The sequence below is a fragment of the Urocitellus parryii genome, chromosome 4, assembly GCF_045843805.1.
Source record: "Urocitellus parryii isolate mUroPar1 chromosome 4, mUroPar1.hap1, whole genome shotgun sequence".
In the NCBI taxonomy this organism is placed as follows: domain Eukaryota; kingdom Metazoa; phylum Chordata; class Mammalia; order Rodentia; family Sciuridae; genus Urocitellus; species Urocitellus parryii.
This window is the reverse complement of record NC_135534.1, coordinates 117,457,013-117,528,701: the sequence shown is the minus strand read 5'-3', so window position 1 is coordinate 117,528,701 and position 71,689 is coordinate 117,457,013. Positions and strand designations below refer to the sequence as shown.

At 44.7% G+C, this 71,689-nt stretch overlaps 2 protein-coding genes across 2 annotated transcripts in view; one reads left to right on the top strand and one right to left on the bottom strand.

Moving 5' to 3' along the window:
* Positions 1-22,374, bottom strand: part of Adamts15 (ADAM metallopeptidase with thrombospondin type 1 motif 15) — a 24,228-nt gene extending 1,854 nt beyond the window's left edge. The window contains exons 1-8 of the mRNA XM_026392411.2: positions 21,145-22,374; positions 10,981-11,113; positions 10,323-10,490; positions 9,801-10,084; positions 4,189-4,366; positions 3,111-3,292; positions 2,833-3,008; positions 1-939 (exon numbers count right to left, since the gene is read on the bottom strand). The exon at positions 1-939 is cut by the window's left edge and continues 1,854 nt beyond it. Coding sequence (XP_026248196.2) covers positions 165-939; positions 2,833-3,008; positions 3,111-3,292; positions 4,189-4,366; positions 9,801-10,084; positions 10,323-10,490; positions 10,981-11,113; positions 21,145-22,101 — 2,853 coding nt within the window. The 5' untranslated portion in view covers positions 22,102-22,374 and the 3' untranslated portion in view covers positions 1-164. The remainder of the gene's footprint in view (positions 940-2,832; positions 3,009-3,110; positions 3,293-4,188; positions 4,367-9,800; positions 10,085-10,322; positions 10,491-10,980; positions 11,114-21,144) is intronic.
* A 17,647-nt stretch (positions 22,375-40,021) lies between these two features.
* Positions 40,022-60,843, top strand: Adamts8 (ADAM metallopeptidase with thrombospondin type 1 motif 8). The gene is made up of 9 exons (XM_026392445.2): positions 40,022-41,066; positions 49,184-49,423; positions 50,726-50,861; positions 51,407-51,574; positions 52,560-52,861; positions 54,750-54,933; positions 57,245-57,417; positions 57,528-57,703; positions 59,734-60,843. The coding sequence occupies exons 1-9, from the start codon at positions 40,302-40,304 to the stop codon at positions 60,302-60,304; spliced, it is 2,715 nt and encodes a 904-aa protein (XP_026248230.2). The 5' UTR covers positions 40,022-40,301; the 3' UTR covers positions 60,305-60,843.
* Positions 60,844-71,689: the final 10,846 nt, after the last annotated feature.

Genomic DNA, 71,689 nt, shown 5'->3' with positions numbered 1-71,689 from the left:
GCCCAGTCCAGGGAGGAGGGAACCGCTCACCCCAACCCATGGTCCTTGTCCTGGATGCGAGTGACATCTTGGCACAGGTCCCTGGCTGCCGTCCTCTACTCCAGCCAGCCAGAGCACCAGCACCACAGTGGGGCAGAGAATGGAGGGGAGAAAGGAACAGTCTCTCAGCAGGGCCTCAAGATGCACAAATCCAGTTCCTGGGGCTTGCGTCGCAGATTGCACTGGTCCCGGGCCAGCAACTGGCCTCCATGGCCCACACACTTGAGTGGACGTCTCTTAAATCCATTCCCACAGCTCTTGGAACAGGGTGACCAAGTCCCAAGCTCCCAGGTTGGGCAAGGCTCCCCACAGGCTCGTGTCTCCACTGGCCGATGGGCTGCATCACAGGCAGATGCCCCACGCTGCCCTGGGGAGCTCCGACAGTCCACAGCCCGCTTCTGCAGGCCACTTCCACAGCTCACAGAGCAAGCTCCCCAGCTGCCTGCCACCCAGCGTGCCAGGGACCGATCTTCTGGCTGCTCCACTTGATTGGAAAGGCTAAGGACGCTGTTGTGTAGCACCGAAGGGCTCTGGGGGTCCTTGGAGTGGGAAGACTTGTCCTCCCGAGGTTCTTTGGGCAGATAGAAGGAGTAGCGAACTCGAGGTGGTGTCATCTTCCCCACAGAGAGGACCTCCACAGTCAGGGGCTCCAGGATAGGCCGGGAAGCCTGCAGGCTCTCTACCGCAGTGCCCGTGCCACTGTACCGCAACAGGCTGCCCTTCACCACCAGGTCCCGCTCCACAGCCGATACCACAAAGTTCCCATTGAGCAGGTACTTGCCTTGGCTATTCTTCAGGGCCAGGTAGTTGTCATCCCCAATCAACCCCTTGTAACCACGCTGGCGGATGTCAATGTTTGAAGCACCTGCAGGGATGGCCACTACAAAATTGTAGCCATGCCTAGGGTAAAAAAGGGGATTGTGCATTAGACAGATGCCTGGACTTAAGGACCTCATACCCCTTTAAAGTCATAATTGATCACCATTCACAAACCCCAGAGCAGGTCACAAAGATGGTAGCAGATTGCAAAGGTGAGGCTGCTCAAGCACCATCTAGGTCATGATGGAAACACACCAAGTTAAAAGGTGGTACACAGATTTCTTGATTATCTGAAACTGAACAGCTGCCCATAGAGCCTCATGATCGTTTTTCTTCAGTAAATTTATCTTGTGGTGAATTCTAGAGTGGGAGTGAAAGCAGAAGTTGTAGAGGTAGAGAGAACCTCATCCTTTGCTTTGCTATTTGTCTTGAATAAGTTTTTCTCAGCTTGTCTAAACCTCTGTGTCCTCACCAGTAAAATGGAGTTCGTAATCTCACATACTTCATTCAACTGTAAGGAAGGATAAAGAAGCCACAGCATGTGAAGCATGTCACACAGTGTGTGGCACAGTGAGAACCCCATAGGTATCATCTGTGATAATGAGTAGGGGGAAAAAGGAAATAAATCTGTGGTTCTCAAGTCCAAGGCTGGGAGCTCAATGCAGTAAGACTGTACTGGCCTTGGACTTGGGTATGGAAATCCAGCTGGCTCAGGTACCAATTCCCTGGTAACTTTAAACAGTTCCTCAATGTTCTGATATTCACATCTATATAATAAGTGGGTTAAGCTAGATGATTTCTACAGCTCCTTCCAGCTCCAATCATCTGTGAAAGAACACTTGTCATTTAACCAAAGTACCTCTAACTCCCCATGTGGCCCCACTGCAGGTCCCTGTGAAGGACAGCCTGGATCACCTCCACCTGCAGCACCAGAGCTCCAGAGAAGGGGCTCAGTACCCTCCCTGTCATCTCCCACCTAGAAACTCAGCAGAAGATGTCATGTCCAGAGGGTCCAATCAGACTCCAGGACAGCCATCTCATCTCTCCATCATCAGTACTTGGCCTCCCAAGTTTTCAAGGGCATTTATACTCCCTACTCGAAACTGAGATCTCAAGTGTCCTGTTCTTCCAGAACATGGGTCAGGACCTTGGAGAAATGGGAATGAAAGGAGAAAAGAGAATGTGTTTGACCTCAGAAGGCTGGGGAGCTACAGACACTAGAGCTGGGACTAGAAGAGGCCCAGAGATGATTCTTCAGCAGATCCTAGTGCACTTTTCCTAGGAAGCAGAGGTCCCTTCAGTCCCAGCCTCTTGTTCACTGTCCCTTGGCAATTTATTGCCATTTTCTCCCTCATCTGACCACCAGGGCCTGGGCCTCAGGCTCAGGGAGAGGGTAGCAGCTGTCACGCACTGTCACCTTATTATCTTTTTGAACATGTATTGAGTATTTATTCTACACCAGGTACTACACTAACCATTTTATTTGGACTAACTCCCTTACTCCTCACAAGAGCTCATGTGAAGTACATTAGTATTATATCCACTTTACAAATAAGAACATCTAGAACTCTGGAGATGGAGTCACTTGTCTAAGATCAGGCAGAAAATGGAGAAATGAGATTAGAATGCAGATCATAGAATGCTAGACAGAACCTAACAAAACTGACATTTCCTTAAATATCATCTGCTGTGGTGTGTTCCTGAAGATTCATCTTCCTTTGCTAAATAAATGGATGGATTGATGGATGGATGGATGGATGGATGGGTAGGTGGATGGATGGATGGATGGATGGATGGATGGATGGTTCAGATGATTATCAGCCCTGGAAGAAAATGAGTGGCCTCCACAGTAAGAGTATGGCCAGAATCTAATATTCACCCCAATCTAAACCAAGCTTCCAATGACTGGGAGAATTCCACTCACCCTCCTCCCAACTTGCTCCCTGGATACACCTTCCAGGACCCAGAACTCACATGGGCTTGGTGAAGATTCCTGTCACCCTCTTGCAACTTTTGTTGTCTCCCCCACACACTCCACATTTGTCAAACTTCTTCTTGGAGCCCAGGTTCCCATCACAGCCAGCCTTGATGCACTTGCCTTGGACACAGACTGAGGTGGAGTCAGGAGAACACAGCGTGCCATCCACCACCTGCAGCATCCCCAGAAGGGAAAGAAGAGGAAGAGGGACAGCTCAGACTGATATTCCCCCAAAGCCTAATCCCTGCTCTGTCTCCTGCCCCATCTTGCTCACCTTGGGTGCCAGCACATAGAAGTACCCAGTGCCATTCGCTCGGCAGATGAGTTTGCACTTGTCCCTGGGAGACACGCCTGAGTATTTGGGCACCCATGCAATGGCCAGGGTGAGCCGGTTGGTGCTGTGGTTGTAGCCATTGAAAGCCTCACATTGCTCTTCCCGGAAGCTCTTGCCAGAGGCTGGAGAGGGAGAAATCACATGCAGGAATTTTCAGGGAAGCACCACGGGAAGTATAAAAGAGAATATATCCCTCCCTGGGATGGCTAGCATCAAGAATCTAAACAGCCCTTTCCTACCCTCAAGAGTGTGATGCTCATCACTAGAGCCACAGCCTCCCCAACTCAAAGGACAAAAGCAGGCTGGGTCCAAAAGATACAGGGCACGGATAACAATGCATCCTCAAAGGAATGTGCCACCCTCTCCAGCAATCTTGCTTTGAACTCCCTTTATAACAGGTATCTTAAATATTTTTTGGATTATGAAAGCCTTCAATTGTTTATTGAAACTATCTTCACAATAATGTTATTAAGTGCATAAATTATATAAATTTACCAAGAACACCAATTATAATAATATACAACTATCAGCATATTTTGAAACATATTTGTGATATGTATGCTTCTTTGATAATGCATTAAATAATGATTCAATAATGAATCTAATAACTGCTATAATTTTAAAGTGGGGATGGATAAGCATAAATGGCATTTTGAGAATTCTTCAACTGAAATATCATATAAAAATAGCAATGATTTCTATTGGTGACAAAGTCACAGGTATTTCTATTACTGTTTCAATTTGTTGCCTAAGTAAAGGAAATATCAGAATTTAGATGAAACAGTTAAAAAAGAAAAGAAAAAGAAATACTCAATTTATAATTGAAGGGAACACTAAGTTTTAGATAGAAACTTCAGTAAAAATAGAGATGCAATTTTTTCCCACCAAGTTCATGGGCCCCGAATTCCTACTTGAAAGAGAGTCTTGTCGGTACTTAATTAAGAAGACATCTAGTGCCTCATTCTCTTGAGCCATTTAGCCTCCCAGTCGAAGCAGAACACTGTTGCTTCCCCCTCACCTGAGCTGGGACAGGGCTGCAGATTGCAGGATCGGTATTTCACCCTCACTCCTTCGCAGTACTTGCCCCCGTTGGCAGGGGTGGGGTTGCTGCACTGCCTCCGAGCCAGCTGCACACCCCCACCACAGGTGCGTGAGCACGATCCATATGGTTCCCATTTGGCCCAGGAGCCATCCACCTGCGAGGAAAAGCCACTTATACTCTTGCGGAGGTCCAGGTGCCACACGCAGCCCTTTAGCCTACAGAAAAGCCCACCAGTGTAATCCTCAAGTTCCCATCTGGCCCCACTAAAATGAAATTCACTTTATACCATGAGAAAAAAAAAAACAATATGCACATGATCTGTATGCATAGCACCCACATAACACTTCAACTGGTTAATTAGCAAACACCAGCAGCTCCTAGTTATGAGACATCCTTGGTCCACGGAGTGAGGCAGACAAGTTTTATCATCACCTCTGCTCTCACCACAGAGCAGGCTTGAGCCACTGGCCAAATATCCTTAGGTTGTACATGCTTTACCTGCAAAAATGGAGCCAATAATACTTGGGTCTGAGGTCTGACAGAAGATTTAAAGGAGGTGACAGGTATAAAAATTCCTAGCACTGGTCCTGCCTCCATGCAAGAGTTCAAAGTTTCCCCTTGTCTGTTGTTAGTGTATTTACAAGAATCTCAGCAGTTCCAGCCACCAGCCTTGCCAATAAACAACGTTGTCATAGATACTTAAATATTTTCATTCATAAATGTTCAGACTCTTTGCCAAACCAAATTGATCTCAACCTCAATCAGGAGCTGCATTTAAGAAAGCCTCAGTATCAGCGATGCTAATATTTACGTTAAGAGGACACGTAGATAAGACACTATTAAGCAATTCTAAAACTCAATTTGGCTTTGGAGTGAATTATGCATTGGGCTTTATTTGTTTGTTTGTTTGTTTGTTGTTTAGCAGGGTAGAGAGGATAGAAAATGTATAATCTTCATTCTGTTTTTCTTAGGATGATAGTAAAATGAATTTTCACCCCTGAACACACCTTTGTTGGGCAATAAAGGCAGCAGCCCAGTTGTACATCCTGGTATTAAAACTGCCACAGTTCATCCATAAAGTAACTAACCCACATAGGCCCAATCAGAATTGCTTCCATGAGACATGAGTACTTTAACTTATGTACATATTCAGTATATTTATTGGACTGCAGATAGTTATTAACCTCTCAGATAGTTATTGGCTCATTGTTTTAATATGACTGGTTTTGTTTTTTTTAAAAAAAAAAGATAATATACTTTCTTGTACTCCTGCTTTCTCTCAAACTAATGCTCCACTCCAATTCCCTCCTTTCACTTCCTGAGAAAGTCATTCACCTCTTTTCCTTTCCCATCTTCACTCCTCAGAGCTTTGCTTTATGGTTTTTTCCCCCATCACACCACAGAAGTTGCTCCCTCAAAAGTGAGCAATGGCCATCTGAAGAATTAATAATCTGAGCCTAGACTTTATTCTCTCCACTTTTTCTTCAATACTTAATACTGTTCCTGCAACTTCTGAGCCAATGCTCTTTGTTTTTATCTGGTGTCATTTCTTCCCACCCACTTGTACAAAAACATGTATTGTACTCCTATCATGCACCATTCATTCATTCATTGTCCAAATATTTGCTGTGTTCCTACTATATGCCTGACACCATGCACAGGAAGTCCCAACCCTCCAGGTCATCCCATTCTAGTTAAGAAAACACAGATAATAAAAATAAGCCAGTACATGTAGACTGTTGGATAGAGTTAAAAGCAGGTGTGGGTTGGGGTGAGAATGATGGGGAGGACCCTGGCAAGGTGGGCTGCTCTTTATTATGAGGAGTCAGGGAAGCCTCACTCATAGAAATTTAAGGGAAATACAGGCATGAGCCATGCATATATTTCAGGGAAAGGAAACAATGCAAAGGCCTTGAGGAAAGATGTGCCTGGAGCAGAGCAATCAAGAGAAGAGAAGCTAGAGATGAAGGCAGAAATGCATGGCCATTCTGAGTCAGGTACGGAAACCCTGAGGCTTTCAAGAAGAGAAATGGCATAACCTAACTCACATTTTTAATGGATCCCTCTGGGCACATGTTGGGGGTGGTCTCTAAGGAGTAAGATCAAAAGCAGAGAGACCAGTTGGGGAGTGACTGCTATAATCCAGGCAGGAAGAGTTGATGGCTTAGACCAGGGTGGTAGCAGGGAAAGCAGTGAGAAATAGGATTCTAGATCTCTTTCAAAGACAGGGTCAATAGAAATTTCTGAGATACAGAATGTGAAGGATGCAGGAGAAAAAGGGTTTACGTGGAGCTGACAAAGCAGGTTTAGGGGATACGATCAGGAGCTCAGTTTTACAGATGCTATGTTCAAGATGCTTATCTGGTATTCAAATGGAGATGTCATGATTCAGTTATACAAGTCTGTGGCTTGGGAGAGAGACATGTGCTAGAGATACAAATATAGGAGTCTCCAACCTGTGAATGGTATTTAAAGCCACAGCCTCGATTAATCACTTAAGAAACTGAGTGTGTACGGTGAAGAAGGTGAAGACTGAGCCCTGAAGCACTCCGACATTTAGAAAATGAGAATGAGGAAGAGCCAGTGAAGGAGACCGAGGAGAAAACCAGTTAAGGGAAGAGAAGAACCCACAAGAAGCAGAGACTGCCTCACAATAAGTGGAAAGTGGGTTCTCAGGGGATAAAGTGATGGGTCGTGTCAGAATCTGCATCAAATCAGGGCAAGTGAGGGATGGTAAACAACACAGATGGCTATTTGGTGACCTAAGCAAGCATTATTTTAGAGGAATGGTGGGAGTGGAAGCCTGATTGAAGTGAATTCCTGAGAAATCCAGGGAGTAAAGAAGCACATTTATACAACTCTTTTAAGGAAAGTTGATGTCAAGGGAATCAGATAAACAGACTGTGATATTTGGAGAGGATGAATGGTCATAAGAAGTGTGGTTTAAGATGGAAAAGAAAAAAAAAGGTTTGTAGCATAATAGGAATGATTCAACCCAAGAGACAGAAGAAGTGATACTGTAGGAGAGAATAGGGAAATGACAAGTGATGCCCTTGAGTACGCAAGAGGGACAGTACAAAGCACAAAGGTTGGCCTTGGGTTCAGCTTGGACAGTCCCTCCACTGGAAGTAGGGAAAGACGGGAGTATGTACAAAAGCAGTCAGACAATGGATGTGGTGCCTTGGAAATTCTTCAGATTGCTTGATTGCTTCTTCTCCCTTAGTAAAACAGGGGAGGAAAGGTCACTGGTTGCTATGGTTTAGATGTGGTTTGTCCCCCATTAATTCATGTGTTGGAATCTTGGTCCCCAGAGTGGCAGTATTAAGGAGGGGTAGGACAACTGGAAATTAATTAGGTCATTGAGGACACTGCCTTCAGAAGGAATTAAGTAGCTCTTTTGGATCCTAATTAGTTCCATGAGAGTAAGGTGTTATGAAAGAGTAAGCCTGCACCTCCCACACTCTGGCTTCTCTTATCTCCATGTGATCCCTCCCTCTTGCAAGCACTCCCACCATAATGCTATGTGCCATGAGGTGAAGCAACCAGGGAGGTCCCTCACCAAAAACTTGCATCATGTTATTGGACTTTCAGTCTCCAAAACTGTAAACTTAATAAACTTCTTCTCATCATAAATTACCCAGCCTTGGGTATTTCATTATAGTAATGGGAAATGGACTACTACACCAGTACAAGTAAAAATGAGAAAGAAGTTGGTGATGGAAGGACGGACGGGGTGGAAGTGTAAAGAGTGAGAGAGCGCATAAACTATAGAAATGAAATATATCACTCCTGGCCAGAATTATGGGAGTTTCCAGGTTGTTAATCTAAGCTGATACCAGTGAGCATAATTGTGCATTTTTTTTCCAGCCATATTCACCTATTCAGGCACATCTGAGTAGGTGAGTGAGTTGGGTTCAACCAAGGTGGTGGCTAATCCAAGTAAGTGTGACAGAGAGGGATGAGATAAGGGAACCAAGAGTGTATCTAAAGGAGTCACTTTAACAATGGACCACAGAATCTCAGCTCAATAAAGAGGAGGTAAGGGCATGTGACGGAAAGATGGAAATAATGTTGTATCCATGGACAATAGGCCCATATGGAATTGAAGAATTGTTAGAGTACAAAAAAAAAAAAAAGAAGTGAGTTGGGAAGATGGCTTCAATCAAATCAGGTAGTAAGAGGACTGTTCAGAGATGACATGGAGGATATAGTGGATTTTGCTGATAGAAAATTCCAGAAATCATATGGAAGATTGTGCTTACCAAACCACATTTCCTATGTCCAATATCTTCTTGACTAGTCTATTCCTCCTTTAGATTCCTCTTCCCAAGAGAAGGAGCTGGCTATCACTCACCTGTCCTCAGAATCTTCTAGTCCGAACCCTCAGCTACCCACCCACTAGCTCACTCAGTCCCAACTCCCTGCCTTGCTGCACCTCCACCTATTGGGCACTTACTCAACCCTCAAGGCTCTCTTCAAATGCCTCCTCCTCCTCAAAGTTTTTTCAGTACCTTCTGCTTAATCTCTCGCCCCTGCTTCTTCCATAGCACATTTTTATACCTCTGTTGTAACTCAGAATACTTGCTTCTCCATGTTTGTATTCTAATGACATTTCTAGGTTCCTCACAAGACTATGAGCTTTCTGGGGTATGGCCTACATTTTATTTCCTTTTCTGACCAGCACAGTACCTTATACAGTTCCCTGAAGCTAGTGCATTGCTGCCTAATAAATTATTAAAGATTTAGTTAAATACATATTCCCAGGTCACAGAACAAGATTTTAAATAATACTCTCCCACATCCATCTCAGGTGCTTGGTGAAAATATTTCCTCTGTTCATATAAAACCCTATCCCAAGTCTTTCTCCAGCTGGGAATAGGGTAGGTAAGGGACAGTCATGTTTAGGATCAAGGAGAAGGATGAACTTCTTATTCCTGCCAGGAAAAGTACAAATCCCTTTGCTACACTAACTCAAGACTTAAAGAATATACAGTTTGTATTGTATTCAGAGAATCTTTAGGGTTCTGTTATTCTGATTTGATTGCTAGTCCTATTTATTACTTATCTAGGGCAGGGGGACTTTTGTTCAATTGTATTTCATCTAAAAAAAAAAAATCCACCAAAGCAGAGTTCAGGATGTGTCAAGTTACTGAAGCTTGCCCAGGGCTCTGCTTCATTGCATCTCTAATCCTTTTCATCTGTGTGGTCCCTGGCTCCCTCGATATAGTATGGAGCCAGCGGTAAGCCACTCCTAATGTCAACTACTCAGCTCTGGGTCCAGAGCTCCTCCCACATAGGACAAGGCACAGAACGCAGGGCTGACCTCAGTCCTGTCGAAGGCTGTTTCCCATGTATCTGTAAGGCTTCACCAAGTCCTCTGACCTACCATAGCTTTTTCTCTACTCTCAGAGTCAAAAAGAGGCTACAACCATAGACAGAAATGGAGACACAGTGCAGCAACGTGAGTCAGCTGTGGTCACACAGCCAATCTGTGACAGGGCAACTTCCCAGTGGAAACCAGGCAGCAGAGGCCACAGACCTCCTCCTCTCCTTTCAGGAGTTCCCAACTCATCAGCTCCAGTACTCACCCTGTATTTGTTGGGGTTGTGTCTCTCCACACAGGCCCCCTTGAGGCAGAACTTGCCGTCACCACAGCTGGTACCATCTGCCCAGGGGAAGTGGCGGGTCTGGCACACCATCTGCCCCTTGGCCTTGCCAGTGCACCACAGCTTGCTGCAGTACTGCATGTATGGACAGGGTTTTGAGCCCACGCCAAAGGCCAGCTCACACTGCTGGCTCAGGGTATAGCTGGTGCCTGGCAGCTCCTCAGGCAAGGAAATGGGCTTGCTGGGCTGGTCCAGCAGGCAGTCACCTACAGAGAGCCAAGGACATTTATCAGGACAAGCTGGGGAAAGTGGATCTTAGCTGGCCTAAGATGTTGGGAAGGAAAGAATCAAGGGGCAACTGGGATGGACCCACATCAGGGCCCAACTCCTTGGGGCAACATGACTTGGGTACAGAGGACAGTCCAGAAAGGTAGCAAGAACCACCACATGACAGCAAAGACATCCTTGCCAAGCCACCCACTCCTCTCTGCCACCTCAGCTTACCATAGCCACTGTCCAGGAAATCGGTAATGATAGCAGCACTGCAGGCGGACCAGGGGTTGGCACGGTCAATCTGGATGAGGGTCGGGGACATCATGTGGTTGGCTTGGAGCTTCCCAAACACCTCCTCACACACTTTCACATTGTCATGAGGCATATTGAACACATGACCTATGGAATGAAATGAGGGTTCAGGAGGAGAGGGCTACACAGGATAGGTATGAGAGGTTGAGGGAGGAATCAGGGCAGGGGGCAGGAGAAAGCCTGTGAAATGGTTTTCAGGCTGATCATTTGCACCTGTCAATGAATTGTTTTGCAAATGTCCTCAAGATCATAGGCTCTTGTTTTCTGACCCCTCTACCAGGCTGTGAGCTTGCTGAGAACAGAAGCATGTCTCCTGGCCTTTAATATATTCTCCCCATAGTGCCTAAATGTCAGATATTCTGCAGAGGTACTCTGACTGTATAACTGGCCAACTGGAACAATAAGAAAAAAAAGTGAAACAAAGCCACAGCCAAGGAGATGCTAACCCTAAGAAAGGATCCCTAAGATTTCAGAATATGAGACCAAAGACAAATGTCTGCCCACTTCACCCACACAAAGCATCCAACACAAACCCAGTACAGTCCCAGGGGGTAATTCTCCTCCCTTCCAGTCTTACCCAGCTCATGGGCAGTGGTGAAGGCTGACGGAAGCCCATCATCCTCAATGACGGAGCAACTTCTCTTGGGATCACACATGGTGCCCACATCAGCCATGCCCAGGGTGTCACAGGTGGTGGCCCCACACAGGTCCTGCCAGGTGGAAGAGAAGCAGAACCAGCCCAAAGTTAACAGTGCCAGAAGGGATGTGAAGGGGGAAAAGGGTATATCCTATGAGACATTCCAACTCACCCCACCCCAGTGCTAGTCAGGCCCAGACCTTCCAGCCAGGCCCTCCGTGCTAAGGAGTGGTAGGCTATTCATGGAATCAGCCCAGACTGAGGGAGGAGGCCTCAGGAAGAAAGCTCTGTGGCTCACTGAGAAGACTGTGCTCAACCACATCCACAGGGAGGTCCTACATAAGGAAATTAGGAGGTACAAAATTAAACTACAAGGGCCACTGCTTTATATAGAGATAGCTTTCCAGACCAGGAAAAAAAAAATATATTGCAACTCCCATGGTCAAGTGAGGCTCTAGTCATGACTCCCTGAAGCAGGTAGGGGTGGAAGGCAACCACATGCCCCATCCAGAGCCAGCTTTGGTCCTTGCTGAGTGACTCCTTTGGACAACGATGAATTAAGCTCATATTCTCAAATTGTTACCAGTGAAGGAGCTGCTCATGCCAGAGATTTGGCTTCCCTGGACTGGGAGGAAGCAGGGTAAGGTGGGAAAGAGCTACCACCTACATACAGAATGTCTACCAAAGCTAAAGGAACCATGGGATTAAGGGCTGTTGGGAAGAAAAGACAAATAAATCATCTCCTAAGCGGGAAGTTCCCTCTTTTTATACTGAAGTTTAACTTTCTGCAGAAACTAGGGCTTTCCCCACTTTTATGTATAATTATAATGTACCAACTTTAAAAAAAATAAACAGAAGAAAGACCAATAGAGTAGAGAAAGGGGATCAGGAGGAGGGAGGAGAGAAGAGAAAGAGGAAGTACTGGGGAATGAAATGGAGCAAATTATGCTATATGCATATATGGATATGTCACAATGAACCCCACTAGAATATATAGAATATATAACTATAATGCACTAACAAAAATATAATTTATTAAAAAAAGAAAAGAAAAAAAGAAACTAGGGCTTCCAGCAGCACATCCTGGTAGGAAGTATTTCCCGGGGGATGCTGAAGGGCAAAATGGGACTCCTGGAGTGGATAACTCAAGGAACACACGGAGCACTATAGGTCAGTGATGCAATCTAGAGGCCTTAAGAACCCAGGACTTGGAAATAGGGTAAGACCCTCATGTCCATTCTGTTCCCCTTGAAAAGACATATATTGAATCAGTGACATGGGCATACTCTTTATCACATGGCTGCCTGGAATATGTAGGGCATTCTATCATGTGAAGGAAAAATAACATGCATTCAATCCTCACAACAGTGCCAGGAGGCAAAGAGGTTATTATACTTCTTTGGCAAAGTAGGAACTGAGGCTCGTGATCATAGCTAATCATGTCCATGATTTACTAACTGATGACACCATGCATGCAATTTATATGCATGACCTGGTCTAATCCTCACAACATTCCACTGAAATAATGACTGATTATCACAGACCAAGAAACTGAAGCTCAGAGAGGCTCGTGTCACAGAGCAGAAACATGCACTGAGTACAGAAGTTCCTCAAAAGACTGGGAATGGAAGTACCAAATGATCCAGCTATTCCACCCCTCAATATTTATTCTAAAGAATTAAAGTCAGCATACTACAGTGACAAAAGCATACCCATGTTTATAGTAGCACAAGTCACAATAGCCAAATTATGGGATCTGCCTAGGTATCCAGCAACAGATGAATGGATAAGAAAAATGTGGCATTTTATATATAATGGAGTTCTATTCAGCCATAAAGAAGAACAAACTTATGTCATTTACAGGATGTGGATGGAACTTGAGAGTGTTAAGTGAAATAACCAAACTCAAGAAGTCAATGGGCTTTCTCTTATAATTTACAAGCTAAAAAGAAAAATTAAAAAGGAAAAAGGGGGAAGCTCATGAAAATACAAGGGAAACCAATAGGGTAGAGGCAGAGGGCCAGGGAAAGAGAGGAAGGGAAAGAAAGGGGGGATTATCGAGGAATAAAATTGACTAAATTATGTTGTGTGCATGTAGGAATATGGAACAATGAATCCCACTATTGTGAATAATTACAATGCACTAATAAAAAACGAAATAAAATTAAAAGGTCACATTTAATTCATTTTTTTAAATGCACTGAAGGTCCATATGACTGGGAACTCATTAGCCTTTCCACCACATCACAGTTAATTGCTCAGCACTCCCGAGCATTAGCATTAGCTCAGGAGAAAGAGCTGTGTCATTCTCCTTTGGGAGCCAAGGGAGTTGGTTACATGAGCACACACACAGTGTGGTTCTCAATTTTGTTCCTCTTGGGGGCTGTGTGTCTATATGAGTGTGTATGTATGTGTGTGTATGTGCATGTCAGCTTGCACTCGTGCATATATATGCTGACCTGGGGGAGGTGGGGCAGCTGCAGAGTTAGCAGGGCATGGGAGGAAAAGTGGTCATAGTACAGAAAATCAGCAAAATTTAATCCAAAGCACTCAGAAGTTTATCACCTGAGCAGTCAAACTTGGCTTCCCACCGTCAGGTGATAGTCACACCTCCTAATGAGTTAACAGTTCTTCTGGCCAAAGCACCACGAGGGTGACCAGCCTGAACCCAGGGTGTGCCAGAGTCAGCGACGGGCACCGTGCATGCCCTACCTTTGTTCAACTGCCCTTGTTTGCACAGTGCACTTCTTCCACTTCCAGGAACCCCACAGTGGACCTCAAATTCCCTTCCTTTCCTAATCCCCTTCCCTCTTCAAAGATCCACTCTCCCAAAAGTTCTTTTCCCCCAGCGCTCTAATCCTGGAATAAAATCACTGTCAAACTTGAGAAGTTTACCAGAGTAGCAGATTATGGAATGTGTTCAGGATCACAGACCAGCTGTGAAGGAAGGGAACAAGGAAAATGAGGAAGGAAAGGATGAAGACTTCACATGCCATGGCATAGTGAAGAAGGAAGAGAGTAGAAATAGGGCCATATGTCCCCATATACTAGAGCATGGGATCCCATTGGGCAAAAGTGGTCATCTCTGGATATCCTAGTGTAGTCTTTGGAGCCGATAGCAGAGTTTATGACAGGTGCATCTGTGGCTTCTGGGCCACACTGCACACTCACCACTGGCTTCATGCAAGACAGAGAACCAAGAAGGAATAAGAACCAAGAAGCCTGGATTCCAGTCCTAGCTCCATCATTAAGTAGACTTTGGCCAAGTCTCATCAGGGCCTCAGTTTCCAACTCTGAAGAAGGGTCAATCTTCCATTAGAACTCACAGTGGTCAGTGCCTTAGGCCTCTTCTCCTTCTCCCATCCTACAGTAATAAGTCCCTTTTGACCAGGTAGGCTATAAAAGGAACACACAGAATGATGTGCTTTTAGAATGGAAAGAACAATACGGGGCCTCTTGTCTTCTGACCCATGTCAGAGTGGATAGCACTAACTCACAGAAAAGTGACAGTCGCCCCTGTCCCTGCTAGCAAGCAGAGTGCTAGCCCCTCATCCTGCTCCTCAGAAACAGCAGGCCAGAGAGAGAGAGAGTCCACACAGCCCTGCAGCCTGCTTCCACTGGTAGGAAGTCCTTAAAGCCAAAGTGTCCTCGCTCTCATAGAGGGTAGATTCTCTCTGAAGCAAAAACATGCAGCTGCAGGCCCTTCCCAGCCAGGAGCAACCTGTTCTTTCCATCAAGAAATCTGGGTTTTGCTGGATCAAACAAGAGTAACAGGAAAAGAGCCAAAAAAGTTCCTTGGGTAAGAACATAGCAGAGAGCAGCTGTCAGGTAGTAATGGGTGTTTTCATGGTGGGAAGATGCACTGTTGGGGTCAGAAGATCTGCCTGTCCCTCTTTTCCCTAGTCAGGGATGCAAATGAAGAACTGCTCAGCCCTAGTTCTTTGAACGCCCACAGGCTCTTGTACAGGGGCCCAGTTGTGCCTCATTTATGGCAATGAATGCCTCCACCCTTCTGGAATGAACTCTGAGGCACTCAAACTGCCTCAGCCTCTTCAGCTAGAGAATTGGTCTCCAAAAAATAGAAACTCTTCTGGTTCCTCCTGCCTGGAGGGTATAGGATATAGGCATTTCCCAGTCTAGCCCCTATAATTTTTCTTATAGTCAGCTCTTTCCCAAAAGACCCAAGAATCAACTTGGCCAAAAACCTAAACCTCCTAAACTATTCTTCCTAACTGTCCCTTCTTATAAAATAATTTAGGATTAGAGTCACAACTTAAATAAATAAGAATAACAATTTGCAGCAGGGTCAATCCCTATTTACCAATGTTGCTCTCTCTCTATACACCCCCTCTACAACTCCTCCCAACTCCCTTCAGGCCTCCTTCCCACATCCACTGTTCCCCATGTGTATACTGAGATGTCCAAAGTTTTCAGAGACATGGAAAGACATATTATAAAATCAAGCACATTAATTTTTTTTAATGTGGCAGAAAATATATATATTCCATGTAATCTACTGCCTGCTGGATACAAGAAGTCAGGGCCACATTACAGGATCTAAGAACTACATTCTCATTTTGCCCATGAAGAAACTGAGTCTCAAAGAGTTGATATCACAGGCCCAGGGCCTCGAAGCTATTAAGTGAAGAATGGGGTCTTGAATCCACACCTAAGCCAAACTAGCAACGGTTATTTGCTCTAAGTTATACTTCACTTGTCAGGATACCATAATTACTGGTGAAAGAACCCTTGCTAGTATTAACAGTGACCCTTTAACTTGTTTCACATCTGAATTTTTGCTACTTTTTGCTGTATTTTCTTGTTCAGCCCAAGATCCATTTGTTTATAATCCCCAAGGTTGGAAAGGTTTCACTTTTCTAGAAAAATTAAATCTAGGAATTCAGTTCCTTTGTAATGTAACTCAGGCCGCCTGGTGTAGAAGAAGAAGATAGTATAGTCTAGAAGGTCATTTGCTTCTATTAGCAGATTAGGTTTCACTGGCACATAAATCCCTCCAGATGCACAAAATGGTATTATCGCAAGAGCCTGAAGTAAATAAAACAACAAGAATTACCTCAATGAGTAGTAAGAAGAAGCAGCCAAAGCTTACAGGAAGAATAAACTTTCTCTGGAAAGTACCACTTTAAGAAAAAGTACTTACCCTAAGTGAAGTAAGCCAATCCCAAAAAACCAAAGGCCAAATGTTCTCTCTGATAAGTGGATGCTGATCCATAATGTGGGGTGGGGGGGACCTGGGGAAAATGGAGGATGGGGTGGGGAAGGGGGATGTGGGTAGGAAAGACTGTTGAATGAGATGGACATCATTACCCTACGTACATGTATAACTGCACATGGTGCAACACTACATTGTATACAACCATAGAAATGGAAAGTTGTGCTGCAATTGTGTACAAGGAATCAAAATGCATTCTGCTGTCATATATATCTAATTAAAATAAATTTTTAAAAAATAAAAGAAAGAGTACCTACCAAATGTAAAGATGTTGGCTAACATGTATTGAGTTGCTACTTTATGCTAGGCAGTGCTCCAAACATTTTACCTGAATTAGCTCATTTAATCTGCACAATAGCATTAGGGGGAGGTGCCATTATTAGGTCCCATTTTATAAAAAAGACACATATAAGGTAAATAATTAGCTCTGTATACAGGGAGTCTCAGTTTAGACAGAGAAGATGGAGGCTCAGTGAGGGTTGAAATCTGGGCAATATAGCCTAGGGGCTGAGCTCTAGCCAGGACTCCTGCTTCTTCTGGTGTGCACTGATCCCAAGAATGAATCTCAAGACAGAAAGACTGCCTATCCCATAGTGCGCCTCCCCAGAGCTCAAGCTTGTACTGGAACAAGACATGGGAGTCCTGGAGAGAGAAAAGCAGCAGGATTAAGGGCAAGAGCACTCTGCCACTGCTGCTATGGTGCTGGCTGAGCAAGCTCCTGGCTTCTTGCCCCATATCTGCATTGACACACTGACCGCATCCCTGCTGTGCACCCTGTCTGCTGACTCCAGGGTAGATTCAACATGCTCCTCTCTGGGGCCCTGCCTTTCCCCAAGACAAAACCCGATGGCTAGGAGCCAAGAAGAAATGCCAGAAGAACCAAAGACTCCTTCTCCCAACCCTGCAGCCTGACAGTCTGAAAGCTGGATTAATGATCCCTAGGCAGGGACACAAACCACCTAGGCACCCACAACCATTGGCAGGTCCTTGCACTCTTGCCTACACCATTCTTCCATGTACACTTACTGCTCCATGAGATACAGGGACCTGTGTAAGGGCTACAGAAACATAAAAAGGTCCCTGCCTTAAATCAGCAGATTGGCAAATGCTGGCAGTCATAGTTTAGACACAGAGGAATATGCAATCAGATAAGTGTGGTGTATACTTGCAAGGGCAATGAGACAGAATGCTTTAAATCAGGGCTATCCCAAAATTACATTCTGGCAAGAGACCTGAAGGTAATAATTCAACAACAAGAAACATATCCTGAGCAACCAGCAGTGATAATAATAGCTGCCATCATTGGGTGTCTATTCTGGACTACTCAGTAATTCATCCTCGAAAGAGCCCCATGAGTTAGGTGGCGTGTCATCATCGTCTGCCTCATTCTAAGGACAAGGAAAGTGAAGTTCAAACAGCTGACTCATTCAATGTCCATTGCTAGGAAGTTAAAATGCAGAGATTCAAAAAGCTCTCCCTGATTCCAAGCCTGAGTTCTTGCCACTGCACCAATGACCAAATCAAGGTGACAAGACAAGACAGGGGGGAGTGCCAAGAAAGGGAGGGAAAGACAAACAAACAACCACAGAGAAGTTCAAAGGAAGGTGGGGAACAAGACCTAAGAATAAAATCTCACTTGACTTTTTAATTGAACCAGCAGTTTAAAAAGAAAGAAGAGAAGCCAGTAGAATAGAGAAAAGAGAATGGGAGAGAAGGAAGAGAAAGGAGAAATACTGATAAATTATATTGGCTAAATTATATGGTTATATTGTATATGTACAAATATGCAACAACAAATCTCACTATATGTTTAATTTTAATATACCAATAACATTTTTAAAAAGAAAAAATATTTTTAAATTTTAAATGGAAATGAAATCATCTCAAAAAAGGAAATGTCAAAAATTATAGTAAAATGGATGTAGAAGAGAGTAGAGGGTATCCTACAACGTAGAAAACAAGCTTCCTCCCAATCCCCACAACCTCCCAGTTCTGTTGCTTTTCCTGCAGCCTAGCCCCTTGAAGAGTATCCTTAGCTCATGGATAGGAAAATGTCCCCCCATGCACTTTCCCACAGGGAAGACACCATTCTCTGTCCTGGCACTTAGCACACCCTATTGTAATTAGCTGCCTCTTGCCACACATTTAATTCCTGGGAGTTCTAGGCCACACCTTATTAATATGTGTAGCTCCACAACCCAGGGTAGTATCTGCTATTTGCAGATGCTCAATCAGTACTAAGAGAATGTACAAATAAATGAATGGAAACCATTATACCACAAAGGATTACCAAAATAGCAGAGCAATTGAACCTAAAGATAGAGAAGTCTCAATAGTAAATACCTGGCACCTGCTGCAGGGTGTAACAAGAAGCCAAAGAAACTTCTCCTCACAGAAACAAATGAGAAAGACTCTGGCTCTAATTCTCGGCAGATCCTCGTTCCAGTCCTGGGCTGACCTCATCCCGTTGTTATGAGCCTGGAAGCTGACTGCTTTGCAAAATCAGATGTGCGTCCTTTCTCCATGAACTTTCTCTGAGTCTTTACTCCTCAAATTGTCAAAATGCTTGTCGAATGATCAGTGTACTCTCCCTTCCAGATAGTTAAGGATCCTGGAAGGAACCACATCTGCCTTAGTCTAGAAAGAGCAGCTGTATGCTCATGTTCTCATCCAATACTGTACCTATCCCTGGGGAACTCAGGAATGAGAAGTTGCTAAGACTCTGAGAATGCAGCAGGCCCTAAAGTCTGTGCTGGAGAGGAAGTGGGGAGAGATGTTTACCCAAAGCGTAACACACATACCTTGATTATGGACCTGCCAACACAGCCTCCCCACTCTCTGGCTTTGCCCTCTAGACACCTAAGGGAAAAACAGCTCCCAAAAGTCACATGTTGCACATCACTGCTTCTGACCCAAGTGGTCATGCATCTTGTACCCATTATGCACAGACAACATAGCCCCCTGGGGGTCTAGCACACCACTGAAAAACAGAAGCTGTCATGCTGTTTGATCGCTTCTTCTTCAAAAGGCTTGATTCCTCTGATGGCATGGCCCAGATTCCCAGCAGGACTTTTCTTCCTGGGGCTGGTTCCAAAAGTCAGCCTTAATCACTAAGAGGAGATTGAGGTCTATTAATTTAGAGGCTGTGAGTGACCTCCACAGTGGCATCCTGAATAGTGGATGGGGCAACAGATGCTTTCCCCATTAAGATAGCCTGTTCTTGGCCTTTGCTTTATTTCCTCCCAACAATCTGACTGCAGAACTGGTCTGTGTGCAGAAGCCGAAGCCATCTCCTTTGCAGTTTCCCCATGACTCAGGCAGTACTTGCAGGGGCTGGGCAGTGGCAGCTCAACAGACCTCAGTTGGAAGAATGAGCACAAGGAAACAAGACTCCAGGCCAAAGACCTCCCTAGAGAAACCAGGTGGTGGGAGGAGAAGAAGGCTGGGAAAGTAGGAAGTTCATCTCCAGGAAGGGCCTAGCTCTGCCAAATGGGTTACTGTGGAAGACTCCAGCTCCAGCCCGTGGGCGCCAGACCAGCTTTGAGTGGCCATTTGGAAACAGTAAAGAGCAAGAGCCCCAGAGGTAACCAAGGATTCTGTGCCATCGCCAGAATGCTGTGGTTATGATAATGACAAAACAAGAGCGAGGCACAGATTCAAGTTACAGCCAGCCCCCAAAATCAGAAGATGCAGGTCATTTGATTGGCCCTTTTCCTCCCAGCCTCCTGTATTTAAGAAATTTCAATAATCCCAAAACTTTACAGTGCCCAAACATGTCAACGCCTATGAATCTAAATGTTCACAGATTCATAGCTTCTTTGAGATAGAATATCAGGTAAAGACCTGAAAAAGGCAGAGCTGCTTTCCTGGTCTGGGTCCATATTTCAAATCCCAATACTCAGCATCTTTCCAACCCTACAGCTGGAGTCCCTTAACTAAGCTCATATCACTGTAATAAGGCAGAAGCTGTTAGAGCTCTGCACTCAAGTGCAGTCCTAGGAATTTTAGTGAATTGCGAAGCTGAGCACCTGAGCGATCCTGTCTGCTCTGCTCCACAGCATCCAGCTGGGCAAATGGGTCACCCTCTGCTAATAAGCCATTTTCCCAGCTCAGCTCCAAGTGAAACTCCACTTGAAACTCCAAGTGAAACACTCCCAGCCTCAAACAAGTGCCCTACTAAAATGCCTGCTCAGAATGAACTGCGAGCCCTCAACAAGGTCCAGCAGAGAAGGATGTGGAAGAAGCAGCAATGAAGGAGGGATGCTCCTGGCACTACCTACTTGAGTCAGACCTTTCTCTGCAACCCATAAAATAAGCCAGTGATGCCCTTCGTCCCAATCCAGGTTTTCCTGGCCAAGGACAGAGAAAGGATAACATGTTACCCGCGAGAAATGTAGGAGACGCTGACCTTGGATCATCTTCCAGTTCTACAGCCAGGGAAAGGAACCCTCTGAGGTGGTGTCGGAGAGAACTTAGATGCCCTATACAAGACTGGCGGGCTTTCCCGCCCTCTCCAGCGCCATCCTCAAAGCGCCTCCTATTGGCTTTGAAAACAAACTGCGGCTCCGGGGCGGCAACTTCCTGGGTTCCGGCCCCTCAGCGATTGATCCGGGAGACGCTGATTGGTCGCGTCAGGCCAACACCTTCGGAAAAAGCAGGCTTTCCTCCAACCGCCCTGAAGCACGAGAGCAGGACCTCTGCAGAGCCTAGGAGAGGGCTCTTTATGGAAGTTTCAAAGTTGGAGTCGGAAGAGATAAACGGAATTCAAATTTGGGGGTACTGCACAGCACAAAGGGGATTTGGAGAGCTAAAGGCGGTAACCCTAAGAGAATAGGGCTAACTGGTTCCGAAGAGGTGACAGATTGACTCACCTGCCTGGTGAAGAGAATGGCGGTATCCCAGTACTCGGGGTGTTTGTCGCTTACTTTGTTCAGCTTCTTCTGCCAGGCGCAGAAGTTGCGCAGAGTCAGGGCTGCATTGCCTGTGACCTTGGGCCCTGTGTCACGGTCTCCAAGAAGCAGCACCTTGACTACAACGATGTTGATGGGGTTCAGAATGCTGGGATGGCGGTAGAGTCGCGCCGCGGTGGCCAGCAGCGTCAGCAGATAATGCTCCAAGTCCGAGCCGTGGAACTTGACCATTGACTCGTCCGCCACAACCAGCGTCTCCACGTAGCGTGGGATAGACACGAAGCGCTTGGCGCGCCCGGACCTGCGCGGGCTGTGACTCTCCCCCAAGCCTGTCCACCGCGGCTTGTAAGGGTCCAAGGCCCGAAGGATGGCGGGGTTCGAGCCCGAGGCCACCCCACAGCGAGAGGTGGGGTCTCCGGAAAGCCCACCGGGGGCACCCCGACGCTGGAGAAGGTGTGCGCCCTGGCTGTTGCGCTGCGCCGCCGGCGCGCTGGCATTGGGCAGCGGGCTAATGACATACTCGGCGCCTCGGTAGCCGAAGGCTCCACGTAGCCCCCCGCACAGGCTAACAGCGGCAAACGAATCTGGTTCGGCGTTCACGTTCCCGGAGTAGAAGCAGCGTCGCAGGTCTAGAGAGCTGCCGGTGAGTCCCTGGAGGGGGACGCCCAGATACTCAGTGGCGAACGAGGGAGCCAGAAACTGAGCGTCCGGCGTCAGGTGTAGATAAAAGTCCTCCTGAAATGCTGTGATCTGAAAAATCAGTCCCTGCTCCCCAGAGTCCTCGGGGCCCGGCCGGTAGTAGTGGCGGCCGTTGATGTCCGGGTCCAGTCGGATGGGAACGACCACCTCCCGTTCTGGCTCGGAGCTGCCAGCAGGTCGCCCGGCGAAAACCAAGGTTAAGATGCCCAGCAAAAGCATGGCGCCGAGCAGCGCACAGACGTACTCTAGAAAGGGGCTCGGCCCGACTTCCCCGCCGCCTGCACGGTCTCTTTGCAGCCTACACACCAAAACCACCAACGCTTCGGGACAACCAGCAGCTCCCTGAAAGGAGAGCCAACCAAGGCAGGGAGACTCCTCCCAGAACAGCTAGGGTGCACCCGGCAGCCTGCGCCTCCTACCTGTGCCTTCCAGCAAAGAGCGCCCTGGGAGCTTAAGTACAATCGCTGTCAAGTGCAAGGACGAAAATTTGCAGCGGAGAACTGGCGGGAGGTGTCGGGCTGCTTCTCGCAACAGCAGCCACTCGCAGTGCAGCGAACCAGGCGCTGGGCGAGCCTATTAAAGGCCCCCTCCTCTCTGGACTGCCCAGTCAGCGCCCCTCCCCTCTCAACCCTCCCAGCCTCCCAGAGCTCGCAGCCCCTGGCCTCCAGGGGCCACCGAAGAACTCGGTCCCGCCTCCAGAGCCGAGAGCCATTTGGCGGGGAGGGAGTGGGGAGTGGCGTTTAGCTGAGGCGGAGGCATGGGCTGGCCAGGGAAACCAGTGCTGGTGTCTCGATTCGCATTTTGCCCTAGGTTATATCCCGTGCCAGTAACATCAGTTACTTCTGTCCTGGTGGACATCTGTGCATCCTCCAATTTTAGCCTTTATAAACCTCAAGGCAGCTGGGTTTAGGAATTAAGAATGAAGACACCACTGACCTCTCTCCCAGACCCACCTCATCCCTTCTGCTGCAAAGTCCCTGCTGTTTCTTAATTACAGAGTACCCTGAAAGACCCAGAATCCCCTTACCCACTACACACACCCCTATAAATATCCTATTGTCAGAAGAGCAACTTCCAAGAAACAAGGAGAGCCCGTGTGGAACCCAGAGCTTCCCAGGCCCAAGGTCTGCCCTGGGGGCAGTGATGTGCTGAATAGCTAGTACAGACCACTAAATGTTCAGGTAATTTTCTAGTCAGCTGTTAAACATGGTCATTATTAATAAAATACATAAACTTGCAATTAAATAATTTATATTTTAAAGCAAAGTTGATAAATACCCGAAACCCATCACTTCCTAGTTATTTGATTATTGTCTATGGTCTTGAGCCAACCCTCCCCTAACATTTCACAGCTCCCAGAAAAGATAGCAGAGGGAGGTGGAAATAAATGGAGACACTAAATGGCCAGCTATTCTACATCTCCCCATTCAGGAACATCACACTTGAAATTCATACTGTTGTGTAGCAAATGCTTTCAATCAAAATTGAAGAGGAGAGATTGAGGTCTTGGTAAACATTAATTAGCACCCCTGTTTGCAGAGAGGATATAGAGAGCAGTTGCTGGGGCTGCAGGGACAAGAGAAAAGGTGTCTTCCTGCCAGGGAAGGGCTCAGGATTTGATGGACAGTAGAAAAACCAGGCAGTGCATCCTCCATAAGATTGTCCCATTTGATCCTTGACCAAGTGATAGGGCACTGGAGTGGGAAGTCAAGTATGTAACAGGTTGAGAATACACAACAGTGCCATAAATTCCCATCGAGTTTGTAGAAGACCATTAATGGCTCAAGAGCCCAAGTTTCTCCTTTCCTCTCTTGTAGAATTCACTTAATTCTCTGACAAGAAAGGAAAGGAGAGGAAGGAGACTTTTCTAGTCTCTCCTGATGCCTAGAAAATCTTTCAAGAACCTAATGGGGGAAACAGAAGAGGGGATGTGCAATGATTTTAAGCAAAAGAGGGGCAGATTGGAAGAATTTGGGAGTTGTTTTTTTTTTTTTTTTAAAGAAGTGTCTGCTCAAGTAGACCACTCTAGTAACTGAAGAAAAGAGAAAGCTGGGTCTAGTCCATTAATGAAGTGTACTTTCTGTCCATTATCTTCTCCCCATAAGGATTCACTCTTGGAAGAACCCCTTGGGCCTTGGAACAGGAAGACAGTACAGATGTACTGAACTCTACTAGGGCCCCTCCTTAATTGAGGCAGGAAGAATTGAAATTCATGATGTGAATGAGTAAGAGTTGGGTGTTTATACTTTGTAAACGAAAAGGAGAGTACACATATGGGAGGATTGTGTGTGAGAGAGAGGGAGTTCTAGTTTATAAAGGCCCTGTGTGTTTGAGTATTCAAAGAAGGACTGTAATTAAAGAACAACTCAAACAACCAAGAGCAATCATAAGTCACTTACTAAGGGCAAGCAATTGTTTCCTACACCCAGCAGTTTTAATGGCAGGTTACAAATTTTCCAAACACATTTTACTTTCACTCTGATGAATGGATTCAGGGAAGGCCTCCAGGGTGTCAATCAAGATCGCAGGTCCAGGAAGAGGAAGCCCCATCTCCATCCAAGTACTTTGGTCTCACTGCCCCTGTCACAGCCCAACTAATCTCATCCCTGAACACAAAGACTGACCACCTGGACTTACTCAAAGGCTGCAGCATGTATTGCACACTTACTGTGTGCTAAACATTGCACCAAGAGTTTTGTGCTCATTGTCTTATTTCACACTTGTCTTTCCCCTTGGGAACCTGTAGTTCCATCCAATTACTTTTACCAGAGATTCCTAGCCAGGAATTAGGATGGAAAGATATGCTGCTATAATGTACAGAAAGCCATCAAGTCAAAGAATTCACTCACGATCCTCACTCCCATTTCCAATTACTGCTCTGATTCTTGGACTCTGGATATCCTTATCAAAAGAGAAAGAATCACAGCTTGGAAGGCTGAAACAGGAGGATCATGAGTTCAAAGCCAACCTCAGCAATGGTGAGGTACTAAGTAACTCAGTGAGACCCTGTCTCTAAATAAAATACAAAATAGGGCTGGGGATGTGGCTCAATGGTCAAGTGGCCCTGCTGAGTTCAATCCCCAATATCCACCCACCCCCTAAAAAAGAGAAGGGATCATCCTAGGTTGGAGGTCTTTAGTCAGAGAACAGTTTCTGAATCCTCTGCCTCAGTAACACCTAAGACCATTCCAGATCAGGAAGATGCCATGCTTTATTTAGTCCCTAGAATTTACCTTTATCTAAAACCATTTTTTGCTTGGATTTTTACTTTTTCATTGACTGACGCCCCCGCCCCCAGTCCCTGCTAGAATAAAAGGGGGATTCTGTCTCAGTTATTCCTCTATTATACAGGGCCTGACCCAGTGCTGGGCACACAAGGGACTCCTATGAATATTGAATGAATAAATCAACCCACTTCTGTTTCGTAGCTTGGTCACTCACAGTTTATAAAATCTTGGGCGAAATATTTCATCTCTAAAATGAATAAGGCTATCTCATGGAATTGAGGGCCTAACACACTACTCCCATAACAATTTATTTCCTACACCTCTCTGACAGAAACCTTAGCCTAGCACCTACACCCGAAGCCCAGAAACCTCATTTCAGAACTGAGGCATCTGAGGTCCAGAGAGATAAAATGACTTGTCTAAGGCAATTCAGTCAGCTCTTTACTCATTTCATGAACTCTTTTCTCTTTATTCTTTGCCTGAACTTGATCCTAACTAAGTTAACTATCTTGGTGGCTTCATGCTGCTATTTCTAGATGCATATCTCTATGTAAGACATTTCTCTTGCACAGGAGGCCCTCTCAACCTTGTCTATGTCTGTCTGTAGATAACACTTGATTGAACTCATACAGTTCTGGTTGTTCCTTCTTTTCTCATTTCCTTTTGACTTGTATGTATTCCATTTCCAATATGGGCATGTTCACTTTAAACTTGCTTGCCCTTTGCTAATAATTTAATATTGAACCCTTTCCCTTAAGCTCAGCTACAGCCACTCTGGCCAGGAAACTCATCAAAAGTAGGTCTCCATCCCCTTTTATGTTGGTTTTCATGACTGTTCTCAAAACAGGTATTGAGTACTCAGCTGATCTTGTTAGGTTCAAGAGGTTCCAGGCAGAAGATCAACCCCCAAAGGCACAGAGGCCAGAGGGAGGGTGATTTTACTTCTTTCAAATCCTGATGATTCACCATTATTGAAGCCAAATGCCCTCTGCCAATCTGTAACATCAGCATTCAGGAGGATCTCCCAAATGAAAGAAAAAAAATCAAGGAGAAAGAAGTAGGGGTTAGTTACAGGGGCAGGCATTATAATCTAGGCAAGATTATAATGGAAGGGAAAGTGGTTGGAAGAAGTCTCCCAACTCCTCACATCAGATATTATAAATCATTAACTTACCATGTTGGGATTTAAATCAGGTTTTATACAGCAACATGAAAACAAGTTTATGAATTTATCAATTTTTTGCTTTATGTTTTCTTTATCATTATATGTGAAATATCCCAAAAAGTCCTAGATATGTTTCATCCACTCTTTCTTTATCATTATATGTGAAATATCCCAAAAAGTCCTAGATATGTTTCATCCACTCTTTATGGAACCGATGCTACAGAGATGGTCAAAGCAGACAACACCTAGCAGACACAGGCCTTGGGGAGCCTCTTGGAATGCTTAGCAAATGTTAACCTACAGAGCCGCCATCATCCACTGGCAACCACAACTGCTGGAGCCCTTAGACAATCTTTTTCTAGATGTGGAGACAGTTGAAGCATCTGGAGATTCATCTAAGCACCTATGAATTATAGTCCTGGGCCTGAGTCCATTCTTCATTTCTCAGAGGAAATATTTAACTCTGTTTTTTCCCCTTTAGCCTCCCACTCTGTTTTTCCCCCACTCTGGGGCTAGAATGCAGGTAGAAGTCTCTCTGATATTTAACTTCTGTGCTTATTCCCTTGAACACTAGAGGGTCAGAACAAAGGGTCCTTATTTGACTTTGGCAAACTCAATAAATAATTCCAAGCTATCTCCTCCTTCCACCCTCAATCCCCCTTATACAGTTTTAAATAATAGCCCCTACTCTCATATCTCAGATTCCCCAATTTAGTCATTTATTTTATAACTTTTCACAAACACACCCTTCAGGGCTCTTGGCCATTCAGTATATATATGCACCTTTGACCTTAGTGCTAATTGAGGGTGAATGCCTAGAACTGAGATAACATTAATGCTAAATCCTCCACTCCTATCTAAGGATTTAGAAAACCACTAGTTTTTTTTCTGCCAAACAAACGTCTATATTCTCTACTCATCTCAAATGCCCCTTTCCCCTTCCTCATCAGCATCCTAATAATACTTTCAAGATCAAACTTGACCTTGAGCCTCAGGTTCCACTCTAGACAATGATAAAGGTTCACTTCTAGATTCCTCCACATTAGATGAGGCTCCAAGACAAAATTCATCATTCCCCCTAAGTATCCATTCTTCTTCCTAATAAGCACTTGACACATACATATTATATGATTTATTAATGAAATCATTTATCCTCTCACTTTGTCCTCACAAATACACTTGGGGAGAGGAATAGTGGGACAGGAACTCACATCTCCACTTTGACCAAGAAAACCTAAGGCCCAGGCTGGGGTTGTGGCTCAGTGGTAGAGTACTTGCCTAGCACATATGAGGCACTGGATTCAATCCTAAGCACTACATAAAAATAAAAATAAAATAAAGGTATCTTGTCCATCTACAACTAAAACAAAAAGAAAGAAAAAAAACCTAAGGCCCAAAGAGTTTGAATGACTGAAAAGAAATCAGTTTGATTGTAAGAAGCAGGATTCAAACTGAAAATCTCAACTGGTATTAAGTTCCAGCCCTGGAGATTTCACAGACCTCAGCTGCCTTTCTTCTGGCATGGACCACCTTCATTTGCTCATCCTCGCTCACCTATCCATGCCATGACATCCTCCCAGCCATACAGTGCTCTTCCCAGTCTTCTCCATATTCCCTTCTCATCCTCCTTGAACACATAATCCAGAGCTAACTTTAGGGCTGGGGTTGTGGTTCAGTGGTAAAGCGCTTGTCTTGCACATGTGAGGCACTGGGTGTGATCCTCAGCACCTCAGAAATAAATAAAGGTAAAAAAATAAATAAAATAAAGGTACTGTGTCCATATACAACTAAAAATATGTATATAAAAATTCTTTTTTTAAAAAAAAGAGTTAATTTTAATGTGATTTATAAGAATCCAGGGAATTGCCTTTAAGCTGTGCTTTCTTTGGATCAACAATTAACATGATGGTCCTAAGTGACTTGGTCTACTGCGAATTCATGAAGAAAACTCATAATAAAGGGACAGTATTTAATGGGTATTATAAGAGCATATTTTTCTATTGTATTCATTTTCACTTCTATTGTATTGTATACTGTGACACTTAAGGGGACCCAACTCACTGAGATCAGCATGGATCACCTGGGCTCCAAAGCAAAGATTCTTAAATCATTTGGGGATCTTGGAGAATGCCATAAACACTGTGGAACTTCATGCCTGAAGAAACATCCAGATACATACACACAAAAAATTTTTTCCATAACTTTGGAAGATTTGTAGCTTCTCAGAAACCCATTCTTCTAGAAGTTTAGCCAGACCTGCCTGTGTCCAAAGAGGAGGAAAAGTCTCCTCTCCCACAGAGGGCAAGTTATTAGTACTTGAAAATCAGAAAAGCTGTTCCAGACCCAAGTTCTTATATGATGGAGAGATTAGGAGAAGCAAATAGCCTAGCTCAATGCCCAAACTGCAGGACAGCAAGCCAGGACCCAGCCTCAACTCTAATTTGATGTTGTTTTATTTGGGGGTGTTAGCTAAACAACCCAGCCTCCTGGGATTTTGAAGTCCTGATTCATGAAAGAGGAAGAATGTTCTTATTATCACGAGTAACAACATATTGAGCTCAGAGTGAATAGCATTGTTTGGGACTCTTGTAATTAGAAAGTATAATGCAGTTTCCAGTTTAATCTGGAGTTTGCAATTTATTTGATTTGTTCTGCCAAGAAAAAAAAAAATAAGGTGAGTTGCAGGTTCTTGCTCTCTTCATTCAGGTAAAATTAGCAGGTAGGAATGTTGCCTGTGCAAACCCATAGTGAGCAAGCCCTTTCTGTACCTAGCTCCTACATTCAAATCTACCCAACATGCCCTCCTGACCTCCACACTCCACACCCCATGCTTGGCCCCATCACCACCATGTTTTCTAGTTCTTCTCGTTGTTCTAGTTCTTCTCAAGCATCTTCACTCTCTTTTCTCAAAATTTCTGCCAGCATCTCGTTTACACTAAGGTGAAAATAACTGATAACAGCTCTAAAATTTTTCCCATTCATATATATTTAGACCTTAAAAGCTTCCAAGTCTTTTTCAAAGTTCTGATGGTAGGATTCCAGACAGCAGTCAAGCAAGAACAGTCTTTAAAAGGGGAGGAGGCAGAAAGGGGGTGGTAAAAAGACCTTTCTAGGCAAGATGGCCATTAACAGTTATACAGGTTGTGCACAGCACAGCACTAAGGGGCATATTCTCATCTACAAGGACCCCCGGAAATAAAACACATAAACAGCAACTGATTCCATCTACTAACCCTGATCTCATTCATCTGGTGCTTTTTTTTTTAACCCAACAAGACCATGATGGACGGGCTTTCACTTAGTGAGCTACTGCCCTCATTTTTTTGCCTACTGTCTCATTTAGAAATGTTGGATTGAACACTTTTCCTCTCTAACCCTCTCTTTTACTAACCTAGTCAATGCTCATTGCTTCACTTAAGTGTTCATGCCTCTCTGGAAGTGGGGAAGCAAGCAGGCATGAGAATGAACTTCATGGATGGCTGAGGTGAGATCATGAATCCAAAGTGGCAGATAAAATTTACAACTGAGCACCAATAACCCAATGTGCATAAGTCTTATAGATGTGAGTTCTCTCTAATCCTCAAGGACATTGGAAATTAAAGGGGCAACAACTCTGCAATAAAGAAGAACGTAAAATGTAACACATATACACAATGGAGTTCTACTCAGCCATAAATAAGAATGAAATTATGTCATTAGCTGGTAAATGGATGGAACTTGATGGAGAACATCACACTAAATGAAATAAATCATACTCCAAAAGTCAAGGGTCAACTGTCTTCTGTCCTATATGAAAGAGAGAGAGAAAAGAATAAATTAGAAGGAGATCGCCAGAGGAAAAAGACCAAGAGGGGTAAGAGGGAGGGAGGAGGGGAGTGCTGGGGAGTGATATTGGCCAAATTATATTGTTATGTTGTGTGCACATACAGATACATAACAACAAATCTCATCATTATGTACAACTGCAATACACAATTAAAAATGTGGGGGAGAAAGGATCTCATGAAAATAGAAGAGACCAATGGAGTAGAGTAATTGATTGAGAGGGGAGGAAGGAGGGGAAGGCATGGGGAAGTATTGCAGAACAATGTCTAACAAATTACACTATATCCATGTCCAAATATACCACAGTGCAAATGAATCCTGTTTTATGTATAATTACAATGTACTAATTAAAATAATATAATAGAAGAGAATAGAATAGAGCAAGCAGAACAGGGGGAGAGAAGAGGGGAGGAAACAGGAAGGTCCTGGAGAATAAGATTGATCAAGTTATATTATGTACATGTACAATGGCACATATAATTCCACTATTATGTATAATTAAAATGCATTGATTTTTTAAAAATATAATATATAATATAAAACTAGCATTTGCACCAGGCTGATCATGGAAGAAGAGCTGCTCTGACTGTGCTGCCTGCAGGTCACCCTCTCTCTGCATGTGAATCCCAGAGCAGAGACCTAGGTAGTCAGAATATCCTGCTGCTTTCCTACCTTGGGTTCCCCCATGTACTGCTGAAGTCAGATGTCATCTCCTTCTATGAACGTTCTGACATTCTGCCTTCCCTCACTTCCTCCTCCCTGTCCCTCCATGCAGCCACTTTTGTCCCTGTGGAGAGCCAAATGGTGACAGGATATAGTAATGTCACTTCTTAGCCAATCTGGCAGGAGCATCCCAATAATTTGTCCAATGCTTCCAAACTGTGGTTGGTGAGGATCCAAAAGTCAAGTCACTCTGAAGAAAGATTCCTCCTTTCTTCCCCTTTTCTCCCTGAACTAATCAGGAATCTCTTCCTTCATCATATCAGGACATCCCATCCTGATATTTTAAATCTGCCAGTAGACAAACTAGAGGACACATGTAGATCACAGAACCCATCTGGGTAAAAGTCAATGTATTCCATAAGGGAAGGGTAAGGGTACCTACTGCATCTGGAAGGAGTCCAGATGTGAGGAGACAGGGAACAGAAAGGATGGTGATTGGATGAGCAGATGTCACCTCTGTTCTTAAAAATGTGAAAAGAGGTAAGAGGAATAGGGAAAACTGAAAACATGGGTAGAATTTTCAAAAGAAGATCTAATTGCTCTTCAACTATTCTCGTGTCCACATTTGATTCCCAAATATGTACCTCTAGCCCCCATCACTGCCTGAGTTTCATTCCATGTACCTGTGTCCACCTAGACATCCTAGATGGTCCTTAAGAAACCTAAAACCAAACTTTTTTCCTCCCCCTATGCACACATGCAAAACAACACACAGGCATGATACATCACTTCCCCTCTCCATGAGGCCAATGGCATCTCTCTTCACCTCATCCCTCATCTCTCTTCCTTGACCCTCTGAATCCATCACCTTTACTAACTCAAAGGGACTCCCAAATCCTCCCATCTTCATTGCTATCACCAAGCCCAGCCTAGCACTACCTCCTGCAACCTATCCTAACAAGTCTCCATTCAAACTCTGCCTTCCTGAAATTTGTTTTCCACATCATTGCTAGGGTGATTTCATAAAGGACAAACACAGTCATGTCCCTTCCCTGCTTAAAAATCTTGATTGTATCGCATTGACATCTGGAAAGAAGTTCATAGACCCCAACACAATGAATATACCCTTTTGCACGCCGGCCCCAACTGGCTTTTCCAGCTTGGTCACCTGCCACTCCTCTGCTGTCCCTTCCACCGGCAGATCTGCAAGACTCGTTGAATTCCTTCTTGTTCTCAGACATGTCAGGCCCCTTTCATGTCTCTGTTTTCTTGAACCTGCGCATGTGTCCACCTTCGTGAATTTTCTCCCTCCAGTGCCTAGCAAACTCCTACTCATTCATTAAAGTCCAACAAAAATACCACTTGAATGAAATCTTTCCCAACCAGCCATCTGCCTGTCAAATCACAGCCATCACTACTCTCTCTGGGCACTCATAACTTATTAACTAGTTCCAACAACAATCCACATACCAGGCTTCTGCATACAGCTTTATTCTTGTACTTGTGACCTTAGATGATAGTTAGCTATTTCACTTTCTCTTTCACCAGACGACAAGGTACCTTGATGAAAGAGTTGATCAGAATACAGGAATTATCTTTTGCATTTCTTTACCCCTGGTGCGTGGGACCATTTCTGGCACATAGTAGGTTTATGTAATGACTAAAAGTGAAGATGCAAGAGATAGGGAACTGAGAAAGGAAGGCAAGAAAAAAATTAGAGAAGAAAATTGAATTAGGTTCAAGAAAACAATGGACAGGTGGGAGTCAAAAAGATGGGAGAAGGACAAGAAAAACGAGAAAGAGGAAAGTAGAAAGGTGTACATAACCTCATCTATCACCACCAAAATGTGTGTGTGTGTGTAGTTGAATAGGTAGTTTTATGTATCCTCACACATACATAAGGCAAAGAATCAAAACGTGCCTTCAATATTTGAAGCTTCAATACTAATGAAAATGCTTTCCTAGGCAAGCACACCAGGCCACGTCCGTCCCTCCTCCTTCCTTCCTCTCCTGCCACTTGGCCCCTCTCTTCCTAAGTTCTGATGTATTCTTTCTCCATCACTTTGTGAGGCAATTAGAAAACAGCTTCACATTTCTTAGATAAGTTTACATAAGGTGAAACCCTCCTATGCAAGTCACTAAACAGGATTAAATTCTAAACATTTGAATTCTTCCATAATGGAAGGTTCTTTTGCTGAAGAAAATTAAACACTAAAAGAAAAAAAGTCAGAATGAAGATAACATGATCTATGGGCTAATGAGGAAGCTGAAATACATCAGCATATCCCACTGCACTACGGAGACCCAGATTCTGCTATTAGCCCTGCCTCCAGACAGTTCTGGTCCTTGGTCATGTCATTCTTAGATCCCACTCTTCAGGATACAGTGGAATTAGACATGATGTCAAGAAAACCCTGCACTGAGAACCCCATTCTATCCCTGAATTTCATGCCAGCCAGCTGTGTGATTCTGTTTAAATGATATCCTCACAGGTCTCAATTCCACATCTGTAAAGTGAAGGGTCTCAAAGAGGCATCTCTTAGCTCCCATCCCCTTCTAATATCTGTGTTCTTTTTTAAAATTCTCTAATACCAACAAGCAGGATGAAACTCCAGGTAGAGTGGACTGCCAGGAAGACTGTTCTGAAAAAAAAAAAAAAAAGAAAGAACCCCTATGATCTAAAGAAGTGAGATCAATGGACAGTTGAACAATTTGCACTAAGTATAGATGCCTAAATGCAAAAATAAAAAATTAGGTTTCTTAGCCAGAACCAAAAATAATCCTCCATTCCTCCAGAATACATTAAAATTAAAATAAATGGGACCTTTCAAGTCTAACAATATCATCTCCCACTCAATCCAAGAATCTTCTTTTTGAACACCGCTGCAGCTGTTCCCTGTCATTGCTTGATTACTTCCAAGACAGAGGTGCAAGCAGGGGTAGGTAATACAATTACTGAGGAAAACTGGTATGTGTCCCTGGCCTCCCGCATGCTAGGCTCACAGAATTTGAAATTCTACTCTTAGTTGTCTATTTCTGTTGGTTCTCCTTCCTTGGGTCTCTCAAAATTCAAACATTCCTAGTAGGTAGTACTTACAATCAAACTATTCTGTTCATGAGAGCAGAAAGTTAGATTTAAAGAGCCTTGAGCAGCTCTAAAAGAAGGGAGCTTTTAAGGATGAGAGGAAAGGCAACAAGATTAACTCCAGGTATATGTGATGATGATGTTGCTGGTGATGGTGGTAGTAGTGGTGATGATGGTGATGGTGGCGGTAATGATGGTGGTGGTGATGTGGTAGTAGTGGTGATGTTAAGGTGGTGGTGGTGATAATGATGATGGTGGTGACGTGGTAGTAGTGGTGATGATTATGGTGGTGGTGGTGGCGGTGGTGATAATGATGGTGGTGGTGACATGGTAGTGGTTGTGATGATTATAGTGGTATGGTGATTATGCTGATGGTGGTGGGGGTGGTGATAATAATGATGGTGGTGGTGATATTGATGATTAGAAAACAACATCTATCTATGCTTTCATTGCCAATAATTCTTCTTAGCACTTCACATTCTAATTCATTGTAAATACTTTTATAAAACTGCGTAGTTTTTACAGCAAGTCCCTTGACCTTGAGTAAACACTTTCCATCCTTAAGATTTCAGCTTCTTTCCTTCATCTCTCTTTTCTTTCCTTCTAAAACAGGATAAATAAGTGCAATTTTGTAAGTTGGTTGGAATAGCTATACATATATGTGTGTGTTTGTGTGTGCAGGTGGTTAAGTGGAGATAGATAGAAAAATAGATAGATAGATAGATAGATAGACAGATAGATCTCCACTTAACCACTTTTACATAGAACCAGAAATGATTCAGCAGTTAATGAGACCCATTGTTCAAGGAGATTTTCAACATCTCATAGCAGCTATAAAAGGAAAATGTGACAAGGTTCCCATCTAGTGGTTAAAGTCGTTAGTGAATTGGGAAAATCACTGCTCCTACCAATGATTAACCAGGTATACAGAAACAAAGTCCTTCTTACGAAGGAGCAGATCCCAGCTGCTGCTGGAGATGTCTCAATTTGGCCAGCTTTCCTAGTCTGCCTGATAATTTGAATTGAGAGGCACTGACCTGATAAAGACTGGAAATCAAAGTGAAGAAACGGATAGTAGGACAGAGTGCAAGTTATTTTAAATAACTCAGCTTTTTATTTGTACATTTTTTTTCACACTGGGGTGTTTAACCCCTGAGCCACATCCCCAACCCTTTTTATTTCTTATTTTGAGACAGGTTCTCATTATGTTGCTTAGGGCCTTTCTGAGTTGATGAAGCCGACTTTGAATTTGTGATCCTCCTGCCTCACCTCCCAAGTGGCTGGAATTACAGGTGTGCATTACCACACCCAGCTTATTTGTACAATTTTGAAGGACTGTATTCTTAGTCTTCAATGATGCTATAGAGAAGGCTACTTTTTGAGAAAGTTGCTGAGGTAAGGAAGGGGAAAGGAGGAGAAATACCAAATTCCAATAGTGCCATCTTCTGGCCATATGTAGTAAGGCACACATGACCTTTGCTCTCAAATGTGGTCATTTTTACTGCATATAACACCCAAATGTGCAAGTAACTCTTACTGGCCAGTTACAGTAATAATCACAGATTATAATCACAGCAGTGTTCTACATGGAATCCTAGGCAGAATTCAGACCGTAACTTGAGCAGGGACCACCACATGCAAATTTGAGTATGCAATACTTGACAGTCACCAAAAATACAAGTGACACGAACAAAAGGGTTGTTTGTGCCTGTGGTTCTCAGTATATTAAAATCAAAAGTCTTGTTAGCAAGCAAGTCAATGTCAATATTGCAGTAAATTCTATACCAGATTTGCTTCTCAGTGATACAGATAACAGAATTGGAGGTGTGCCCATTGAGGATACTTGTACAAACAGCAGCCAAATGAAGGTTTAAAAAAAAAATGAATCGGTAGCTGGCATCTTGCAGGGGTTTGCACTGAAAATGGCCTAAGGATATGAATTAATGGGATGATATTGGAAAAATTATATCGTTATATTGTGTGCATGTACAAATATGTAACAATAAATCCCACCTTTATGTATAACAATAATGCACCTAATTTTAAAATGGTGGGAAAAATATGAATTATTGTTTTTCCAAATATTCATGAAGTTCCAGAAGATAGAATGTTTAGAACTAAGAAAGAATCTAGTAACTAAGATGCACTGGAGAGTTTGCATACACACAGGTGGTTATAACAAAAACTTGCATGCCAAACACAATACAAGATAAATGTCAACACAAAGGTGATGTCCAAAATCAGACTTTGCCTGTCCAGGGTATATGATATCTTAATAAGACCAAGAAATCCTTTTTCTATTGTAGTCAATGCAGAGCTTTGGTCATGGCAAAACAGCAAAAATTATACAAAATGGACATAAATCATGACACAAAAGCATATGACTTTGTTTAGAAAGAGTTCTGTTTATATTTCAGTGCTATAACAGACTTCTGAGAGAAGTTATCTATTTCCTTCCTTGAGACCTTTAAAAAATGGACAGTGAAAGAGATTGCCCCAATGAATTTCTAGGGTCCAGGTCTATAATACTGTGATTTAATCCTTGGTTTTACTCAAAGAACACTAATTCTGTGTAGGATATTCTCTCCAGAAAAAAGAATCATCTGTTTAATTAGCAATGGTTAAACAACCTATCACTCACTAGCTAGGTGATTCTAAATAAGTTACCTAACCTCTCTAAACCTAATTATTTACCTGCAAGATGCTTTTTTCAAAGAATTTCATCATAATTAATGAGAAACATTTGTGATCTATGTAGCATGATGGCCAGTCCACAGCAAGTACTCAAAAGATGGAAATTATTACTGATGAGTAAATGAAAATTAAATTAAATTAAAATATCTAGTCCACAATTAGCATTCAGTACTAATGTAGAGGTAAGAATTGCAAAGGATACTTTAAAGCGAAACAGTTTCTTTATCCTTACATGGGTGGTGCCACAGCATTTTAGAAAAAAAAAAAAAAACATTTGTTACATGACTTCAGGTAAATTGCTGAAACCCTGCTTTTCTCCTTCTTATCTGTATAATGCAAGTAGAAATGAATTAGATAACCAATTATGTTGCCTCCTTAGAGTTTTTAATTCTAGAGAATACCAGAATTTAGTACATACTAAAAATGTATGCACTATATAAAACTCCAGCTATGAACTAAGAAATAATCAGTTAGCAATGGTATACATTTATTAAAAGCTTAAAATTCATAATGGATCTACAGTACAAGCATCACAAACATAAAAGTTATTTAATTATTTAAGTATTAATCAAAGAACAAATAACTACTAGATAATAAATTCAAAATGAAACGAAGATATTTTATTTCTTATATGGATTCTGTTTTGTATTCAGAACAAGAAATTATTTGAGTTTCTTATTCTATGACAATCACACATACTGAGTCTAAATAATCTCATATTCCAAATTTGAGGAATACAAAGTAATGCTGTTTTACCTTGATGATTCAACAAACTTTTTTGAGCCAGCCAAATAGCAAATATTTTATGCTTACTCAGCTCTACCCTTATAGCTAAAAGCAACCAAAGAATCAATGAATGACTCCACATTCCAATAATTTTTCTTTACATACAGTGAAATTTGAGTTTCATACCATTTTAAAGTATCATTAAATACTAATATTCTTTCTATTTTTTTTAAATTTACCACTTTAAAATGTAAAAACCATTTTTCACTTGTGGACTATACAAAAACAGGCAGTTTGTGCAGAATTTAGCCCAACCCTTTTGCCAACCCTTGCTGTAGTTATATTTTATAAAAGAGAGTGGTAATGTAGGAAATCCGGAATGCCCAATTGGGGTTTTCGTTAGTCAATGTGTTGGTGTTTATTTTGCTGTATGAGCTTCATCTGCCACTCTCCTGAGGGCTTCCACACTACAAACCACCCACTTTCTCCCTGACCCTGCAGCAAGGTCTGGGGTTAAGCATAGCTAAGGTAAGCCTGACACCTTGTGGTTACATTGCAAATGGCAGACACCAACCTGGAAGTTACCAGCATGACAAGTTTTGGGAAAGGATAAATCTAGGGAGGGAGAGTCCTGCAGGTTCATGGGACACTATGTGGTAATGTGGTGGTAGTGATAGTGGTAGTTGATTGTGGGTAGTTGTTGACTAAAAGAAGCAAAATCAACCCTAAAGTTCATTATCTGTCTTCTCCCTCCAAACACAATTTCCAAATGGGGCATTTCTATCTAAAATTTAAAATATATTAAAAAAATAAAGGACCAACAACTTCCAAAGCCTCCTTCCAACTGGAGGTTCCAAAGACACTCGAGACTTTCACTGGTATGGTTAAGTCTCCCACTTCCAACCATTACTATACATCCAGGAGGACAAATGGGAAAACTGGCCCCAAGTCTCCATTCCGCTCTTCTCTGATGCTCAAAAAAAGAGAACTTTCAAGGAGCTAATTACTGTTGGAAATAAGTTTTACTCGGAGAAATGGTGAATAAGGGATTTCAACAAAACAAAACCTGTGATCGAAATGTCACAACAGTCCTGAGGGAAAATGGATTACTCATTGTCTATGCAGGTCAGGTTGTCCCAGGGCTATCACACTGTTGTGTTGGAATGAAGTGTTTTGCTCATTTTTAAAAAATAATTGAAGAGGTGACTCTTTCCATCCCCTTGTCTCTAGGAATGTTTCCTCCAAAACACCTTAGACTCAGCTTAATCCTATCCTATAAGCTGTGCAGGGTTAGGAGATTCTGCACTACACTACACAGGATGCATAGTAGATTCACACTTTTGTCTAATTCACAGCCATTTCATTTCTTTGTGTTGATGAGAAAGCAGAGTGGGGACACTTAGGGAAGGCATATTTGGCAGGGCTTCTCCCCAGATACTATAGTCACAAAAGTATTTTTGTTGCTGTAAGGGACTATCCTTTGGAGGTAAGAAGCCTGAGAATCCATGTGTTCTGGGCTTTCACAACTACCGGAAGGGATTAGGTGGGCTAAAAGAAGCAGGAATGACCTCAACTGTCAGTATCCCCAGCATAAGCAGAGAGCTGGGTAGCCGGGGGTAGGTGACCTGGCAATAGACTTAAAGGACCAGATTTTGGGGATCCCAATTAATCCTCCATGCTGTCAACTCAGAGAAAGGACATAGAGGGGCTAAGTCCAGAGCCAGTATTTAGAGAATAGGTTTCTGAACCCAATCTAAACCTGCACAATTAGAATTGGAGAGGGACACCAATGCTGAATTTTGTTGTCTTGAGACCATATCACCCCTCTTTTCCTGGGTTCCACTCTCTTCTCCAGGAAGAAGTGATGAGACAGAATGAATCAACCTCATACTGGTACCTGACCCTATGGGCAAGGCAGTAAAAGGGGACCTGTCACTTTTCCTGAAGTCCCTCAGATAATCAGCAGGATTGTATGCCAGAAGAAAAGCTGTAGTAGTGGTTGGAGTCCTGCTTCCTTTTCTAGGGATGTGCTAACTTTCCCTCTGGGGTGATTTCACTTTGCTGCTGACTTCGCTCTGGTTAACTTCCACTGTGCTGGATATCTGCCCCAGAACCCCTGGGAACACAGCTGTAAAGATTCGTAGATAACTTAAACAGATAGGGTTCACTTAGGTTACGCAGTGGTTTTAGTGGAGGGAACTATTCAAATATGACCTTTCCACCTCTGACTTGTGCTTTACAATTAAAAAGCTCTGAAATCTTCTCCTAAGACTTCTCTTTGGACAAAGGGGGATCTCCTCCGGAGTGATTGCAGGGACCTGAACACCTTCTCTCAGGCAGATCTTCCAAGGATCTATCCTGGACACCTGGCCCCACAGGATGGAGAGGCTAGGGTCTCTCCAAGGGCTTTGCCTGAAAGGCCTGTCCAGCATTGTAGGAGTTAATGTGGGTCCCCACGTGAATGGAAGGGGAAGAAGTTGGAATTGACGCTTCTCGGGGGCGAGAGGGGCGGGTCTCGCTGACTCCTGATTGGTTTTACATTTTGTCCAATTTTTTCCCCTCCTCTCTCATTCTCTCACTCCCTCTTTTCAGCTTCCTTCTCTGACCCCAGGGGAGGGGAAACGGGAATAGTGAGAGATCAAAAATAAACCTCTTATGTCAAAGCCGGGAAGGAAGTATAAATACGAAGGGCTCAGCAGCCCACTCGGTGCTTCCCGGAGAGTGGAGGAGGCAGGAGGCGGCTGCGCGGGGCGGACGCGGGGCTGGGGCGGAAGACAAGCGCACGCGGGTCGGGGCGCCAGCTGCTAGCGCTCAGCTCAGCGCGGGAGGAGCGGGCTGCGCAAGCCAGAGGGGCCGCCAGGGGACCGCGGCAGCCGCGCGCTTGTGGCCGCCTGCTGCCACTGGCCGAGTGGGCCTTGCATCTGATTGATCTTTTTCCTGGAGAGAGCGGCTGGGCCACGCTCCGGCTACCAACACCTGCCCGCATCGGGCGGACTTCTTGCAAACTCTACGGTGCGCCGCAGCCAAAGCCCCCATGCTCCCCGATTCTGCCGCCGCCCGGTGGCAGGCGCTCCTGCTGCTGCTACTGCTGCTGCTGCCGTTGCCGCCGCTTGCCCGCGGCGCCCCAGCCGGGAGGGCGACCCGGGGGCCGACTTCGGAAGTGGTAGTGCCCAGGCTGTTGTCGAGCAGCACCGGCGAACTCACGTTCCACCTGTCCGCCTTCGGCAAATACTTCGTGCTGAGCCTGACGGCCGACCCCACCTTCCTGGCGCCGGAGTTTAAGATCGAGCGTCTCGGGGGCTCCGGCAGGTCGGCCGGGGGAGAGGGGGAACTACGCGGCTGCTTCTTCTCCGGCACGGTGAATGGGGAGCCTGAGTCGCTGGCGGCCTTCAGCCTGTGTCGCGGGCTGAGCGGCTCCTTCCTCCTGGCCAACGAGGAGTTCACCATCCAACCGCTGGGCACTGGGGACTCTCTGGACCGGCCGCACCTCCTACAGCGCTGGAAACTTGGGGACCGCAGCGGGGAACCGGGGCTAACTGCAACCGAAGCCCGCCCCCTCCCTCGAGGACCCGAATGGGAGGTGGAGACCAAAGAGAGTGAGGAGCAGGAAAGAGAGGATGGTGAGCAGGAGGACCACGAGGAGGAGGAGCGCAAAGAAGAGGCAGAAGGCACCAGTGAACTGCCACCACCGTGGGGGGCCAAGAGTAGGACCAAGCGGTTTGTATCTGAGGCTCGCTTCGTGGAAACACTGCTGGTGGCCGATGCGTCCATGGCTACCTTCTATGGGGCCGATCTGCAGGTAGGATTCCGAGAGCTTTCCCCAGTTGCTCTGCCTGGATGCCCCCAACACATCTCCCAGCACCTGTCAATTTTTCCCTTCCCAAGCCCTCTTCACCCTCCCAAACCCGACCCCAAACCAGGAAGAGTAATAACTCAAAATGTTTAACTTCTTCCATCCTGACTTCTCCACTCCAACCCCCAGTTTACAGTGGAGGTGCTGGCATAGTCTTCCCACTCACAACCCTCTCAGTCTTAGTCTCCAGCAGCACGTGGTGATAGGAACAGAAAGTGGGTTTGAACGCATCCCCCAGGCACCTGCTTCTCCCAAAAGAGATGAAATGTGAACATTTTGGAAGAACACCCTTATGTCCTCAGCTCTCTACTGTTGCTAGAGAGGTTCCCAGTGAAAGGCAGCTAGACTGGAAAGAGGTAGCTATTTGGCTCCCCTTGGGTAAGGAACTTCGGTTGCCATAAGTAAAAGACATTGTCTGGAGGGAGTTGAACCTGGAAAGGGGCTCCCAACTTCTGTGTGCCCAGATGGTTGTAATCAAGGGGCATGGACTACCTTGCCAACCTGGCGCTGAGCCTCTGCAGAACTTGGCAGTGCCAGCATCCAGCACAAGGAGGGAGGGGAACAAAATTTCTACCTGGGGGCTCAGCCTAGGCAACTGACATTTCAGTGAAAAAAGGAAGGGAGTGGGGAGTGGGAATGAAACTCTTGCAATTAATGTCTTTGGAGGAGCCAGAGCTGTGCTTGGTCCATCCAGCTGTCCTCTGCCCAGATGTAACTAACTTTCAAACGACTGGGACAGAAATACTGAGTACAGGGGAAGACTGCTGTAGCCAGACCATCTCTAACTAGATATAAAGATGGTGCTGATTTAGCAAGAGATGTTTGTATCACCCTAAGCCCTGATACCTCCCTCACAAAGACTGGGCAGAGGTCTTTCCAGGAGAAAAAAAAAAAATGTCTTTTCAGTGAAAAAAGAAGAGAGCTATCTTTCTCTTCAACTAGGGAGCACAGGACCAGACATTCGCCAGTTAGAGAAGAACTGATTTGCCCAGAGGTCACAGTTCCCTGAAATAGGGATCCTGACACCACAGCAGCTCAGTTAACACTTTTGTAGTGATGGCATTCTTGGCTGGAAACCCAATTCTAGTTCAGCCTGTGCCCGACTATTGAGGGCACCACAGGCATTGGCATCACCTATGCAGAATAGTCCAGAAAAGAAGGCAGTTAGCCCTCTATTTCTCACCTGATCTTACCCACTCTCCTATCACCAGGAAGTGCAGAGTGAGAAAGATCCAGTGAAAAATGGATGGGACAGGAAGTGCTGCTGGTGAGAGATCCATGTGGCTGCTCTTCTGGCTACTGTCTTTTGTGGTATTGGCTTCTCCCAGAGCACTGCAAGGTGGCTCTGAGCCCTCAGGGTACTCTAACTCATGAGCTCTTGGTTAATACTGATTAAACATTTGCTTCTCTGCTGACCCTGAGAGCAGGAGAGAGGCACTAGCCTCCTCTGACTCCTTTTCCCAAGCAAGTAGTGAAGAGGGTATCAAAAGAAGATAAGAGGGCCTCCCCTATCTCATTAACATCACAATGCTCAGCTTCAGGGAGCTCCACTAAGAAAGAAACTGAGATATGTCTATTGCAAACCTAGAAGAAAGAGTCTGGGCCTGTCCTCTTGAGCAGACCAGTTTCTGACATGTACCTGAAAACCAACATACAGAAAAGCCAAACAAGAACATGGGGAAGTAGCAAAAAAAAGTCTTTTTTTTTTTCAATCTTTCATGCCAAAATGTCCTCCCCAACACCTTCCTTGGTCTCACTCTCTCAGCTCCTCTCCTAGACACTGGAGATGCCAAGTATTTCCCTCAAAGACATATTTGGCATCTCCAGACATCACAGCTGTCCAGAGGCAGCCACACTTTGGCACTGGGATTCAGGATTCTCCAGCCACTGTAACAGAAGGCTCAACTGGGTTCTGCACCAGGTTTTTGTTCACTGTGCTTGAGATCCAGTTCTGCTACCCCAGACATGTTGCTCTCTGTGTCACAGAGCCATCAGGGCATATCTATTCTCATGGGGCACCTAGCTGGATTGACCAGGGTGATGGTTGCTCCGTTCCCTCTTCCTCCACATATGCAAGTTTTCTGGACCTTTGACAGCTACACACAGGCACCTCTGCACCCAGCTAGCACCAAGTAGAGAGCATCAGAATAGGGTCACCACCTGTGAAGGCTGCATTCTTCTCCCTGGGGAGTGTACTTCTGAGTCTCATGCAGAAAAGAAGTCTTTACTGAGCTGGACCAGCCCTGCCCCCTCCACCTTGGTCTCATCAAGTGGCAACCCACCTGCACTCCTGCTCCCACCTATTAGGGTGAGAGAGGGGCTGGGGCACATCTGTCTCTATGACAACCACTGGCTCCTCTGCAGCCACTGAAATTTTCAGTTTAATGCCTTGGGCTTTCTAAAACAGGTCCATATGCTCAGCTGAGAGAAGAATGAAAATCAAGGCTTGGCACCCCAGGGCCTGGCCTACTCAAACCCTTCACCCCCAGATGGAAGCTAGTGGGTGTTTTTTTTTTTTTCATATATTTTTGGTTCATTATAGTTGTACATAATGATGGGATTTGTTGTTATATATTCATACATGCTTTCAATACAGCAATATAATTTGGCCAATATTACTCCCTAGCACTTGCCCCCCTCCTTTCCCTACTCCTACCCCCTGGTCCCTTTACTCTACTGATCTCCCTTTGATTATCATGAGATCCCTGCCCCCTCAACCTTTTCCTTTAGCCTTTTTAGCTGAAAGCCAGTTCTTTAAACATAACTCTCCAAGGAGTTTCCTATAGACTTCATTCACATGAATGGAAGGCACTTTGGGGTATCTTAGAGTAATTGGGGAAAGATGTTGAAAAGAGCATCTCTGCCCTTTAGGGAGTAGAAGACACCTGTACATAATCAATTCTAGTCTGAGTGCCTATGAGGGTGCTCCATGATGAGCCCATCTCCTGGAAGGTTCCACCATTTTCTGAGTATGTTCAATTTTCAGAGTTATATGCATGACCTCATGGAAATACCTGTGAGGTAACAGAGAGCTCACAGAGGCCATAGACTTTTCCAAGGTCACAACACTAATGAGTAATGGGATAGATTTGCAAACCAAGTTTCCCAAACCTGGGTCCAGCACTCTTTGTGATTGCACCATGGTACCTCTTTAGCATAAGAAAGTCTGTAATCCTATGGCACTTGTCTATGTTGTGGGGTGGATCCTTAAATTGAGCAATCCAAAGATATCCAGCTGAAGTGTGAAGCCCTATCCTGAGAAGAAACCACCTTCACCTTCAAAGCTGTGAGAGCTATGCTCCAGTCTGGTCCCACTGCTAAGCGACAATGAAGTTTTCCAGAACTCTGTACCATTGCTTTCACTTAATCCCTTGACAAAAGAGGCCCCTGCCTCCCACCTTCTTATCTGGTTTCAGAGTTAGAGAGCTCAGACAAAGAAGGCTTGCTGAAAGGAAGGACCACCTTGAAAGAGACCATTAACAATGTCTGCGTCCAGCCTTTGCTCATTGCCCCCTGGATGAACCTGACCAGACAGAGTGAGTGGTGGGCTGAGCAGTGCCCCAGGCTCTGTCTGGGAAGTCTCTGCCAGTTTTTGGGCAGAAAGCTGAGCTTCTGAATTCTCTTTTTAACAGAAAGGGGCTGGGAGAAGTGTTGATCTTCCCCAAAGCCAACCAGAGCATCCCTAAATGTCAGGCTCCTGTCACAGCTATCTATCTCATCTCCTTACTCCTATCCTCTGGGGCCAATGTCTCCCACAGGCTCTCACACTGATCATATAGCCTAGTTCACCCAGCACAGTCCAAGTTTATGCCTGTTGTGGCATAATTATTAATAACATCATCTTTCAATGTCAAGAGTGTCCTCGTTTAGAAAATAACAGAAACAGAGGCCCCACCTGTTCTGTAGCTATCCCAGTTTTCATGGGTGAAAGACAAGTGTTGTTTGTGCATGAATTATATTCTTCCCACCTGCAAAAGAATGAGTCTTCTCCCCTTGTGTCTGCTACAGTCAGAACTACTAAAGATATGAAGTATTTCCCAAAGAAAATATCCTAATATCCAAAGGCTAGGTGTGCATAGACAATGACAGGGACATCCTTGCTTGCTGGCATGCTTTGGGTTTGTTTTGGTCAGACTATAGTTTTCCTTGCAGTAGCGATGATGGGTGGTAGGTAGTGTGGCAACCAGGAGCATAGAATTTAGGGAGAAATAGAAATAACTGTGTCCTTGAACAAGTTACCTATTTCTGCATACCCTGATTTCTTCACCAGAAAAAAATAGAAGCAGTTACCTAAGTCCTAGCATTGTCTTGAAGATAGAACTAAATATGGAAAGTACTTGATCCAATGCCTGCACATAGTAGGTGCTCAGCAAAGCATAGCGATTACTAGAGTTGCCTTCAGTGAAGGAAACCATTTGTCACAGTGGGATGATGGTGCAGCCACACAACACTGGAGTGCCAGCCACTGCTTTTCAGCTTTGCTCTCCCAGAGGGCAGAGAGGCCTTCTTTTTCAGCTTGCCCAAACTCACTAGTGTTTAAAGCTGACAACTTGTAGTCCTGCCTAAGTGTAAGCTTTAGGGAGGTGACATTGCTCTTTGCTATTTGGAGAATAAGGCAAGATAAAGGATACCCATGCAGATACCTCTCTTTCCTCCTCTCACTTCTTTCCTCTTTCTTTGCTTCTCCTCCATCTACTCACCAGTACTATCTTGAGCCCTAGAGAAATGCCAGGAAGAATAATGGCCCCTGGTTGTGAAAACTGGCTTTTCCGTATTGCTACTCTTCTGATCTCTGCCAGTGTGTCACAAGAGGAAGCTTTAGGGCCTGCTATGTGATGACCAAATGGGCAAAGAATAAAAGGTGATGTTCTGACCAGGAAAACAACTGCTGGATTCATTTGGCCCAGGTTCATTCTCCCCTAGACTCCCAACCAGCTTTGGCTGCCACAGGAGCCCCCCTGCTGGAGGGGGAAACTCCTTGTTTGTATCTGAAAGAATCAGAGGTCTATGTCCCAGCCAGCTGACTGGACCATATTTTTCTATTCCTGTGGATACCAATGGAGAAGACTCCCCCCCCCGCCCCCCCCCCAAAAAAAAATGCTTTCTTTCCCTAACAGGAGTTAAGGGCATGAGATCCCCAGGTCACTCAAGAGAAGGTTTGTTTGACCATTCTTGGCCAGACTGATCATGGGTTCCTACCAATTTTTTGGGTGGTTTTAGAGGTTTTCTGCAAACCATGGACCCGATAGTCCTGGGTGTGAGGTGGGGAAGGATCTTGTTCACATTCTTGGGCATACTTCCTGCATTTACATGGTGAGTAAGGAGGTGTGGGAGGTATAAATAGACTCCAGGTGGTAGAACAAGCCATCTGACCTTTCCCTTGATCAGCTCCCAGGCCTACTCCCTGTACAACTAGAAGTCAGGCTTTCCCTTTAGACCCAGAGGATTGGTGGGGAATCAGAAGTCCACAGACCCGAGGTGACACACCTGGCCCAGGCTCAATGGTCTTTCCCAGATACCCTGAAAATGCAAAAACTCCTGCCAGTGTTTCTCTGAGGGGCCAACTGGGAGCAGGAGATGGTAGGGATGACAGAGCTGCTCAGGGACACAATAGACACGGAGAGGTCCACAGGACCAGGGCTTAGGATTCTGAAAGGGACATTGGACCACACAATCCTAGCAATAAAAATGAGATGGTGAGTGACCAGGAGGAATTTCAGATGTCTTCAAGTCTAACCTATCACTTTGAAGCAAAATGGCTCCCTGGCCAAAGCTTCCTGGCCCAACAGCTGTGCAGTGTCTGGAGAAGAGAATCATATGAGTTCCCTAAATTACAGAGAAGAAGGTCCCTGCAAATCTTAATTCTGGGAAACTTTTCTTGTCTTACCCCAACTTTCATAGAATGATTTACACCCACTTTCTTTTTAGTTATAGCTAAACACACTACCTTTATTTTATTTTATTTTGTGCTGAGGATTGAACTCAGGGCCTCACATGTGCCACGTGAGCACTTTACCACTGAGCCACAACCCCAGCCCAATTTACACCCTTTTCCTTTATCTTCACTGAGGACATGACCAATGCAACATCTCTCACTCAGTCTGTCTCATTTGATCAGCTTGGAGCATACAGACTCTTCTCAGACCTCAAGTCTAAGTTTCTTGTGTTGACCTGCCTTGGCCCGATGCTTAGCAACTGGCATCTCATGGCTTCACACCATATTTGAAAGATCTCCTCTTCCCCAATTTTCAGAATGTGAAATGGGTACTCCATGAAAAGAAATCTGTGGTCCCTGCCTGTCAGACCCTGCTCCTTCCTAGAGAGACTAGGAGACTCTTTCTGAACCCCAGAAGCAGTAAAGACCTGGCTAGGAATCAGCCTCAGCAAGCTATCATTCCTCAGTGCTCACCCCCAGTTGCATAATATGTGATTGCTTTTTTTCTTTTAGGAATATAACTCCAGGAGCAAATGCCAAGTTTCAGCTTTGCTGATATTTACATCAGCCTAAACCCAACTAGAGTACTTGACATGCTAAATAACCTGCACTTAGTAACCTGCCAACCTTTTTCTGTAGAACTAACAAAATACCTGGCTTCTTGCCTTCAAAGTGAACAGACAGGTCCCATTCACAAAAAAAAAAAAAAAAAAAAAAAAATGAGTCTCATCTGGAACTCCCACACACAGCCTGCCCCATTGGAATGTTCCTCTCTAGTCTTTCTCCCTCCTTCAATTCCCATCTTCCAGACCACAGAAGAACAGAAAGAGAGGCTGATAGGAGGTGGTGCTCCAGGGAACAGAGAAGCAGAACACATGAACAGCAGCCCAGCTAACCATTCTGCAAACAAAGGCATGCCTGCCTCTGTCCCTTTGTCTCTGCCTCTGCAAAATAATCCAAGAGGGCAACTTCAAGAAGCCCCTGTGGCAGGAGAATCAGCTCCCATCTGGCCTCCCCTCAAAGCCTTGGAATTCATCAGGGGAGCTGTTGGCAGCCCAAGGACAGGATAGAGGCCAAGCAATAATGTAGGTTCCTTCATCTGGCTTGGGTGGAACTGAGAGCAGGTGGGATCCTAAGCACATGGGTCTCATTAGGCCTTCTGGATTCTCTCAAGTCCCAAGCAGAAGGGAATAAATCCTTCAGGGCTGTCCAAGCAAACATCAACAAGCCAAACCCTGGGAAACTAAATGAGAAAAGTAGGATTGTCAGAGACAGACCTACCTGGGCTGGCATCCTGGCTTTTAGAGTGGTGTGACCTTCAACAAGTTATTGAACTTGTGTGACTCTCCACTTCCTCTGTGTCTGCTTCATAGAGTTATTGTGAGAATTTGATGAGGTGATGTGTGTCTAGTGTGGCCAGTGGCTGGTGCAGAGTAGCTATGGCTAGGAGTATTTATTATAATGAGCAAAGCTTGAGGTTAACAATTCCCATTCTGAGGAGTAGAAATTACCCCAACAGACGTTAGGAAAATGCTTGGCTGAATTCCAAAAGAGAAACTCTAACCTTCAGCACTCAGATCATTGCTTCCAGGCTGAGGCCAGGGAAGGGGAGGAGGTTGGCAGGAAGACAGTTGGTGTCCAGATTAAGGCAGAATAAACCATGCAGCCCAGAAGAACTATCTATCTGCAGCTCCAACACAATAGCCAGGAGCTATCTATGGCTATTTATGTGCTTAAAATATAGCTGTGTGATGGAAGAACTGTCTTCTAATTTTATGAAATTTTAATTACCTAGGATTTAGATAGCCATGTGTGGTTTGTCTGGATGTTAAATGCACAAGCTTTGGGGCCAGCATTTGGGTTTAAATTCAGATTGTCCACTCATTCACCCTAAGATTTTTGGACCAATTACTGAGCCTCAGTTTACTACCTTGGCAAATGAAGGGAAATAACAACAAGCCCACAATGGGTTTTGTGAGTCACGGCAAGATATTATATATCCAGTGCTCAACCCAGAGCCTGGAAGGAACAAGGTAAATGCCCTGTCACAAGCCATGATGGCAGAGGGCAGGCCAAGGGCCATGAGATTGAATACTTCCTCCTTCTCATTGTTCTTCCTTCCTGACAGAACCACATGCTGACCCTGATGTCAGTGGCAGCCCGCATCTACAAGCACCCCAGCATCAGGAACTCCATCAATCTCATGGTGGTCAAAGTGTTAATAGTGGAAGATGAAAAATGGGGCCCAGAGGTGTCAGACAATGGTGGGCTTACACTGCGCAACTTCTGCAACTGGCAGCGGCGTTTCAACCATCCCAGTGACCGCCACCCGGAGCACTATGACACGGCCATCCTGCTCACCAGACAGGTGTGTGGGCTGGCTCCAGAAATCCTGGGCCTGAAAGGGGACAGGCTGGGTGGATCAAAAGGAGGGCCACTAGGCCTGCCCAAACATGGGAACTGTCTCCCTGCTGGCCTCAGCTGGACGCCAGAAGCCTAATGCTTGGAATGATGAGGAGGAGGTCATGAGGACAAGTGTGAGGTATTTGCAAGGGAAGGAGAAGAATCTTGTAAGGGCTCTTTTCCAAAAGTTCGTGACCAGCTGTCTGCTGAGGTCATAACAAGAGGAAATAAGCTCAAGCCACTCAGTGAGAGAGCTGGAGTTGGAAGTGGGACAAGGGTTCTGTCTTCAAGGGTTGTTAAACATAGAAGCAGGTAACCAGGCAGTCCTTCAAGATTTCCCATGGCAGGAGGGCTGCTTACCCATCAGGCTTGATTTAAACAGCTTTCTGAAGACAAGGGAGTGTGGTATTGTGTGCCAGGCCCTGTCAGCTCCTTCAGAACTCACAACAGTCCCAGGGCCAAGGATGGTGCTATCCCCATTTTATAATTGAGGAAACTGGGGCACAGAGAGGCTACACAGCTCTCTTGCCACACAGTGGCAATTCCCATAGTTGAGCCCAGTCAGGCTTTCTGTGGGGTCTTTCTTTGAACCACTGTGCTGTTCTGCCTCTCAAAATGAGCCTATGAAGTCCTAGTAGCCCTAGGATGCTGCCATCATAAAACAGGGAACAGACTTTCTTATGTGAGTGGCCCATGGGAGGACACGGGGCCCTTCGGATAGCTTCGTGTGTGTTGTTGATGTTGTTGATGTTTGCAGTACTGAGAATGGAACCCATGGCCTCACACATGCTAAGCAAGCACCACTGGGCTACATCCCCAACCCTTTTATTTTTTATTTTTGGGATAAGATCTTGCTAAGTTGCCCAGCCTGGCTTCAAACTTGGGATCCTCTTGCCTCATCCTTTTGAGTAGCTAGCATTAATAGGCATGCACCACTATGCCCTGCTTCGTTTTTTGACAAAAGTGATTTTCATGGGTCGCTCTCCAAGTTCGAAAGACAAGGATAGGTGAACTAATTTGACCATAACTAAGATAGAAAAAAAAACAATAATGAAGGGCCACAAGGTCGGATATCAAGACACATAGAACCCTACTGCTGCTACCTAGACCTTTACAAAGCTCAGTTAACACAGGTGATACTTAGGCCAGCAGTTGAGTATCCCATGTAATGGCCGGTGGGGAGATTCGCGTGTACCTGGTGCCTTCCTGTGATCCTGTGCCTGCTATACACATGCCACAATCACTGATGGCTCTCTTCACCAAGCAGAACTTCTGTGGGAAGGAGGGGTTGTGTGACACCCTGGGTGTGGCGGACATCGGCACAATCTGTGACCCCAACAAGAGCTGCTCCGTGATCGAGGATGAAGGGCTCCAGGCAGCCTACACCCTGGCCCATGAGCTAGGTAAGATTTGCTGTGTCAAAGCCACATTACCACATATAGGAGGGAACTACTTCTTCCGGGCTCAATAGTCAGCTATCACAATTGGCCATCATATCTCATAACTTAATTCTGACAGAGTGGGTTATATACAATAGACATCGTGCATGCTATTATAAACTCCATTCCCATCCTGAGCATAAGAACAAAACACCACAACAGTATCCTGAGGCATCATCAAAGTCACCTGAAGAGTGCCAAAACATGAAACAAATGTCCAGGTAGAGCCATGATGCCATACATAACTGAGCAGTAGGATGTGGGGTACCATGTTGGACAGCAATTAGAAGAGGTAAATGTGAAAATCAGGTAGAGACAAAAAAATAAAGGGGTATTAGTGTTCCTCAGTCATCTGAGAACACTTTCTGGAATAGATAAAGCTAAAAACAAAAATCTTTAGGTAGTCAAGGTGTGGCTGTTCTCACAAGGAGCTGGTGATTGGTAGCACTGCCAAAACCATCACCACGGCTGGTCATGTGGAATAGACCACGGTCTCTCTGCTCCCTCAGGTCACGTTCTCAGCATGCCCCATGATGACTCTAAGACCTGTGCACGGCTGTTTGGGCCTATGGGCAAGCACCACATGATGGCACCGCTCTTTGTCCACTTGAACAAGACGCTGCCCTGGTCTCCATGCAGTGCCATGTACCTCACGGAGCTCCTGGATGATGGCCACGGTAGGCCCCACTTGGCTTCCTCTCTGCTTCTCCCTGTCCACCTGGCCAGAGGGCCTTTTGACAGCTCTTGGCACCTGCACTGACTTGGGGAATCCCAGGACCTGTGCTTTCTCAGAATGCTCTTAGGGTGGGGAGAGACGTCAGAGGTGTGTCATTCTTTGAAAGGCATTCTAAGAATTTCCCCAGAGGGCTCCTCCTTGCCCAACTTCCTGTAGCCTGAGCTCTGGGCTAATTTAGATTTATTCATCGAAGCAGGTGGAGTTAGTTTAAGAAGTTTGTCTGGAAGAAGTGAGTCTGAGCAGAGCTTATAGGAATGGAAGAATGTTTATGGTAAAGAGGAGAGAAGATAATGCTCCAGGCTGGAGTGGTTTCTCCTAGGATAGCTCAGAAAAGGCAAGGAGGCAGTAATCAGGTTGTGTGAGAGCAAGAAGTGGGGGATCAGGGATGCCTGGTTAAAACAGCTTGAATTGTTGGATAAAGCAGTGACACAATATATTCTTCTCTTTGAAAGAGGCAGGGAGACAAGTAGTACAAATATAGTAGATTATCCAAACAGCAGTACTTGGGTCGCTCTCCAAGTTTGAAAGACAAGGATGGGTGAACTAATTTGACCATAACTAAGACAGAATGTCATGTCATGGTTTTTAAGAGGATATTCACATTCCCAATTATTGTGATGTAGGTTAAGGGTATGGCTAGATGGTTATCACTAAGTCCACACTGGGAGCCATGGGAAATGCATCCTAGATGTTCTGATAATAAAAGAGAAAGTCAAGTCCTACAAAACTTCTTGCTATTGTTAGTCAAAAAAAAATTAAAAACAGTCTTAGATGATTGGGTATTGATAGTGTTTAGATCAAGGTCAAGGAAACCATGATGTCTAGACTTTAAACTATATCATATGAAATTTGATTGTAATGTGGGGCCATGCAAACTGAGGAGACCCTGCCCCTTGTTCTTACTTCTCTGCTTCCTCTCTTCTCAGGCGACTGTCTCCTCGATGCCCCCACCTCAGCCCTGCCCCTGCCCACAGACCTCCCAGGCCGCAGAGCCCTCTATCAGCTAGACCAACAGTGCAAGCAGATCTTTGGACCTGGTTTCCGCCACTGCCCCAACACCTCTGTGCAGGACATCTGCACCCAGCTCTGGTGCCGCACAGATGACTCTGAGCCCCTTTGTCATACAAAGAACGGGAGCCTGCCCTGGGCCGATGGCACCCCCTGTGGACCTGGGCACATCTGCTTGGATGGCAGCTGTCTGCCAGAGGAGGAAGTGGATAGGCCCAAGGTGAGGAAGGAGGAGTGGGAGTAAAAGAAGGTGAAGGCTGTTTTCAAAGGGGGAACCACACTTGAAAGTCAGGAACTATGAGACTTCAGGCTAGACTTGCAACTTCTGACTTCTAAGTAAAATCACTCATAACAAACAAACTGAAGCATATTTATCCATACAAGCAAGGAGCCCTTAGAGGCTGTACTCATGGTCTATGGGATGCTGCTGTTGCTCTGGGAATTTCAGCAACTCACCCTTTGAATTGCTTTGAGACTGAATAGAGAGCTTTTATACAGATTGATGAGAGGTGTGAAGGCCAAAGATGGGCACAGAATAAAAGACAGCCTTTCCAAATTCCATCATAAATGAAAAGAGTGACATGGACAGGAACATTTTATCAAGGATTGAGTGACAAGTGTTCATAGCCTCCCCATATTTAAGCTGAATTCCTAATTAGAGATGAGGGGAATGAGAGTCATTGTGGAATTCCATACTCAAAGAGGAGGAGGAGAGAAGGAATTGGAGCTGCCTCTGACCAGGCAGAGAAATCTTGGCCCAGTGCAGAGGAAACTTGCATGAAAAACCAAGGCAATGCCAGTGAGGGTTTTTTAAATGGTTCACTTCTTTGCACTGCTCTTAATACATCCAAACTGCAAGGCCGATCACATTTCCCTTACTGCGAGTCACGGAGCCATCACTATGAAACAGCATCCACTTTGTTTTACAGCTTGATCCCCACCCAGCACAGAATCACCAGGGTGGCCCAAACTCTCTCCATGGGGCCATCCTCTATGGCCCGTCTTTTGTACTAGGCTTCAGCAGCCTTTTGGGCCACATAAGCCACGCGCTCTCATCCTAAGCCTGCATCAGTGCAGGATTCATGGATTCATCTCAGCAACCTCCCAGACCCCTCATTCATTCTCTTTCCACGTTATTGAAGGGAGGGGAGAGAGGTCAGTCCACCCACCTCCAGAAGCAGAATCAAGCTAAATGCAGAGAAAGAGTGATATGATATGATAAATAGGGGTATTTTTATGGAGAAAGGGCAGATCATAAAATAATTTATATCACAGAATTGTCTGTAAAATGAAAATATCGCATCTTTATGATTATATATTTGGAGCAAAAATATGAAAGGATATTGATGAAGATCATAACAATGATTTTCCTCTGGGTAGTAGTATTTTTAAAGGGATTCCTTTCCTTTTTCACACTCTTCCATATTTTTTCATTTTTTATATGTACATGCATTTTATAACATTTTGAACCTAGGGACAAAGCTTTCTTCTCATAAATTAATTGTACACTTGGAAACAATTGTGTATGTCCCATGTATTACCCTAGCATTGGAATCAGTAGCTGGTAGACTAGTGGCAGCACCCCTCAGAGACTCTTCCTTTAGACATGGGTTTTCCAATCTTGGTGCTAGTGACATTTGGGATAAATCTTTACTGTGGGTCCTGTGCACTCTTGGTGATTTAGCAGCATCTTTGGGCTCATCCTTCTAGTTGCCAGTAACATAAACTCTCCCCAGCTGGGACAACCACAGTATTTGCGCACATTGCCAAGTGTCCCGTGTAGAACAAAATGTGCTGCCATAGAGAACCATGGTGTCAATTCAAGCCATATCCCTATGAAAGGCTCTCTTTCATTTATTCAGCAGTTATTCTGTTGTGCACCTGAATAAGGCGAGGTACTGTCTTATATATCAGGCAGTCAACTGTGAATGAGCCCAGCACAGCTTCAGGGTTCACAAAGCTTCAGCTAGGCAGGCCACACAATCAATTATCAAATAACTGAAGCAGATACAGAACTTTGTGCACCAAGATGAGAATAGCTAGATGACAAAGTCAGGCCCAGTCCCCCCACCTCTTTACTTCTGATCCAGTGGCACTGTATATTGCAGGTTGTGGTGGATGGAGGCTGGTCCGCATGGGGGCCCTGGGGAGAATGTTCCCGGACCTGTGGAGGAGGAGTACAGTTTTCACACCGCGAGTGTAAGGACCCAGAGCCTCAGAATGGAGGAAGATACTGCCTGGGTCGCAGATCCAAGTACCAGTCATGCCACACGGAGGAATGCCCATATGATGGTAACAGCCATTTACCGCCACTCCTGCTAGGGCAGCTGCTATTTCTGCTGCAACAGATTGCCAGAGGAGGACAAGGGTGGTTCTCCCAGGATGCAGAGTTGAACTGTAATCCACATTTAAATGGGCTCTGCAAACTTGGGGGTGGCTCTCGGGGACCCAGGACAGTTCTTATATTATGTTGGGAAATGCTGGCAAAGTCAAGGAGAAATTTTGCCCTGATCATCCAAGATGTGGAGACAGAGTGTGTCACTCCTAACCAAACTTATTGAGGAAGGGCTTTTGCAGAGGGGCTAGTGTCTAGGATAATAATCCTCCTGGAGGCATCTGAACCCTCATCTATGCACAGAATGGAAGTGTTTTCCAAAGCAAGTGCAGAGCCAAACCTCCAAGGTCTCTCCAGCCAGCACTTGGCCTCGAGAGGAGGGAGGATTTCTGAATCCGATTCCTGTGTACATTCCTGCTGAGAAGAGTTGCCCGTCTTTCCCAACTGCCTGACAGAACAGTCCCAGGAAGCAACACTACCTACACCTTTCCCTGGCATATTCCTCTTCCTTGGAATGTGCTAGAAGCACACACAGTAACTTAGAGGCAGTAAGGGGCCACAGGAAACTTATGAAAGGGAATCATTAGAAAATTTTCCCCCAACCAACCCATCCAACTCCCCTTTGGACAGTTCCAAGAAGGATTGGCAGACATAAAGACAAGCAGAGGTTTAGGACCGGCTCGTCCAAGTGCCAAGACACCCTGGCATTTGCTTGACATCTAATGGGAGAATCTGTAGGCTCTGCAGTTTTGCAAGAATTAGCAATGGCATGAGGCTCTAGAAATTTTGTTCTGGAATTGTGAGAGTTTGCCTGGCATATGGGCTGAGATGTTCCTGAGAAACAAAGAGGATGAATATAAGGTACACAGTAGATAACAGGCAATAGGTAACATGATTTCAGATACACCAAGGTCAGCCATTTCAATCAAGAATTTTTTAGGACTCTTGTGTGTCTAGAAATATAATGGTTGTTATAAATGATATAAAAATGTACTCTGATTAAAGAACCAAAAATCCCTTCATCTAGCAATTACAATTTAACCTATGAGGCACAGACTCTAAGCATGGAAGGAGGTCAGAGAAAGGAGATGCTTTTAGGGGAGTTTGAACCAAGGAAGGCCCAGAGAATGGAGATGGCAGCAAGTTATAAGGGAACATTTCAAGATAAGGAAAAGGTGTGAGAAGTGCCATCATTTGCAGAATTTGCCAGTACATCAAAGCCAAGCTGAAGTCTAATTCAGAGTGTAAAGGCTGTCCTATCAGGTCACCTGGAAGCTTCTCAAACACAGCCCAGACACCCTCTACTGTAGTGACTCAGAACCTCAGGGTGGAGCACCACATCTGTGTCTGGAAGTTTCCACGGGTCACTCAGATTCACAGCTAGGGTGGAGAATTATGGGAGGAAGACCAGGTCTAATTTCAGGATATGTTGGGGGAAACACCCAGAACTTATTTCATATGGATCAATCTGTAAGCAATGTGGAGCAAGAGTGAGTAGAGGCAGGTACCTGTAAGAGGCTGGTCACTGGGTCCAGTGGAAGCCCTGAGGTCTGATGGGGATGGTGAAAGTAACATGAAGCCATTTTGGATCACAAATTTTCCTAAATATAGGGGAGTACTTCATGACAGATTGGAAATCGTGGATAGAGATGCTCAAATGTACAGGAGGGTCAAGGCTGCTAGTCTCAAGACTGAAATATGGTAGTGTCATCAAGTGAAAATCAAACCAGTTAGTGGAAGGACCACATGGTACTTGGCATTGCTGAGCTAGAGGAAAGAGTAGTACATGCAAATAGAGCTCCCCCATAAGCACCCAGAGTTACAGGAAGTGGAGTATATGGATGGGTAAGACCAAAACAAGTTGAAGAGCCATTGGCCACATGCCCAGTGTCACTGAGAAAATCAAGATAGAGTACTATTAGCAGAGTTCCAAAAATATAGCTTCATGCATCATTCTGTACCTTCCACATTTGCTAAATTTTTCCCTATTCCCATCTGTAAAATAAAATCAATGTCTTTCCAAATGGAAAGGATATTTATCCCAGAAAGGCCAGCAGGAAGCTAGATGGTTCCTTTCCTTACCCCTTTGAGTAAGGATCACATGTGCATCTAGGTCAGGCTGTGTCTAGAAACATTGGGCCCAGATGACACTGGTCCTGAATCCTTGGGTTGAGTCCAAAACCTAGACCAAGAAATGGTCCTTGAGTCAAGGAATTTCTCCACCTATGTTCTCCTGACTTCAATATGACCATTTCTTACTCTTTTTAGGGAAAAGCTTCAGAGAGCAGCAGTGTGAGAAATATAATGCTTACAATTACACTGATATCGACGGAAATCTCCTGCAGTGGGTCCCCAAATATTCGGGGGTGTCCCCCCGGGACCGCTGTAAGTTGTTCTGCAGAGCCCGGGGGAGAAGTGAGTTCAAAGTGTTTGAAGCCAAGGTGAGAATCCTACTGTACTCAGATCAGATGGGGAAGAAGGCACCTATGGCAGACCCCTCCTGCAGGCTGTTTCTATGTACCATATACTCTATCATCCTTTCCTTTCCCAGGTAATCGATGGAACTCTATGTGGTCCAGAGACTCTGGCCATCTGCATCCGAGGCCAGTGCGTCAAGGCTGGCTGTGACCATGTGGTGGACTCACCTAGGAAGCTGGATAAATGTGGTGTGTGTGGGGGCAAAGGCAACTCATGCAGGAAGGTCTCCAGTTCCTTTACCCCTTCCAGGTGAGCTTCCCCAGAAATTGTACACTGGCAGAAGAGCATATCAGACTTTGGACTCTAATCAGCCCAAGTTTGAATTGCAGCTGCTCCTTAATAGCTCTGTAGATTGGGCAAGTTATTTAAACTCTCTGAGCTGCAGTTTCTCTGTAGAACGTCAGCCATCTATCTGAGAGTCACTGTAAGGATTTCATTCGATGGAATGAGTGGAGCCCTGGGCACAGGGTCAAGCCATAGAAAGGATGGAACTCAGGGCAGCTGGTTTTTTTTTTTTTTTTTTTTTTTTTAGAGGGAGGCCACCTGGATACAATGTATCAGCTCTGAGTCAATCTGCTGCAGGGCTGGGCTGAGTAACCTGGCCCTTTGCCAGAAAACAGTTCCTCCCGGCCTCTGCTTTAGGAAGGACATCTCACCTTAAGCCTGGTAAACCTTGTCCTCTTCTAGATGAATCCTCAGAAAAGAGGGTACAAAAGAGTGGCTCAGCAACCTCACAAATCTGAGAACTCAGAACAGTTTTCTAACATCCACGTGCCCCACATTCATGTAGCTCCTAGAATTTTTCAAAGTCCTTTACTTCAACAGCCTCATTTGATTCCTAAAACAAGTTATGAGGTAGACAAGGCAAATACTATTACCCATTATGTTGCAGACAAAGAAACTAAGGCAGAAAATGATTAAGTGACTCTTCTAAGATCACACTGAGAGTTAATGACGGCCAGAAAGAGAACCTGGATTTCTTAAGTCCTTGGGGATTATTTTTTCCTGCCATTTCATGCACTTTCTAAAGAATAAGGGCATGGTCACATGGTAGGGGCTACACTCTACTACTCTGGCACTAGTACATATATATTTTTCTGGCAGCTAGGTAATCATCCAAGCCTCCTCCCACTACTCCATCTGCAATTCCTCAGAGGCTTTGAAAAGTGATCACTTACCTAGTGATGCTTGCTCTACCCTGCCTCATATTCATTTATTTTTCTCCCTCCCTGCGCTCTCTCTCTCTCTCTCTCTCTCTCTCTCTCTCTCTCTCTCTATATATATATATATATATATATATATATATATATATATATTTGTGTCTCATAGTAGACAACTTGGTAGTATTCAATTTTAAGCTCAAAGGATATAGGGTGGAAAACCCTATAAGTTCTTCAGATTGTTGGTCCTTTAGCAACTTCCTCTTAGGCACTGGACATATGGGCCTTGGATATTGTTATAGCCTTAGACTAAACAGCTAGTCCTCGCTGGGCACATGACAAGAATAGCAAAGAACTGGACTGTCCTCCTCAATACTCTTCCCTTTCTCCCCAGCCTCTATAAACCAGATCCCCAGAGGAGGACAAAAGAACTAAATTTTCTCCATCCTACATAAAGCCCCATGCCTATAATGGACGAACCATTTTCCCTAAATAGCTTCCTTTCACTGCTTGATACTCATGGCTGGGCACACTCAAAAGGTGATTCCAAAGAAGTTAGCTTTAACTATCCACCATCCTGAGATTCTGCCCTAAGTACATAATAACCATAGATGCTGACTGACTCAAAGAGGTGGTATGGGACTTCCACCCAGGTCAGTTCTGGAACAGGTGACAAGATCAGATTTTTCCACATGGGTTTGAAGTCTGGGTGTGGAGGTGGCCAAGCCTAGTTTTACACCAACACAAGGAACTAGATATATTTGAGATCTCACTTGAGTCATGAAGTGCCAGATTTGTCTGCACCAGTGCAGCTTTTCAAACCCCTTTGGGCTCTCCCTCTATGTTGTTTTTAAGATCCATCCATCCCAACTCCTTAACCCAAACACCTACAATAGAGCTGACAGATGAAGCAAAACTCTTAAAAATCCTAAGTACAAGACATTTTTTTCTGCTTCAATAGCTAATTTATTTAGAACTATGAAGCAATTCCTTTATTATTGAGTAATTGTTTTTGTCTGCTCACTCCCAAACACTAGGGATGTTCACTTCAGTCTCAAAGACACCCTAAGGACCTAGGCTGCCACCAGTCCTAACAGTGTCTCTCTGTTCCTATTGTAGTTATGGCTACAATGACATTGTCACCATCCCAGCTGGTGCCACAAACATTGATGTGAAACAACGGAGCCACCCAGGGGTCCAGAATGATGGCAGCTACCTAGCATTAAAGACCACTGATGGGCGGTACCTGCTCAATGGCAACCTGTCCATCTCTGCCATAGAGCAGGACATCTTGGTGAAGGGGACCATCCTGAAGTACAGTGGTTCCATTGCCACCCTGGAGAGGCTACAGAGCTTCCGGCCCCTACCTGAGCCTCTGACAGTGCAGCTCCTGACTGTCCCTGGTGAGATCTTCCCACCAAAAGTCAAATACACCTTCTTTGTTCCAAATGATGTGGATTTCAGCATACAAGACAGCAAAGAGAGAGCAACCACCAACATCATCCAGCCACTGCTCCATGTGCAGTGGGTGCTAGGGGACTGGTCTGAGTGTTCCAGTACCTGTGGAGGTGGTTGGCAGCGGCGGACTGTGGAGTGCAGGGATCCCTCAGGCCAGGCCTCCACCACCTGTAGCAAGTCTCTGAAACCTGAGGATGCCAAGCCCTGTGGAAGTCAGCCGTGTCCCCTGTGATCATGTGGTGGGAAAGGGTCTTGTGCTCATGGACTTGGGGTGCTGGGGTGTGGACAAGGGTCCCCTCTGGTGACCCTGTATATCAAGGTGGCATTGCCTGCCCAGGCCTTCCCTTGCTGCAGCCCCTTGAGTATTGCCTGAATTCATAAGGGGGAGGAGAAGAAGGGATGGGGATGACAGATCCTAAGTCAGCTGTCTAGTGGACTGAACCTTGCTCAGGTTCAAATAGAGGGCATAGGATAAAAGACAAAAGTGCACTTATTGACTTCAATGGGAGACTCAGAGCCAGCCTATTTGCAAAGGACTAGCAAAGTTAGATTTAAAGTTTTTTTTTTCTATTTGGTTTCCCCGATAAATAATCTACCTCAGAGGGGAAAATATATTAGTACAAGAGAGGCGTGGGGCAGGAAGTCAGTGACAAATGTCAAAGCAAACTCTGTAGCTGTGCCCCACGCTGTCTTTGGAAATGACCATGACTATCTTCAGTGTTAAAATTCACCATCTAAAGGGCCACAGTGTTGGTCACAGGGTTGTGGAGAGCCACATGTTCTCAGGCTGCCACCTGCCATGGTGGACCCATTTCAAGTATTTATGCAAATGTGTCTCTGAACTAAAGTGTGATCTTGTGCCAATGAAGTGGTGTAGTCTGGTTCATTCTTTAGAAAGGGCAGGGGGCCCAAAGCCCCACAATGAAGGTAAAACTAGGTCAGCTCACCTCAAGCACACACAGAGCAGCTAGCATCTGGCTTGTCTCTTCTGACCTTTAATAAGAAGGAAAGTGGGAGATCACCATGGTTATGTGGTACCTCTTGGGCTCATTATTCTTGAGAAAGAGTATCCCGTTTTACTCTTCAAGCTGCCCCCATCTTACATGCTATCCTGCTTCACTTTATTTAAGCCAAAAATACATGATCCTTCTAAGATCTCAGGAATTCTAAACCTGTACCTAGGTAACATCCCAGTGACTTCAGCATCTGTTTTCCAGATGATATGCCAAATTTCATCCACATCTCATAATTCTTTTGGCCCAAGAAACTTATATCTCCCCCATAAGCCCTTTTATCCAGGATGGCATTCCCCACCAGGTACCCCATATCTACCTGAGAGCCTCCAATATCCCCTTTCCTGCCCATATTTTCTCTTCTCTCTCATGGCTCAGAAGCACTCTCTGGCTCAGTCTTCCATATAAGTAACTTAGTCCTTGGTCATGAATGGGTGAGAAGAAATGGACAACATTAAGAAATGACAGTTCAGTGGCAGAGCACTTGCCAAGCACAAGTGAGGCACTGCGTTTGATCCTCAGCACCACATAAAATAAATAAAATAAAGGTATTATGTCCATCTACAACTAAAAGTTTAAAATAAAGAAAGAAAGTAATGACATTCTAAAAACAGATGGAAGAGATCTTCTTTTGGCCCCTTTGTCCTTCCCTTTGGGTTTCTCTCAAGACATGGGGACACAGGCAGAAAGGATGCTGATGGAGCCCCAGTGTGAATGAGTTCTCAGACCCTTGGGGCCCAAGACAAGGCCAATGCAGTTTCAGCCCCATCTGTCCCCCTTAGCTGGTCTCTACATGGTGGCAGTTGACAAAGATATTGCTTTTCCCTCTCTGCCCAGTCTGTTTAGTGAGTGGGAGGCTGGGCTTACCTAAACATAAACAAGCACACACAGAGAGGCATGTTGTTGATGACTACTAAAAGCAGATTTTTCCTTGCTGTGAACCAGTTTTGTTGAGGCTGATAGATGTTTCTGTAAGTCTTTATCTCCTTCTGTTTATCATTCTTCCCCAAGTAATCAAGGGCAAGTGTGTCCCCCATTAACTGCCCTTGTCAAGCCAGCTGTGCCATCCTTACTGCCTGCATTATTACCAGGCACAGGTTTTGCCCTGAAGTTCAGCTGGCAGCAGAGCTGCTGATGTGCAAAGCAGAATGGAATCCAGCTTGGCTCTCCCTTGCTGTGTGGGCTCGGCAAGGCTCACAGAATACATACTTGTTTGTGTCTGGAAATTCAACAGCTGCAGCTCAGGGACTCAGAAAATAGAGCTGCAAAGGGAGACCACACCATTGTTTGCCCTGGCCAACCACAACCATCCTTTTAGCCCACAGAAGGAAATACTATATTTCCTCTAGTATTTGCATTCTCCAACCATTGCTCCCGATAGAAACTGGTACTGATGCCTTCTAATGGAAGCCCCTAAGGCCCTGACTCAGCAGGTAACTTGGTCATTAATCTGGATCCTCCAAGCAGCTGCCAGAAATATTCCAAAGGTGATACATTAGCATCAAAATTCATTTCCAATTGTTCATCCTTAAGATAAGTAAATCCTTGTCTGGCATTTGTTCTCTGCCTTTTATCCCCCTATAGCTGACCAGAGGATTTTGAGAATTTGGGAAGAGAATTCCCCCAAGCAATGAGAAGCATATCTCTGCCCAGCAATCACCACCCCTTGCTCCAAGACTGTCAGCTACCCCAAGTCCCAGAGGCACACACCATCTAGGGTGCTAGGACAGTAAGCAGAGGAAGCAAGAGACATCATTCCTATCCTTGAGAAATATAAACAGGGGTTTGCTCTCCTTTGGTGGCCTGTGGCTGGAGGACAGTATGTCTTTATGATGAAAGCTCTCCTCGAGCACAGCACGTTTCCCATCTGCGCTCCTCCAGCTGAGCCTGCAGCTTTGGGAAAGCAGCATGTGGGACATGAAAGAGAAAGAAGTCCCCCATTTAAGCTGACATTTTTTGCTGGTTCATTTTGGGTAAGCATTAAAGGAGTAAATACCATGGTCATATTTACCTTACATAGGACAATGTTTTAGGGGACTGAGAGTGTAGCTCAGTGGTAGAGTGTGTGCCTACCATAAGCAAGGCCATGGGTCCATCCCTACCAGTACATGAGTAAGGAAGAGGAGGAGGAGGAGTTGAAGAAGGAGTGAAGGGAAGAGGGCAGGGAGAAAGAAAGAAACTTCTAAACAATACAAAGAGAATTAGAAGTTGGAATGTGGAGTGAGCAAAGTGGTTGAGTTGGGACTCCATGTTTTGCCTGTACCATGTTGGTCCCTCCAAGGCATCTGTCCACTTTATAGGTTAACACTTCAAATGGCCTGACCAAGTTTATCAAAATAGGTGTGCCCCATTGTAATATGCCATGTTTCCCGGGTTCATTCTTCTTCAGGTAGGGAGATTCACTAACATTCCACTTAAGAAGTAGCTGACCTTGGTCAAAATTGAATGCTGGCCAACCAATACTTCCCAGAAAAAATAAATAAATAAAGGGACTTCTCATAGCCACTGCTCAACTATTGGGAAAAGAGGGACAATACCCAATGTACAATCACATTCCAAACTGCAACACTAAAGCAAGGAGAGAAATCCACCTGTCTGTTGTAGAACTTACTTTCCCTCAAGCCTTGAGCTCATCAAGGAGAGACAAGAAATTTCTGTCTGGTCTTTCATCCCCATGGGCTGCCCAGCCTACCCTGACAGATGAGCAATTGTCCCCACGAAAGAAGAAAGCAAAGAAGCCTTCCCCAGATCTCACCGTTCCTCATTCCAAACGTCTTGTAAGTCCCAGGGGCACTGAAAGAGTTTGTCCTCAGCCAAATACAACTTCCTGTTTCTAAGAAAGGGAAGAAAAAAATAGTTGAAAGGATTTTTGGACAGTGGAGATTTCAAGTTTCTGTAAACGCAAATGAATCAGACACATGTGGAATAAATTTCTCCGGAAGTAAGAAAAGATGCTGTGAGTTTCTCTTGCTGGACCAGAAAGTGAGAAAAGGGGAGCTGGGAAGTGAGGTACATCAGATGCTGAAAGGAGAGAGAAAAGCCATGTGAATGTCGGATCAAAGAGAGGGTCTCAGTGATGACAAGGGTCAACAATGCCCCTCCCGAGACCACTTCCTGGCTTGCTGATTACTCAGAACTTCTCCACCTCTGATGTCATAAATTCAAATAGCCTACTCCCCAACCACAACTTCCCATCTTTCCAGATCTTTCACTAGCTCCCACTAAACATCCTTCATCATCAGGTCCCTAGGTCCTAGACCACCCCACATAGGTACTTTTTCCCATTCATCTTTACTTTTCTGTCTCTACTTTTTTCCCTGGGTTGCTTAGCCTCCAAGTTCTGGCAACCCAAATATTGCCAGTACTCTTAGTGTCCTTGCTCTGTTGACTTTCTCCCCAAAACCTCAACCCCAACTTGACTGGTCCAGTCTTTAGAATTGATCCTTACCCCAAAGTTGTTGACTCCCTGTACCTACAAGATTCCAACATGCCAAAGGCTGTTCTCCTTAGAGACCTGCTGCTTATATGCACACAACCCAGCATAAGATTTACATCCTCTTCCCTGGATTTTCAAAGGTTAGGAAGAGCTATTCAGATGCCACTAATACCCCAACATTTTCCAAGGCATATTCTTGTCTCTTAGGGCAAACCCATCCCAGGGCACCCATCCCATTGACTTTCTCTGTCACTCAACAGCAGAGCCCCACTTTGGGCACATTCCACTCTCTCCTCATACTCATTATTATTATGCTAATGAGAAGAATTCATACCACTGGAAAAATCATATCATGGAGCACAGATGTGTCAATATAAAGTTATGGTGTCCAGTGGAAACTCTATGCAGCAACCCAAACAAGGAGCTCTCTCTCTAACTCTCACATAAACCATTTTCCATTTTCTCCACTCTCCTTAAGTTCATGATGCTGCCACATTTAACTGAGGGTATATGACTTCACCTCTAATACTTAGTGGACCCAATAACATATCTCTAATCATAGAAGACATAAGGGACACAGTCACTGTTAACAGACCCAGTGTAGACACCAATCCAGAAGAACATAATTCTACCTTATTTTGGATTCAGGAAGCATATTCCAATCTCTGTCAAGTCCATAAAAGGGTGAAAGTCGAAAGATTATTCCTCTACCCTATTCAATTGATCCCTTAGGTCTGCTGATGGGCACAGTCAACCTCCAGGTCTCCACCATGGCCCGGCTCCTCCAACCATGATTCTCCTTGACCACTCTGTTCTCCACCATTTGCTCTGAGTCTGCACTTGGCTTCTGACATTATTCACCAGACATTCAGTCCTATACAGATTCATTGCTAGATGGAGATGGCTATTCAGATCCTAGGGATGAAGGAGGAAATGCAGAAAGCCTTCACAGGGACAGGAGAAAGGACAATGAATCTTGAAGGATAGACTTTCTGCAGTGCTGACCTTTGCCTCCTGAGAGCTTATCTCTGGCACACTGCAGTTCTGAAAGGATATCTCCCTCTTCTCCATCTTGGGTTGTATTTCTAAAGACCCCCTTCTGTTTTCCTACCCTACAAATGTGCCAAATAGAAAAAAAAAGGATAAGGAGGAAAAAGAAAAACACCTGCCCCATGAGGTAATAAAAATCATCATGCAAGAACTCTGTCCATTTCTTGCCACCAGTCTTACCTGTAGTCATATCCATCCTTTTAAAAAAAAGTCTACCCTTTTCCCTTCTCTTTCTGTTTTGTAGTGAGATATTTTTCCTACTATCAAAATATTGCCTTCTGTACTGGGCACTGTGGTGTACTCCTAAAATTCCAGCAGCTCAGGAGGCTGAGGTAGGAGGATAGAGAGTTCAAACCCAGCCAGCAAAAGCAAGGTGCTAAGGTACTCAGTGAGACACTGTCTCTACATAAAATATAACATAGGGCTGGGGATGTGACTCAGTGGTCTTATACCCCTGAGTTCAATACCCAGTATCCCACCCCCCTGAAAAAAGCCTTTGCCTTCTAGGTACCACAGCCACATTTTCAAGGTGCTCAGACCACCAATGTCCCTAGCTTTCCTAAGCACTTAGTCTCTCCCTCTCCGCTGACTACTCCCATCAGCATTTGCAGGTGCTGCATTCTCTCGCCCATCTCCCTCCACTATCCCTCATTTTCCTCCAAACTAAGCACTCTTTTCTCTCCCCAAATACATAAATTCTTCCCTTCTCTCAAAATGTTCCTTTCCTTTCTCTTCTCCCCATTTCAACACACTCCTGCTTATACCTCAAGTTCCAAATTAAAGTTCACTATCATCCTCAAATAAACCTTCAGGTTAGGTTACCCCCCCCCAGCCATGGGGCTGTGTGATTCACTTTTCAAACACTCAGTATGTTGGATTCCTTCCTGTCTTTGTTGTAGAACCATACACTCCACGAGTAGCAGTCTACATCTCACATTCATTTGCATTACTGAGTCTAGCTTAGAGCCTGTCAAACAGCAGAGAAAACAAATGATCACCTTTTCTTCCATCTTAAAAAACATGTGTACACATCCCACCCACATACCTCTGCTACTTCTCTGCTCTCTTCACAATCAGACTTGAGGGAATCTCTCCCGTCTTCATGACTACTAATTAATGAGTTCTCTCCACAACTGCCCAGGGGGACAATCTTGCCAAGGTTAGCTAAATCCAGCAGATGTTCTTCAATGCTATGGCCTGAGTTTGGGCCCTCCTTTGTACATTGTGTCCCTCTCATTATCCCTCAGTTGTGGTGTTCCTTGGGGTTCTATGTACCCTTCCTGGTTGATCTCATTTTCTCCTAGGGTTTCTGTTTTTTTCTATATGCTGTTGACTCCCAAATTTCAAACCTGAGAGGCTTCAGGGACCCTTAAGAACATTCCATAACCTGGAGATTCTCCAGAAAGACTCAAGGAACTCATCATGTAGTTGTACTCTAGATAAGATCTGTTACAGTGGTAGGGGTGGGATATACAGCTGAATTATAAGAGGCAGAGAAACAAGCAGAGTCTGGAAGAATTTAAGTGCAGTCTTCCTTGTGCCACCTCCTTCCCATAAAGTGCCACACAGGCTCACTCTCCCCCTGCCCCCAAAACACAGCAATATGTGATGTTTCTTACTGAGGAAGTCCATCACTGACTCAGTGCCTAAGTTCTTTACCCAGTGGCTGTCTATGTTGGCCTTTCTGCTTAGTACTATCAAAATTTTAGACTCTTAGAAGAAAAGCAGGCATTCAGCATATCATTTGCATAACACTACCATGGGGACCTCCATTTTATCATTAAGCAGACAGCAGCCAATGGCCACCTGGCTGGCAGGTGATTCTGAGAACAGCAGAGCCAATTCTGCTGTGTTAACTCCTTTCCAAATTCCCACCAGATTCAATGAGCTCAGTCAAATTACCCTCCACCTCTGGATCTTTCCCCATTCTCTCTATCTAACTGGCCCTCCAATGTTACACTTTTTTCCACTCCCATTACAGCCACCTTCGTGGAATTTCTGGGTCTTCTTAATCCAGCCTGGCTTCAACAACCCCATTCTACCTCACTTGACACTGTATTAATCCCATCCTCACATTATTCAGAGTGATCTTTTAAACACAAAAATTAGATCATTTCACTTCTCTACTTAAACCCTTTAATTGCTTGCCTAATACACTAAGAATAAAAATTCAATCTCTTAACAAGAACAAGTTCCTATGTGAACTGTTGCCTGCCAGCTACAAAACTTATATCACTCTCCTTCTGGTGACACTTTTCTCTTGTCAGCTTTTTGCCAAGCCATTTCTTACCTATGGGCTTCATAGGTCCTATCCTAAGCCTGGGAACCTTTTTTCCCCTGGCCATTTTCTGTCTTCCCCCAACTTACCCTTTTAGTCTTAGATTGATGGTCACAGACTCAGGAATTCTTCCCCTGAGATGATTGAAAGTAGAGGAGGACATCTATAAGTTATATGCAAATACTTGACCATTTTATATGAGACTGAACATTCAGGAATTTCAGTATCTACAGGGGAGGAGAAGGTGCTGGATCTACACCCTGGCAGATATAAGGAGACAAGTGTACCATGATACTGGGAGTTAGGCTTTCAACATATAAGCTAGATTTGGGGTGGGGGCACAATTTAGTTCATAGCATGGACTATCAGTATTCAGAGAGCAAATGAGTGAATTGAAGGTAAAGGGTAATTTTTTTTTTTTTTTGCCATGCTGGGGATCCAAAAGAGAAGTATTTCTAAAACTCATATGTAAACTTGTCACTCCTTTCCTCAAAGTTCCTCAGAAATTCCCATCACCTATAGAATACACCCCAAAGTCCTTAGCTTAACATTTATCTTTTTTTCTTAAACCCATGATAACTTGCTCCCATGCCTCTCTCTCTGGGGTCTCCCTTGGACTTGCAAACATGGCTTTCTCCTTCAGGAACATGCCCAATGTTCTGTCTTCTTTAATACCACCAGCCTCCTTCAGGGCTGCTCTGCTCTCTGCAGCAGTTTGGAGCTAAGCCTTGTTAGCAGCTTTCTCAAAGCACAAATGGCTGCAGCAGGGTTAGCGCATCGAAGGATGTGCAGTAAACAGATGTGGCAAAACTGCCAGAAACTTGTGCTCCAGTAGCTAAGAAGCTGCTGGAGAGAAACCCCATTCTGGGGGAGGAAAGAGCCACACTCAGGGAACTTGACATGAGTCCCTGGAGAGAAGAGGTCGTTCTGAAAAGAGCAGAAAATCTATCACTCAGTCCTGTGCATCACTACTTCCAAGGTCTTCTGTCTGCCCTTGGAAATTGCCCCTTATCCGCTAGGCAGAGCATCACAAGGCCTTCTGTGAACTAGCACAGCTTTGTCTTAGCTCTGCAAGTGTCCTTCCCAAGTTCTGCAAGTGATTAATGAGTACATGTGGCAAGTAGCATATTCTCCATGTGTACATTCTTTCCTTCTCCTCCTGATCCCCAACTCATGCCCTGCTTCCATATTAGACATGAGCTTTCAGGTCACAGGCTACCAGCCTGGCCCTCCTTCACCTTCTGCTTCCTGCACTAATTATGCTGTACACTATTATGGATGAATTGGTCCATGATTCCTCTTGTCTGAATAGCCTCATTCTATCTGTTGATGCAAATGAAATCTGGGGAAGACTTTGCTAGAACTTCAGCCTCCACTATATTCCAAATGGAAATATGATGTCACATACATGGCAAAAAGAAAAGCAGTAGATAGAGAGTTAAGTGGTCTGATGTCGAGTTTGCTCTACTATTTATCAACTAGATGACCTTGGGCAAGCCAGACACTCAGACCCTCTGAGCCTCATTTGCTTCACCTAGAAAATGTCCCAATGTTACCTGCAGGAGTCAGGATTGGGTTCATATTCCACAGAGTCACAGAATGAACACCACAAAGCCAAGGTAAGCAAGAGAACAGAATTTTATTTTAAAAGAAAATGAAAAAAGAAAGAGAGAGCTCAGAGCTCCCGATGGTATCTGGGAGAGGCAAGAATGCCACCTGCTAGAGCCAACTGTACTGCTTTTATGGGGCTTGTGTGTAGGGGTCTTGGCATTATGTGATTGGATCCTGGGGTTTGATGATTGGTTCATGCCTTGGAACCTCAAGATGCTTGGATAACTTTAATTTTCTGGGCTGTTTGTCTCCTGTGGTCCTGAACTCAGGGTCATTTGGAATTCCTGATAAGAAGAAGATGAGGGGACTACCTGCCTGGGCTGGTTTGTCCTTGCTTAATCTACCTAGCCCTTCCCCTTGTCTTACATCAAATGAAAGAATGTGGACTAGGAATATAGCTCAGTTAGTAGGGTGCTTGCCTTGCATAAGCAAGGCCCTGGGTTCAATCCCCAGCACCACACACACACAAAAAAAAGAATGGTATGTAAAAAGTGCTTTGCAAAATACAGCATGCAGGGCTGGGGATGTGGCTCAAGCGGTAGCACGCTCGCCTGGTATGCGTGCGGCCCGGGTTCGATCCTCAGCACCACATACCAACAAAGACGTTGTGTCCTCCGAGAACTAAAAAATAAATATTAAAAATTCTCTCTCTCTCTCTCTCCTCTCTCACTCTCTCAAAAAAAAAAAAAATACAGCATGCAACATGAATATAGGGAATTCAATACCATAGGTCCTAAGGAGACTGGGGGCACCACTTGTCAAAACAGTATTTTGATTACAGCCAAATCCCTGGGTTGGAGGAGGATGTAGATAAACAAGGATAAATAAAAGGATAAAATCAGCTAACTCAGTGAATACAAAAATTGGTAGTATAATTCTGCACATGATAGCAAATTGGAGAAAATTAGGGGTATCAAAATGGCAGATCTGCATATCTGCATCTTGTGTCTGACACAAGATGTACTCTTTGAATCCAGCACCAGGCTTGCCAGAGATGTAAATTATACACCACACTACTTTCTCCTGGATGTGCTGAGCCTTTGGGAAATAAACATGAAATCTTGGTATCAAAATATCACTTAATTTTTATAATAGCAAAAGACTAGAAATAACCTAATGCCCAGATTTATAGCACTAGTTAAACCATGGAAACTCATCCAGTGAAATGCTGTGCAGCCATTTAGAAATGTGAAAAACAAGGTACTGAATGAAATATATGTGTGCTACTGATGGTGGAAAAAATGTGTGAGCACTTGTAATGCTTGTATTTCTTTGTATATATAGAAAATAAGTCCAGGACAGTGAAGATACTTAAACACTGGTTGCCTCTAAAGAGAGCCACTAAGAAGATGGAGAACAACAGTGAGGGAAACTGTTCTTTTGTACCTTTTGGATTGTGAACTGTGTGGCCATAAGACTGCATTATTGTGTATGTGCATGTGTATATATGTGTTCATGCTCACGTTCATACATGTGCCTCTGTGTTAGTGTTATTATTGGATCGGATAACATCTTGGACCTAAAAACAATGGGCTTCCTGCTTATTAAGAATCAGGTCTTTCCCCAAAGTTCAGATTCTATGACCTGCACAGGGGGCATAAAACCTAAACAGCAAAATGAAGGATCAGAGCAACAGAACACATGTTGCCAGTCCAGAGGAAAGAGAGCCAAAGGTTTGTGGACAGCAATGTCCCTTTCCACTCCCAATAGTGGGAAGAGAGGTGATGGCAGTTGCTCCAAGCAGATAGACTCTTCCTACTGTAGCAATGGGAATAATGGGACAATGAGGATTTTCCCATACAATACAAAGACAAGTTAGCATCAAGTAGAGGAGTAAAAGCTAGAGCATGTATGTGGAACAGGCGGGCTCGGGATATGTTTGCCAAGAGAGACTGCAAGTCAGAGCTGAAGGCTCATGAGAAGAAATAAGTGGTGTTGGGGTCTCCTGGATTACACACTTTCATGAGGACCAGAAAAGGAGAGGCTGGCACTGAGTAAGACCCAGATATTTTATATGGCATTCATTAGTGAGACTGGAGCATAAAGAGGAAGTAACCTTTGGATTTGCACAATTAGTGAGGATGCTGGGGGGACACAGACAAACCTTCATCAGTGCATGATTCAGTCCCATTCTAAGGAAGCTCCTCCCTTTCCTGATCCCTCACCATTCTCCACTGCATTCCCTCCCCCAACCTGAACCAGAAAATTCACTTCGTTCAGCTTTCCAAT

Bases quoted from the DNA above. Each gene is read 5' to 3' on its own strand.
- Adamts8 (XM_026392445.2), top strand. From the start codon at position 40,302: ATGCTCCCCGATTCTGCCGCCGCCCGGTGGCAGGCGCTCCTGCTGCTG. The intron at 41,067-49,183 runs GTAGGATTCCGA...CCTTCCTGACAG, and splicing joins TCTATGGGGCCGATCTGCAG to AACCACATGCTGACCCTGAT. The intron at 57,418-57,527 runs GTGAGAATCCTA...TTCCTTTCCCAG, and splicing joins TCAAAGTGTTTGAAGCCAAG to GTAATCGATGGAACTCTATG.